Source organism: Hemitrygon akajei, chromosome 29 (assembly GCF_048418815.1).
Source record: "Hemitrygon akajei chromosome 29, sHemAka1.3, whole genome shotgun sequence".
NCBI classification, from domain to species: domain Eukaryota; kingdom Metazoa; phylum Chordata; class Chondrichthyes; order Myliobatiformes; family Dasyatidae; genus Hemitrygon; species Hemitrygon akajei.
Window position 1 is genome coordinate 7,053,997 of NC_133152.1, and position 72,089 is coordinate 7,126,085.

Consider the following 72,089-nt stretch of genomic DNA (forward strand, 5'->3'; position numbering starts at 1 on the left):
GGAAGAACTGTTTAGGGCCCGGAATTGTGCTGAGGGAGAAGGTCTAGGGGCAGGAAAATGATCAGAATGGAGATGAGAGTTGTGTGAGCTCAAGTGAATTCAGGATTGTAGTAAGAGCAATGATATTCCATCAAACTGCTCCATCTCCATTGCTGTGATGGTTAATACAGACCTCACCTGTACAGTATTCAAGAGAAAGGAGTTTGAAAGTTAAAAGTTAAGTTCTTGTCATATGTGCAAGTACATATATGAACAGGTGCAATGCAAAGCTTAACTGCTCCAGCGTCACATGTACATGACATTAGAGACCCACCACTCAGAAGAAAAATATAAATTAAATATAAATTATACAAAATTATCCAAGAAAGAAGACAATTTAAAAAATCCATTGTGGTGCAAAGTGGTCAAAGTGTCATAGTGTTACCGTACTGATGTAGTGATTAGATTTGTGATGGTTGGTTAAAGAACTGAATTGTTGAAGGGTTGAAATCATTGTTCTTGACCCTGGTTGGATGGAACTTCGGGCTTCTTGCTGAATGGTAGCTGTGAGAAAACGCCATGGTCTGGCCAGTGGGGATCTTTGACGACATTGCTATCATTCACTCTTGGGGTGTTTTGTTTCATGGATGTTTCTACGAAGACTATGAGTTTCAGGTTGTATACTGTATGTATTCTCTGATTTTAAATTGAACCATTTGAAATGTTGCCGTCTTGAGATAGGTTGCTCATGTAGATACTACCGATGGTAAGGAAAGATGTGCCTGTAATTTATAAGGCAGAGTCCACTACTCTCTGCAGTTCCTTATGTTGCTGCACATTCGGATTGCCATACCAACATGACAAGGTTAGTACAGCAGAGTGCACAGATATAATTCATCGTGAATTATAAAGTCCTGCATTACTTCTGTATTTTTATATACCTGCAAAGAATGAGAGGGTGGGGGAAGTGATTTCAGCCCAGACACTGGATCTGGGAGAGAGGAAATAGCAGTGCCACAGTGACCCCACTGGCAGAAGAGTGTAACTACAAAGCAACAAACTCTCAGCTGTGGACCTGCACACTCAAAATGCTGGAGAAACTCAACAGGTAAGGCAGCATCTATGGAGGACAACATTTCAAGCCAAGATTGTTCATCGGGGCTGAATAGGAAGGGGACAGAAGTCAAAATAAGGAAGTGGGGGAAGAGGAGGAGTGCAAGCTGGCAGGTGATAGGTAAGACCAGGTGAGGGGGAAGAAAGGTAGATTGGGGAGGTGATATGATATGAGAAGCTGGGTAGTGATAGGTGGAAGACATAAAAGGATGAAGACAATGGAATCTGATAGGAGAGGATTGTGGACCATGAAATAAAGGGAAGGAGGTGGGGAACCAGTGGAAGGTGATAGGCAGGTCATGAGGACCAGGAAGAGGAAAAGTGGGGGTGAGAGGGTAATCAGAATGAGGGTAAATAAAGAGGGGTTTGACAGAGTGGAATCACTTCTGGAAATTGGAGAAGCTGATGTTCATGTACGGGTTGGTAGGTTAGGTTAATTAGTCTCATAAGGGTAATTGGGTAGAGCCAGCTCGTTGGGCTGGAAGGGCCATTTATGGTGTTGGATAATGAAATATATAAGTGGAAAAGGTTCAACAGCTTCTTCCCATTGCTATCACGATCTTGAACCAACCTAAAAAATTATACTTCTACCTTGAAATATCTTTTGCTCTTTCTTAACTTACACTGAAGTCATTGTGTTTCTTTTGTTTATTTTGTCACCTCAGTTATGTATAATTTGTATTAATTTAAGTTTACATTACTTACTATGTGTTTGTCATGTTTGCAATGTACTGTGCTGATCCTGTAAAAGCTCATTTTCAAAGTATTTATACACTGTGTATCATGATCTGTTATTTTTTTGCTCCTTTCATTACCTCTCCAAGCTCAGTAAGTGCAGAGATGGGCTTTATGCAAGTGAGGGATTTTAATGAGGAAAAGGAAACAGTTAAGAATTAAAGTAATTAAATATCTAAATAGGATTAAAACTAGTGTGGCGGAGCAGGTGAAGGAAGTGGGAGCTGCAGGAACTCAGGTTCAGTAGCATCTTGTGGTGGGAAAGGAATATAGGCTGGCTTTCCGGCAAGATGGTGGTGCGACTGATCACAGCGACTTCTACAGAGTCAACAAAAGATGCTACCATTGTACTTAACCGTACGTCTAATAATCGCAAGACCCTGCTATACGTTTAGAACTCAGAGGACTGCAGGCCTACACCATCAGTGAGTTGCTCGCTTGCGGAGATAATGAAGGAGCTGCACAACGTGCTGCTGCCTGAGTCGATGGATGCTCACAGTCAAATAGTGACTGGGCGTCACGGTCGCTTTTCTTATGATCACAAGACCCCTTTTGGACATCATAAGTAAATAAATCAAATTCACTGGTTTATTGGATGTGACCAGGAGGCCAAGGCCTTGGTTATAGCGAGGACTAGGCCTGAAACCATGGAGTCGCCTGTTTCCAATTGCCCAGAGTGAGGGGATGAAGCCGTTGTGCTTCACCGGGGCCGGTATGGCACGCTGTCCAGAACGAAGTCGGAGCTGCCCTCCCAGAATTTCACTCGACAGAAGACAAGCTCTCTTGTGGCCAACTGCAGACATTTTAGTGGCAATCGGTGGACTTGGTCCTCAAGATGTGGGGTCACTTGCTTTTCAGCCAACGGAAGAGAGGCGTCAGAGCCATCGTTCTCTACCGTGGGTGGTGTAGCACAGTGGTGGTGACTGAAGATTTAAAATGGACTGAGGGGACTGCACAGTATACATATGTATTTGTCTGGTTGGCTCCGTAAACTGGGCCTCAGCCATGGTGTTGCCTAGTGGGCGTTGGGGGCCAGTTGACAGATGATATCGGTGGGATGGGGGGGGGCAGCGAGCTGGGCATCAGGACCCTTATTATGTGAGTGTGATCTTGTGTGTTCTGACTGTGTGTGACTGTTGGTAATGTGTCTTTGCACCTTGTCTCTGTAGTAAAGCTGTCGACTTTCTACGGATGAGCAGCTATTTCATCTAATGAAACAAGAAACAGGATGGCCAGCCAAGATGAAGAACCAGTGCAGGAACAAAATGCTTCATGACATAGCAGATTAAATACGGTTTGATGTACAAGTTTATTTTTATTCGAAGGATCTGAATTTGATTTTCTGCAAGAACTGACTATTTTTGCAAAGAATTTGATAAGTTACTGAATGAGATTTACTTTGTTTAAAAGTTGTGATGTTGGAGAATTGTTGTGAAAGGTGTTAAGCTATATAGATATGTATATAATTTTTGAATTAGAATTTGTAGACACACTGACTTGAACTGAAAATGAAATTAACCATAATGCCTAAGAATAAGAATTCCATTAGTTTTCTAACTAGGGATAAATAAAACAGAAAGGTTAGTCTGTAAACTTTTAAATAGGGAATAACACTAGATCTAATTAGTTAGAGAAATTGGAGTAATAGTGGTTATTCTAACCAACAACACTGATTCTTACTGAACAGGAATTTGGTTTTTGTTTGATATCTGAGAGTTGGAACCTAAACAGAATGTTGGAATTTTGAAGTGTTCTTATTTATGTAAATATTCTGTGTATCTTTTTTTAATAAACAAAACTTACTTCCAGAAGTGTATGTTTTCTATTCATTGCCTCCTTCCACTATCTAGAGCTTCAGATGGCCTGCTAGCACCTAGTATAGTACTAAGTAATTTGATTTTACTAATAAAGAGTGTGATGACCAGTTACATGAGGACTGGTACATAACGAGGACTTGTAGGACAAGTGCTACAGAGGTGTTACATAATGGAAGAGCATGACCCTCCACAGAAGACATCTCCATGAGCTAAGCAGCCTAGATGGTCAACAAGGAAGCATCATATGCATGGCTCACAGTTGGAGACCTCTTCCCAGAACCAGAAGGGTTCCTTGTGCCAATACAGGACCAGGTGGTTAACACAAAATATTATCAAAAATATATAATAAAAGACCAACAAATTCAAGATGATAAATGCAAAAAAAAAAATGCCAAGCGTAACCAGAAACATTCCAACATATTACAGGATCCTGCAGCAGATTAACTCAATCTGATTACCAACACAGGCACGATCAAGTGGCAAACATAATTCGCCAAATCTCGCTTTAAAGTAAAAAACTGATAAGACGCCACACATTACGATAAATATAAGCCTGATCTAGTTTTAGAGTTTGAATCCTACAAATTATATTATGACCAATCTATTATTACAGGCAGGCTGATCAATAATAAACATCTGTATATAATATTACAGGAGAAACAAGCAAGAAGAACTTATATAATAGGTCTGGCCATTCCAAACACACACAACATACATAAATCAATAATTGAAAAACACCAGAAATATGCCGAATTAGAAGAGGAAATTGAAAGACGATGGAACATGAATAGGATATACATTGTCCCAATAGTAATATCTACAACCGATGTTAACCTAAAGTCACTCCACAATAGCATTAAACGATTAGGGCTACACAACAATATCTATGTAAATCTTCACAAAGCCGCAATAATAAACACCGCTAAAATAGTCTGAAAGTTACTAACAATTGAGAAATGGGTTTGCTTGGTTATGCCTGGACCTCAGGTTTTATCATCTTGAGCTGAGAAAAATATAGAAATAACAATAAAAAATAAATAAGCACTAAATATCAAAAGCATGAGATGAAAGAGTGTCCATAGATTGTGGAAACAGTTCAGAGTTGAGCTGAGTAAATTTATCCCCTCTGTTGAAAAACATGATGGTTGAGGAGTAATAATTAGTCCTGAAGCTGGTGGTGTAGATCTTGAGGCTCCTGTACCTCCTTCCTGAAGGCAACAGTCAGAAAGAAGCATGACTTGCTTGCTGGAAGTCCTTGATGATGGATTCTGTTTTCCTGCAACAGTACTCCATCGCAAAGTAGCAGTATGCATGATGCTATTACAGCTCGAGGCTTCAGAGTTTGTTCAGTTATGGTGTTCTCTGTAGGAAGTCTATGTATCTCTTTCCCATGTAAATTGTGAGTTCTCCCCAAGAGGAGAGTGTGGCCTGGTTGGTAGGGGTTCCTGATGATGGATGCTGCTTTCCTGTGATAATGCTGCATCCAGATGTGCTCAGTGATGGGGAAGGCTTTACCACACTGGACAAGGATGTATGTACTAACTTTAGTAAGAGTTTCCAATCAAGGGCGTTGGTGTTTCCATATCAGGCTGTGATGCACATCTATAGAAGTTTTTGATGTCATGCTGAATCTTTGCAAACTCCTACGGAAGCAGAGATGCTGCCATGCTTTTTTCATAGTTGCAATTACATGCCGAACAAGTCCTGTGAAGTAATAACTCTGAGGAATTTGCTGACCACTCTGGATCCTCCAATGAAGACTGGATCATGGACTCCGGTTTCCTCCTCGTGAAGTCAGCAATCAGCTCCTTGGTCTTTCTGACATTGAGTAAGAGGTTGCTTTTGACCCACAACAATGGTGGCATCAGCAAGGTTAAACACGGCATTGGAGCTGTGCTTAGCCATCCAGTCATAAGCAAGTAGAGCAGGGGGCTAAGCACACAGCCTTGTGGTGCACCTGTGCTGATGGAGATTGTGGAGGAGATGTTGTTACCAATCCAAACTGACTGGGGTCTGCAAGTGAGACAGTCGAGGGATCTGATTGCTAAAGCTGGTGCTGGGGCCAAGGTCTTGAAACTTATTTTGAGAGGATGGTGGAATTGATTACCAAGCTGATGTATCCATTTTTACTGTCCAGATATTCCACGAATTAGCGAAGAGCCAATGAAATGTTAGTCAAATTGGAACCAATTTAAATTGATTCTTATACACAATACAGACCACATGCTTTCACTGCAGCTCAATACACGTGACGATAAAAACCAGAAATACCAATAACACTCAAAGTGAACTTTATTAAAAAAGTATACACATCTTATCATGTACTACCTTGAGATTAATATTTCTTGTAGGCACTTACAGGAAAATAAAGAAACGTAATTTATTTTACAAAAAAACGCTACATAAACAAAGACTGAGAAAGAGCCAATGTGCAAAAAAGACAAATGGTGCAAAATAAATGGAAAAAAATACTGAGAATATGATCTTTAAAGAGTCTTTGAAAGTGAGTCTGTAGGCCTGGCAGTTGTAGGGTATTAACTATTCCTGAACCTTGTAGTGTTGGACCCAAGGCTACTATACCTCCTACATGATGGAAACAGTGAGAAGAAGACAAAGCCTGGATGGTGGGGTTCTTGAAGTTGGAGGTTACTTTCTTGTAGCAGCACTCAATATGCAGTAAATGGATTTTCCTGTGATGGGTTCAGGAAAACCACCACTTTCTGTTGAATTTTCCGTTCCTGGGCATTGGTGTTTCCACACCAGGCTGTGATGCAACCAATTAGGATACTCTCCACTGTGCATCCATAGAACTTCATCAAAATTGTTTGTGATATGCTGAACCAATGCAAACTTTGAAGAAAGTGAAGGTGTTGTCATGCTTTCTTTGTGATAGCACTTATGTGCTGTTCCCAGACAGATCCTCTGATATGTTAATGCCGAGGAACTGTAAGCTACTGATTCTCTACACCGCCATTACCCCAACGATGACTGGCTCATGAATCTGTGGATTCGTCCTCCTGTAGTTAATAATCAACTCTTCGTTTTTGCTGTTGTGGAGTGAGAGGTTGTTGTTGCGGTACCATTCCACCAGATATTCAATCTCCCTCTAAGGTTCCAATTCATCTCCATCCTTGATTTAGCTGTCATCAGCAATCTTAACTATGACATTGGAGCTGCATTTAGCCACACAATCATAAGTATAGGATGGGTAAAGTGGACGCTAAGCACACAGCCTTGTAGTGTACCTGTACTGATGGTAAGCATGGAGGAAACTGACTCAGGGCAGTAGATTGCACAGAGGTATCTACTCTGTGTAGTAGTACACAGGTAACTACTGATAAAGAGGATTGTCCCCATTTGCCTCAAATGCAAGAGGATCTAATTCAGCTATACTCATTATGATAGTATGAATCTGTGTGGATCAGTAACATTATGGTATTCCATCATGGCAGAATCAGATAACGAGGAGATGGAGGAAAGAGTGAATGGTAACTATTGCTTCTGTAAGCAGAGTCCATCTTGGTGACTGACATAGCGACAGTAAACGTATCTGCTGAAACTGTGGCAAATCAGGAAAACCTCAGCCGCTTTTCATTGAACAAAGCATTGTAGGGCACACATGCCAGAGGGGACTTCACGAGGTATGTACTAGCAGCAGATGGGTCCAGCTGCCTATATAATGGGCTAAAACCATGCTGCAGTAATCATGGGGATAAACTGAACTATGTCCTCAGGCCGAAGGACTGTGGGTGTGAAAGAGCTGTAGGAAATCCAGGAGTCCCACCTCTCAAAGTTTTCAAGGTTTCAAAGGTGCATTTAATGCCAGAGAAATGTATTCAATACACATCCTGAAATGCTTTTACTTCTCAACCATCCACGAAAACAAAGGAGTGCCCCCAAAGAATGAATGACAATTAAATGTTCGAAACCCAAAGCACCCCCCAGCTTCTCTCCCTCCGTCGCACAAGTGGAGGCAAGCAACAAGCCCCCGTCCCCCCACCGGCAAAGAAAAGCTTTGGCACCCACCACTGAACACTTAAGCATGAGCAAAGCAACAGCAAAGGCACAGCCTTGCAGTACTCCAAAGACTACTTGTTCACCCGGTATTCAACATACCACAGGCTCTCTCTCCCCCTAATAAGGGGAAAAAAGGTGCCCCTGTTTCACCGCGAAAGGAGAGACATAAAAAGCCACTCACTGGTTTACGATGTTAAAAGTCCGCCACATCGCTTTTTCTGAGCTCTGTGCCCAAAGATGTCAGGTGTCTGGGCACACAGAGACCTTCTGACTCCCATCTCCTGTTGGGACACCGCTATTCAATCTGCCCGTCTCCAGAGCCACAAAATCTTAGCCCTCCAAAGGTCATCTAAGCTCTTAGGCTTTATAAAATATTTTTAACTATTTTGAGCATGAAACAATTACGTGCATATTGGGCCATCAGAAAGCTAAGCTAACATTACTTTGGCGGCCCAGATGGGCAGTCAATGGCTGTCATTCCCAAATCTGAATTTATGTGCTGCCGATAATCAGTCTTTCTCTTACACTTGTTCATCACATTTCAGCAGTGGTGCAACTGTTCAGTGCGTCCAGTGTTCGGTGCGGCCTTTTATATATTGGTGAGACCCGATGCAGACTGGGAGACCGTTTTGCTGAACACTTATGCTCAGTCCGCCAGAGAAAGCAGGATCTCCCAGTGGCCACACATTTCAATTCCACGTCCGATTCCCATTCCCATTCTGATATGTCTATCCATGGCTTCCTCTACTGTCAAGATGAAGCCACACTCAGGTTGGAGGAACAACACCTTATATTCCATCTGGGTAGCCTCCAACCTGATGGCATGAACATTGATTTCTCTAACTTCCATTAATGCCCCCCTCTCCTTCTTACCCCATCCCTTATTTATTTATTTGTTTGTTTGTTTGCTTGTTTATTTATTTATTTATTAATTATTTATTCCCCCTCTTTTTTTCCTCTCTTTGCCCCTCTCACAGTCACTCCTTGCCTGTTCTCCATCTCCCTCTAGTGCTCCCCTCCCCCTTTCTTCTTGCTAGGCCTCCCGTCCCATGATCCTTTCCCTTCTCCAGCTCTGTATCCCTTTTGCCAATCACCTTTCCAGCTCTTAGCTTCACCCCTCCCCCTCCTGTCTTCTCCTATCATTTCACATTTCCCCCTCCCCCTCCTACTTTCAAATCTCTTACTATTTTTTCTTTCAGTTAGTCCTGACGAAGGGTCTTGGCCCGAAACGTTGACTGTACTTCTTCCTATAGATGCTGCCTAGCCTGTTGTGTTCCACCAGCATTTTGTGTGTGTTGTTTGAATTCCCAGCATCTGCAGATTTCCTCGTGTTTGCGTCATCAATTAATTTCTGTTACTTTGTGATCAGCAGATGTTTTATCACCACCATTCTTTAAAAATGTAATGCCATGTCTGTGAGGCCTGCTGAATATTCACAATAACCTTCGTTTTTCAGTTTCTCGTGATAGATCTTTGCATGTTTCGTGATTAGCAGCATACATTCACTCTGACACTGACTAATCCACTCCTTCACTACACGATCAAGATCTTCACTTTTCGCTTTATACTGTGTTTTTCTATTTTTCATTCACTTCCTTTCACTACATATGTGAGGTTATTTTTCAAAACTGTCTGTGGTGCACAGAGATCTGCGCATTGCCTGGGAAACTTCCAGGCTGTCTTGTGATATTTTCCACTTGTGACATCACCTCAGCGATCAAAAAGAAAATCTGGATTTCAGTGCTTTTTGGATTTTGGAATTTCTGAAAAGGAGTATTCAAGCTGTACCAACTGAGTCCCCCCTCAGTGGAGAAGACAAGACTGGACAGGTTCACAGGAAGAGTTCAACACCTACAAACATTTTAGAGTATACTGACTTCCATTTCAACTGAGTCAAGCAGAGGCTGATTTGGTTTTATTAAGAGAGGCGGCATTGCAATGTAGAAGCTTTTCAATTACTTTGACGATCCCATGAGGATCCTCCTCCTGTCAGCTTAATACAGCGAAGCCAGAGTGCAGCAGGCTCGGTGTGGAGACTATGAATGCACAGAGCAGAGTTAACATATGATCCAAACACAGAGGTGCTTCTGCTAAGGTGCTCTGGTGAAAGACTGAACATTAAGCTTCTGATTGATGAGCCTTTTATGTCTGGCAGCTTCTGGTAACATTCTCAGCAATTACGTTAAATGTAAATGATTGAAATTCATAGAAATTTTGTTCCTGATAAAAAAACATCATGTGTGCTTTCAAAAACCATTTTAACTGATTTGTTTCACACTTGAACAAACTGTACCAGTGAAATATTTTCACTTTGATAAATGATTTTCCACATAAATTCTTCCGAGAACTTTTCCAATGGACCCTGCCAGTGTAAACTTAACAAATTCTGCCTACACCTCCCTTCAGAGATGGTGCTGCAGCTCAGCAGAAGGAAACTTAACCTGCACAAGGGCAAATCCTATCAACTACTGTAATTCCCATTTAAAATATCTATAATGTATGGATCTATTTCTTTCAGCACAATGGCTTCCCATACCACTAATTACTGACTGATAACTTATACATGCGCATTGATTTGTTGCTCTCTCTGCCAAGTGACTATACACGTTAACTTCTCCTTCGAGTACATGCCTTTATTTATTTGATATGTTGTTGTACAGACATAACAAATTGATGACGAGCAGGAACCTGCATGTCAGCAGATATCACCAACTGCACCAACAGTAATGAGATGACAGATTCAGAGGAAAGGAGAGAGACAGCAAGAGGAAAGAGTAAATTGAACCGGTACTGAGAAGACAGTCACGGATGCTAAAAAAAGTTGCATAAGCAACAGTACACAGTGAAAGACACACAACTTGCAAAGCTAAACTAAAAATAATGTGACAATGGCTTTAGTTGGGTGAGTTGATGAATATGATAGTGCTATGATGACTGGGAAACATATATTGAGAGTTTTGAACTGTATTGTAATGCTGACAAAGTGGATGAGGTAAAGAAAGTCTCCACACTTCTTAGCTTAATGGGTGCTAGAACGTAAAGTTTCTTAACGCAAATTATTAACTCCTGAAAAGCCAGCACGCAAGACATTCAACAAAATTGTTGCAACTTTACAGAATCAATTGATTCCAAAATCGTTAGTAATAGCTGAGTGCTTTAGATTTCACAAATGGAACCAGTCAAAAGATGAAAGAACTTCTGAATACATTGTAGAACTATGCAAACTTTCTGAAGGCTGTAACTTTAGAGATGGACTTTCTGATGCATTAAGGACAGGCTTGAATGTGGCAAAGCACTCAAAAGAGGATACTGTCTGAAAGAGACCTAACCTTAGAATGGACATTGACCATTGCAATATTGTTAGAGACTTGCAGCAAAGGATGCGGCAGAACTACAGAAAAAGAGTTTAGAATGTGAAATGCACAAAATGTTCCTGAATGGTGCAAAAATCCAAAAATGTTATCAATGTGGCAAATCTTTCCATGATACAAATAACTGTTGGTTCAAAGAAAGAGGTTGCAGACATTGCTACAGACGAGGTGATGTAGAGAGAGTGTGCAAGTCAGACAAAAAGCAGAACCAAAGAGAAAAACAATACAGAGTGAAAAGTTTCAATCATAAAACTAAACAAATGCATAAAGTGACTAAATTGCCTAAATGTGAAATTGAATTAGACAACACAGAGTCTGACAAAGGTGAGCTGCCATGCCTAGAACTGTATGGAATTACTGAAGCAGTTTGAAAAATCATATAGATCACAGCAGACGTGTCTGGTGTAAATCTGAACATGGAGCTGGATACAAGGTCAGCTTTGTCAATAATTTCAGAGGCTAACTACAACAGACTGTATTCTAAGCTACTTTGAGAAAAGACCTCGGTGATGCTAAAGACCTACAAGGGTGAAAAAGTGTCTTCCAAAGGCAAACTGAAAGTGAATCTGATGTACAGCGGCAAAACACAGTAGATAGATCTTTGGTAAACTCAAAGGCATGCAGGCCAGAATTGAACTGGTTGTAACAGTAACATAAAGATTTCATAAAGTGCGTCCAGTGCCTTATGGACTATGTCCTAAAGTGTATGCTGAATTGCAGAGCTTGGGAGTGTCTGGAATTCTCTCCAAGGTTGAGTGGTGTGATTGGACCATGTCCCAGTGATGAAGAAAGGGAAGGCTGAAGTTTGCATATGTCGGGACCTCAAACTGAGCAGCAACCCCGTGCTGCATATTGTGCAGCATACCCTGCCATGAATAGAATATATTCATTCTTATCCTTGGCAGATCGGGAGCAATTTTCAAAGATTGACTTGTCACAAGCCTATCTGCAAATGGAGATTGAAGAGTCAAGCAGGAAGTACCTCACAGGTCGAGGCAAGTCAAGTTTATTGTCGTTTCGACCATAAACTGCTGGTACAGTACACAGTAAAAATGAAACAACGTTCCTCCAGGACCCTGGTGCTACATGAAACAACACAAAACTACACTAAACTATGTGAGACAGCACAAGGCTACACTAGACTATGTAAAACAACATAAAAACTGCACTAGACTACAGACCTGCAAAGGACTACATAAAGTGCACAAAACCCAGCAGGGCAGTACAATAATTAATAAACAAGACAACAGGCACAGTAGAGGACAAATTTCAATATAATAATAAATGATGTAGATGTCAGTCTAGACTCTGAGTATTGAGGAATCTGATGGCATGGGGGAAGAAACTGTTGCACAGTCTGGTCATGGTAGCCCGAATGCATCGGTACCTTTTGCCAGATGGTAAAAGATGGTAACACTCCCAAGGTACTGTTCCAGTGTAATCATCTCATCTTTGTGCCATTTCAGTTCCAGCAATTTGGCAAAGAGCAATGGACCAAGTGCTCCAGGCTGACTGAGTATGGTCTGTGCACAAAGAGAGAGAAATGGGAGTTTTTCAAGAATGAAATCTCATATTGTGGACATGTCATTGACAAACAAGGCTTACGTAAGTCACATGAGAAGACTGAAGCAGTGCTGCAGGAATCCAAGCCAGAAAATGTGCCTCAACTCAGGTCATACTTGGGCCTTGTAAACTACTACAACAGGCTTCTCCCAAATCTTGCTACAGTGCTGCACCTATTGAGTGCATTGTTGCAAACAGCAGCAAAGTGGGAATGGCCAGAAAGTTATGAAAGAGTATTCAAAGAAACAAAGAAACTAATAACAGCAGATGAACTGCTCACCCATTATTACCAATCTCTGCCCATCTGACCGGTGTGTGATATGTCCCCTTATGGAATTGGTGCTGTTTTGTCACACACTATGAAAGCTGGATCTGAATGTCAGATTGCATTTGCTTCAAGATCACTGATGAACGTAAAATGTAAGTACGCACAGATTGACCGAGAGGCCCTTAGTCTAGTATGGGGAATGAAGAAGTTCCACCACTACCTCTACAGACAGAAGTTTATGCTAGTGACAGACTTCCAGCCCCTTTTGTCTATATTCAACCCCAGCAAGCGAATCCCAGTGATGTCTGCTGCCTGATTGCAATATTGGGCACTTATCTGGGAGCTGACTCTTATGACATAGAGTTCCAGGGTACCAAACAACACGGGCTTGCTACATTTACCACTGCTGACAGCTGAAAAAGAAAAGTCTTCACTCTGTATCCCAGCAGAAGTGTTCCACACAGTATTGGTGGACCAGCTGCCGGTCACAGATCCTGAAATGCAAAGAGAAGCAAGGAATGACCCAACGTCATTACCACGGCAAAGATGGCCAGCTCATGGTAATCCCATGTTTCCAGAGTTCTCAGTGAGACGAGACCAGTTGTCTGTATGTCAAAAAACCATAATGTGTGGATCTCTCTAAACTGCACATCAGAGTGGTAGAAATTCTGCATGAAGGACACCTGGGAACAGTCCAGACAAAGAGTCTCACCTGGAGCTATGTGTGGTAGTTGGGAGTAGGTAAACAGACTGAAGTTCAAAATGCACCCCCACCTTTACACCTGTGGGAGTGGCCATCTTCACTATGGCAGAGTACATATTGACATTGCTGGGCCATTCATGAACTCCATGCTTCTGATTGCTGTGGATGCTCACTTGAAGTAGCCTGAAGTCATACCAATGAAGTCAACCACATCAGAAAAGACTGTCTCTGCTCTGAGGACTACCTTCTTCAGAAATGGTTTACCAGGAAAACCTGCAAGTGACAACGGACCACAGTACACATTAGAGGAGTTCAGACTACTCATGAAGAAAATTGGCATCAAACATTTCAAGTCAGCTCCTCACCACCCAGCAACAGATGGGTTAACTGAAAGGTTTATCCAATCCTTTAAGAAGTCTATTAAAGTTATGGACAAGAAGGGTATTTTTCTACAGGACAAGGTGGAAAACTTTCCTTTCTGTGTATCGGAACTCTGTCCATCCGACGACAAATCAAGCACCTGCAATGATGTTGATAAGCAGGAATCAGAGATCTCACATAGTCCTCCTGAAACCAAATCAACAGTGGGAAGTGAGGAATACACAATTCAGCAAGTTGCCAAGTAAATCAGCAAGGAGCTTTGAGGTTGGATAGGAAGTCCTAGCACATGATTACTGAGAAGACAAGTGGACACCCAGTAGGACAGCTATAAGAACTGGACCACTGATCTACACTGTGGACATTGGAGAGCAGACACAGAGACATCATGTAGACAAGATACTGGATGCTCAGCTGAAGGACACACCTGAGTCAGCTGCATCCAACAAGACGGACACATTACAGTCACTGCAATTACCTCTCAGTGATGATCATGTCACTAACAACAATGTGACACCTACAACAGAGAAAGTTGGCCTTAACAGGACACCTGCCAAACCTAATACCACTCCACAGGTCCAAAGGCACTATCCTGAAAGAAACAGAGAGCCACCTAAAAGACTGAGCCTTTAGTAAAGTGATTTGTTATGGACTGTTATTCTGAAGTTATGTTTATTTGAATAGGGTCTGTTAAAGGGAAATTGAATGTTTTGTTACATGTACACTTTTATGTTACATTAATCTGAAGGGTGAGGAAGTGCAATGTATGGATCTATTTCCTTTAGTGCAATGACCCCCTTAGCACTGATTATTGACCGATAACATACGCAGGCGCACTGGTTAGTTGTTCTCTCTACAAAGTGACCATACATGTTAACTTCTCCTCCGAGTGCATGCCTTTATTTATTTGTACAGACACAATGCTATTAACAGAGCAATTTGTTAACAGAGCATAGAAATAAGTACATCATACTTATTAATAAAATGGAGGCTTTTATACTTGTGTCCTGGTGCAAATATTTAAAATTTAACTCATACCGTGCATTGGCATTATTCATCCACATGACTCCATATACGACAAGATTGTACAATTGTGCATGCATGCATTCAGATACAGTATGTGTATATTAATGCACTTATATGCGGAGTTATGCACATGTGTTTGTATGCATGTCATATATAAGTTCATGTTGATAGCATCATCTGGAATATCCTGAAATATTGAATTTGAGCTTGGTTTCAACAAAACAAACTGCCCCACTGTGGTCCTTGTACTTTCTTTTTCTACAAGCACAACATTCTGTTTTTTCCTCTTTTGTACTAACTTGATGTACTCATTATGGAATGATCTATCTGGATGGCAAACCATCAAGAGCTTTTCACTATATCTCCACGATGTGACTGAAATCAAGCTGAAGTTCAAGTTCAAACTTAATTGTCATTCAGCCATACATGACCTCTTGTGAATAAAGCCGATCGAAACTGTGTTACTCAGAACCAAGGTGCAAAACACAACACCAACAGTCACTCACAGCACAAGGAACACATAGCATATATAAGACAGCAATAAACTACAGTCACATGAAGAATATACTCCTGAATCCCTGAATCCATGAATATTGCAACAGTGTGCCGTCAAACACAATACATCTTGTTTTCCGCCAAATGAACACCGGAGAGCAGCACTGAATCCAGCATGGCTGCCACACCACATTATCTCTGGTAATCTGGTGGAGCGCACCGACTCAATACCTCTCTCCTCGGTGGCTTCAAACAGACGACACCACAGCTCGGTGCCTAGACCTCAGCACGACCAAAGCCACTAATCTCCCCACCATTCGCCAAGTGGATCAGTGGATCGGGCTTGCAGCATTCCACATTACCCATGTCCAGCAGGGTCTTGCAATCACAATAAAAGTGACTAAGATGATCGTTCACTGTTAGACTGCACACTGCAATCTCCCACTGAAGTTCAGCTCCTTCAGCTTCTTCACGATCAAGCAATTTGCTGATTGGGTAGACCTGCTGTACTCTAGGTTCTTAAAGTCCATCAGGGTCTCGTGATCATAGCAAATACTTTTTTAAAAATGTTAACATCTTTGGTTAGCCCAGTAGAAGCCATTGCGTCTGAGCACACCACCATCTTACCAGTATGTATATATATATATATATACACACCAGTCAAATAGAATTGAATAAACCAATATCAATATTAATAAATTGATAAAAATAAACTAGCTACCAACTACCAACTGTAACGAGCTCATGGTATCCTCAGCAGCGTAGTGCTTAGTGCAATGCTGGAGTTCTGACGCCACCTGCAAGGAGTCCATGTGTCCCCCCCCCCCCGTGGAACGCGTGAGTTTTCTCTGCGTGCTGTGGTTTTCCTCCCACTATCCAAGGACGTGCTGGTTAGTAGGTTAGTTGGTCATTGTAAATGTCCCATGATGAGGCTAAGGTTACTCGGGGGGGTTGCTGGGCAGCACAGCTTGAAGGGCCAGAAGGTCATATTCCGCACTATATCTCAATAAATAAATAACTCTGTCACACTTGAAAAGTAATTCCTTGATTTTATCAAAAGAAGATAGCTCATTGCAAAAGCTGATAAGTCTTAGGCAGTCATGAGGAACTAGGATCACTTGTTTCAAATTGTGCCCTGTGGGTTCTGAAATAACTGATGAGACCAGCACAGGACTAAAAACTTGTCCACAGATGGGGCAGGAGGAGTCCAGTAGGGCAGGTGGGTGGATAGTTTATGAGATTGTACATTCCTTCCAAAATCAAGCAGAGCTTCTGTGTGCTTCCAAATCACAGACGGAAGATTTTCAATAACATCGTAAATGTGCATTCTTTCACATTGACTGGTCATGGACCAGAGACTGCCAGGAGTCAGTGAGGATGTTATATTTTTTCTAGAAGACTTTGAGCACATCCTGGAATTTTTCTTCTGTCTGCCTAGTAATCCCTTTGCCATGACAGAACTTGGATCAAAGTGTCTATTTCGTGAGTCTGCCCTAATCTGTGAACATTATTTAAGTCAGAAGAATGCATGCACATGACAAAGGGAATTGAATAAAATGAGTGGAAATCTGTCATCACTCGGGCCAAGTTAAAGGCTATTGAAGTGCCTAATGTGTGGTCAAATACCTCTTTAATCGTAGAACTGAGAACTTTCAACTGTCAAACACAGAAAACTGATCTTTAAGAAAATATAAATTTTGAATTATTAAAGTTCAAATTTTCTTTTAATATTTGAAATGGGCACAGAGCAAGGAATTTCAAATGCAAACAAAATTCTGTTTTGATAATACTGGCCAAGAACAGATGAAAAAAATCCATATTTGTTTAATTTGGCTTCTTAACAGGCACCAGAACCTATTTGCCTCATGAAAGGACAACGTTCTCATCGATAATGTTATCCAGTCCTGATGACTTTAGTCATAATATCTATTTTCCTTTCTTTGTGTATTTGTACTGATTAAAATGGAGGAGGAGAGTTGGAAGCACACGCTGTGAAGCTGGCTCTTTTCCCTTTGCCCACAGTTGCTGAGTGGAGCACTGTACTTTGCTATAAAATGCACTGAATCTGATGCAACTCACCTCTGTGGGATTCTGTGAACCCATCAATTGTGCTGAAATTGAGAGCACATTTATGCTTTGAGCTTAAACTCTTGGAGTCATCTGAGAGAAAAAGTCCTTAACCATCTGGACTGCATTTGGAGTGATGAATGGACAGTATTCTAATATACAACATTATGCACCCCTCTGGACTAATATAATTTTAATTGTATCCTATTTCATTCGCCTGTCAGTCACATTTGAACAATCCACATTTGAAACTAGAGGAAAAGACCCAGAGTATGTGCCATTGTGTGAAAGGGTTAATTTCCTTTGTGTTATCACAGAAGTGTCGATATTAGTAACATAGATGGTTTAATATTTTTGAAGACTTGACAATGCATTAATAAAGTAGGTGCGCCAAACATACTTGATGCAAAGGTTTCCTGTCATTATTCCATATCATCTCCTGGTCCATTGCAAGCCTTCAGCTCCCTTCTACAATACTTCTCATGGAAGAGGTTTAAGACACAACTTACACCTGTTCATCTTGTGACCTTCATAACTTAAATGACTTCATAGGTAAACCATTTTGACATCATTTTGGCCTGAAGCATTAACACTATTTTCATCTGTACAATGCATCTGACCTGCTGAGTATTTCCAGTACTTTGGCATTTTAATTTGAAGTTTGCAACAGAAGACAGATCATCTAACTGATGAAGGTAGCTTTCAGAGATGACAGGACAGAATAGTTCATGAAGATTAGTTAGCTAAGCTCCTGTTGGACACAGGGATGTCACTTCCTCTGTTTCTAATCCAATTGATATTATTAAGCATTGACATCCTGCCGAAGCATTTGGCTTTTTGTAATGACACAATGGTCAAGCTAACAGACTGAAAGGATACAAAAAGGTTTATCAAGAAGCTGCTGAATTAGAAGGAATGAGCTACAAGGAGAAGAGTCATAGAGTCACAGAGCAAAACAGGATGGATACAGGACCTTCAGCCTAATGGACCAGGCCAATCCATCTAATTGCAATTTCCTGCATTTGACCCATATCCTTGTAAGCCCCACCCCTCAATGTACCTGTCCAAGTGCTTCTTAAATGGTATTGTTGTACCTGCCTCAATCACTTCTTCTTTCTTTCTTTATTTATTTATTAAACTTTAGAAAATTACAAAGAATAAATGTGATGATAAAATAGTGAGAAAAATAATATTAACCCTCCCCCCTCCCCTTAACCCTCCTCCCCTTAACCTAAAGAAAGAAAAAAAAGAGAAAGATTGCCTGGATATCGGAGGATCCCCACATGGAGTTCAAAATAATTTTAATATTTATTTTTACTTTCCCCAATTCCTTCATAATTTTATCTTCAAAGGACCTATGTACTTAATCCTATCTTTTGTAAGTATGGGAGCCAAATTTTCAAAAATATATCATATTCATTTCTTAGATTGTATGTAATTTTTTCAAGTGGAATACAACTATGTATTTCATTATTCCAACAATCCATAGTTAAATATAAATCAGATTTTCAAGTAACTGCGATAACTTTTTTGGCTACTGCCAATGCAATTTTTATAAATTTTTTCTGATACTTATTCAATTTAAGTTTCGGTATTGTCCCTTCAATGTCTCCTAATAAAAATAATACTGGACTATGTGGGAGTTGTACTCCAGTAATTTGTTCCAATAAAAGTCTTAGATTTATCCAAAATGGTTGAATTTTAAAACAAGACCAAGTAGAATGTAAAAAAGTACCAATTTCTTGATTACATTGAAAACATCGGTCAGACATATTTGAATTTAATCTATTTATTTTCTGTGGTGTTATATATAATTGATGTAAAAAATTATATTGTATTAATCTAAGTCGAACATTTATTGTATTTCTCATACTATCAGAACATAATCTTGACCAGTTTTTTCCATCAATTTTAACATTCAAATCAGATTCCCATTTTTGTCTTGAGTTATGAATTCCTGATTTAATTGTCTGTTTTTGAATCAAATTATACATACAAGATGTAAATTTTTTAATTTTTCCTTTTTGAATTAATATTTCTATTTTACTAGGTTTTGGCATCAACATTGTTTGTCCCAGCTTTTCTCGTAAATAAGCCTTTAATTGAAAATAACAGAAAAGAGTGTTATTTGATATTTTATATTTATTATTTAATTGATCAAATGACATCAATATACCTCCTTCAAAACAATCACCTATATATTTAATCCCCTTTTGGAACCAATTATGTAAAAGTTTATTATCCATTGTAAAAGGAATAAGCCTATTTTGAATTAAAGTTCTTTTTGCTAATAAAGATTTCTTTATCTCATCGTCCATATTTACCTTATTCCATAAATCAATCAGGTGTCTTAATATAGGAGATTCTTTTTTTTCCCGTATCCATTTGGATTCCCATTTATATATAAAATCTTCTGGTATGTTTTCTCCTATCTTATCTAATTCTATTCTAATCCATGCCGGTTTTTCTTCATCACTTCTTCTAACAATATGTTCCATATATTCACCAACCTCTGCATAAAAAACGTTGTCCCTCGGGTCCCTTTTAATTCTTTTCCCTTTCATCCTATGTCCCCTAGTTTTTGACTCCCCTCTTCTGGGGACAAGACTGTCACATCCACCTTATCAATGATCTTCAGGATTTTATAAACCTCTACAAGTTAGCCTCCCATTTTCCTTTGATTCAAGGAATAAAGGTCTGGCATGGGAAACATCTCTATATAACTTAGGTCCTCTAGTCTTTTGTAATTCGTTTCTGTGCTCTTTCCAGTTTAACCGGATCTTTCCAATAACAGGGAGATCAAAACTGTAGCGTTCTCCAAGTCTGGCCTCACCGGCAACTCATACAACTGCAACATAATGTCCCAACTCCTATACTTCAACACCCTGATTAATGAAGGCCAGTGTGCTAAATGCCTTTTTCACCTATCATTCTTAAACAACGGAACAACATTAGCCACCTTCTACTCTCGGGAAATTTCACCTGTGGCTAACAAGGAAACAACCGTCTCCATACAAGCCTCTGCAATTTCCCCTCCATGCCTCCTGCAATGTCATAGGATCCACTTGGTGAGGCCTGGGGATGTGCCCACCTTAAAGCATTGTGAATCTGTAAACACCTCCTCCTTAGTAATATGATTGTTCTTCAAAACATCTTTACCTTTTCTCCACATCTCTTGAGCAACCGTGATCTTCTCCTCAGTAAATAATCAGGAGAAATATTCATTAAAAATCCTACCATCTCCAGTGCCTCAAAAGGTAGGTAGGACTGCAGATCTCTAAGGGGACATAGGTTCTCCCTGGCCATTTTTGTTTACTCACAATATGGAATCCCTTAATATTTTCCTTATCCTTATCCTACCAGATCCATCTCATACCCTCTCTTTGCCTCTTTATTTCCTTCCTAATCTTTATATAGCCATTGAGAGATTCACTCATTTTTGACCTTTCCTCTTTAGCTTGACCAGAGCCTCTATATTTCTCATCAGCCATAGTTCCTGGAACTTGCCAAGATTACCCTTCACCCGAACAGGAATGTATAGTTCCTCTACTGCTGATATCACATAATCACTTGCCATTTGATCCTTTTCCTTCAAACACCCTCAGCTCTTCAAAATTTGCTAAATCCTATCTCCTTCCCCCAAAGTTAGCCGAGCTCCAGTTTAGGACCCTAACCTGTGGGTCGGTCCTATCCTTCTCATTCACCATCTTAAAGTTAATAGAACTATGGCCACTGGAGCTCAAGTGCTCCCTGACTGCCACTCAGTTACTTACTCTGCCTTGCTCCCTAAGAGAAGGTCCAGTATAGCACTCTCATAAGTATGGCTCTGCATATCCTACCTCAGGAAACTTTCCTGGAGGCATTTCACAAATACCACCCTGTCCACGCCCTTTATACTCAGGGTGGCATAGTCAATACCATGGAAATTAAAATCTCCCACTAATACAACCTAGTTATTCTTCCAACTATGAGCAATTTGACTGTAAATTGTTCCTTAGGGTCACATTTGGATGGTTTAAAATGACCATCCCTTTCTTGTTTATTGGACCTATACTGGCCACACTGGAGAATTCCCCAATAATGCATCTCTCAGTACTGTTGTTACATATTCATTTATCAAAAAGGCAACTTGAAGAGCTGGACAGTCTTGTGTTGTTTTCTCTAGAGAGTGCTGGAGGCTGAGAGGAGACCTGAATGATTTAATTACCCTCTCAACCCAATTTTCCTGCCTTCTCCCCATAAGATGCAGTGCCCTTACTAATTCAGGACCTATCAACCTCTGCTTTAAATATACCCAATGACTTGGCCTTCACAGTCATCTGTGACAAGGAATTCCACAAATTTATGAATTTCTACCTCCTCATCTTTGTTCTAAAGAGAAATCCTTCTCTTCTGAGGCTTTGCATTCTTGTGCCAGACTCCCCACTATTGGAAAAAATCCTCCTATTGTCCATTCTCGGACATTCAATATTTGATAGATTTCAAACAAATCCCCCCACTTATTCTCCTAAACTCCAGAGAGTATGGGACCGGAGCTATCAAACTCTCCTCAAAATTTAACTCTTTGATTCCTTGGATCATACTCATAAACCTCTTTTGGTCCCTTGCCAATGCCAGCATATCCTTTCACGGGACCTAAAACTGCTCACTATACAGCAAATGTGTCTGACCAATGTCTTATAAAGCTTCAGCATTACACCCTTGCTTTTATATTCTAGTTCTCTTGAAATGAAAGCTAACATTGCATTTGCCTTCCTTCCCACTGATTCAACTTCATGCTAACCTTTAGAAAACTTGTACCAGAATTCCTAAGCCCCTTTGGGCTCTGATATTGTTTAGCAAGCTTATTTGTGATACCTTGTCAAAAGCTTTCAGACAATCCAAGTAAACAATATCCAATAACTCTTTGTCCAACCCGACTGTTTTAATTAATTAATTCATTCATTCATGATGTGCCTCCACGTATTTTGAAAACGCTAACATCTTACCAACCACTGAAGTCAGCCTAACTGGTATATAATTTTCTGCTTTTTGCCTCCCTCCATTCTCAAAGAGTGGAGTGACATTTGTGACTTTTCAGTCCTCTGGAACCATCCAGAATCTGTTGATTCTTGGAAGATCCCTACTAATATCTCTACAATCTCTTCAGCTACCTTTCAGAATCCTGGGATGTAGACCATCTGGTCCAGGTGACTTACTGACCTTTCAGTTTCCCAAGCACCTTCTTCTTATTAATAGTGCCTACACTCACTTCTGCCCCATGGCACTCTCACATTTATGGCTGAAATTGAAGACGGATGCAAAATATTCACTGTCAGCCCCTTTTCGTTGTCCTCCATTACTAATACTTAAGCATAATTTTCCTGCTGTTCACTTTTGCCTCTGTTTACTCTTTATATGTCTGATACAAAATTTTGGCATCCTCTTTTACATTATTTCCTGGCTTACTTTCATATGTCATCTTTCCTCGTCTTATTGCTTTTTATCAGTTGTGTTTGTTATTTTTTAAAGCATCACAATCCTCTAGCTTCCCCTAGACTTGTTATACCCTTTTTGTTTACTTTTATGTGGTCTTTGAATTCATTTGTCAGCCACAGTTGCTGCATCCTCCCCTTAGAAAACAGATTGTTTAGAATGAAACAATCCTGTCTCTTCCAAATTATTCCCAAAAGTTCCAGCCTGCTCTGTCATCATCCTCGCTGGTGCCCTTTCCAATCACTTTGGCCTGTACACATAACTCTGTACTTACTTTTCTTAACTGTAATGCTAATACATCTGCTCTTAGCTTTTTCTTCTCAAAATGCAGAGGGAATTCCATCATATTATGATTACGGTCTCCTACGGGTCCTTTTACCTTAAGCTCCCTAATCAAGTCTGGTTCATTGCTCAACACCCAATTGAATTGAGTCTATTCCCTTAATTACATTATCCCCAACTACAACTACATTTCACTTCTGCCCCCTCTTGAATGGCTCCCTGAACCACAGTGCCATTGCTCATCTTTTCAATAGCTCCCACTCTCAGCCTCACCAGAAGCAACAATGTCAGACCTTTTGGGAAAGCTCAAGAGCTGAAGCTTCTCTAGCACTACCTCTGGGATCCAATCACACCCTCTTGTTCTTAGCCACAGAACAAATTTGAAGCAGCTATTCCAATGAATGCGTCCATCTCCTAAAAGACAGTGTCCAGTTAAATCTCCCTTTCCTTGAGGCACCATTGTGTTTGAAGCTCATTGATAGGGTAGACAGTCAGAATCTTTTCTTTTCCCCTCAGAGACATGTAAGTAGGGAAAAGTTTATGGAAGGTGTGTGAGGCAAGTTCCTTTATACCAAGTGGTGGGTGCATGGAATGGAGTACCAGGGGAGTGGTGGAAGCAGTTCCAATTGTGACATTTAAGAGACTTCTAGACATCTAGAAAATGGAGGGATATGAATCATGTACAGACAGAAGGATTTCATTCAATTTGCCATCATGTTCAGCACCGACACAAGGGATGGATCAGCCTGTTGATGTGCTGTATTGTCCTGCGTTCTTGAATTTAGAGTGAATTATTAGTTTTAATGAGGATCATAAAACTTCATGCACAAGGCATGAGAGTGCAGAAGCCAGAAATCTGGAGCAGCACATATAAAATTCTGGAAAAGCTCAACAAGTTTCATACCATCTGTGTGGTTAAAAAAAAAAGCATCTTATTTACTGGTGTAATATACATAAAATGCTGGAGGAACTCAGCAGGCCAGGTAGCATCTATAGAAAAAGGTAAGCAGTCAATATTCGGACTGAAACCTTTCATTAAGACCGAATGGTACATCCTCATGAAGGACACATTGACTCTTTTCCATAAATTCTACCTGCCCTGGTGAGTTCCTTCAGTGTTTTGTGTGCATTACTTTGATTCTCTCTTGTTTGTTATTCACTACTGTCCTTCAAAGTAGGACAAAGGCTGGCCTATACTTGACTCCATTCCTGCAGTAATTTGTTGGCTGGTGACCGTCTCCTGAACTGGTCCAGCAAGACACAGAGAAGGGGCAAAAGTAGACCAAACACCTGGAGTGAACATAGACACAAGATGCAGTGCAGAGAGGTGGGTCAACCAACTGCATTTGCGAAAACAGGACTAGATGTTTGCTAAATGTCAATGCACAGAACAAGATGGCCCTACAGCCAATGAATCAGGTCAACGTTCTATAATTTTGTCACCATCGCTCATGAAAGGTGGTGAACAAGAAAGCAACAAGAGTGAAAATTCCCAAAACTCAAAGATGACAGTTTAATTCACTCCATGGGCTATCGAAAAAGAGCTGAGAGCACTGAATAGAGCAATGGCTATTGAACTAGATAACTTCTTATCTATATGATAAAGACCTGCACTTCAGAAACTTTACCTCAGGCCAAGTTTTTCTCGTACATTTCTAGTATTGGTATCTATCCACCAATGTAAAAATCAGGCATGTGCCAACCAGTAATTGTCACTCATCATTCTACTCTCAATAATTAGCAAATTGAAGGAAGGTGTCATTGGTGATGTTCTCAAATGGCAACTTGGTAACTTGCTTGCTAGTTAGGACGCACATACTTGATCCAAACATCAAAGAAACAGATCATTTCCAGAACCGAGGTGAGAGTAACTGCACATGACTTCAATGCAGTGATCTGACTAAATAAGGCATCAAGGAGTCTTGGTCAAACTGAAGCCAATGGGCATCAAGAGAAAAACACTCTAGTGGCTGTAATCATAGCTTGCACAATGGCTGTAGATGATGGAGGTCAGCCCCAAGCCATCACTCCAGAAGTTGATCATGGTAGTGAGCTGGATACTACCATTTTCATCTATTCTGTTGATGGTTTTCCTCATATTGTTAGAGGTGGGAATATTTGTTGATGTTTGCAGGAAGTTCTCTTCCATTCACAATTCATCCACAAACGAAACAGTCCATGTAGCGAGACCAAGGCAATAATCTCATGTGGGCTGAGAAGTACCAAGTAATATTTATGCCACAAGGTTGCCATGTAATTACTGCCTCCAATAGAAGACAGTCTCACCACCAACTGTTTCCAGTCAATGACATTACCAATATAAAGACCTCTGCCATCAGCATCTTGGAGGTCACCAAGTCAAGCCCAGTTTTTATTGCCATATGCACAAGCACAGGGAGATACAGATACAATGAAATGCGTCTTTGCAGCTGCATCACATATATATAGACTCAGACAACACAAGAATATATGTAGGTTATGCACAGGTTATACAAGACAATAAAGGTACAATGGTGCAAAACAAGGTATTACTGCAAAAAGGGCACAGACAAATCCATGGTAGTGCAAGAGATCAGTTCAAGAACATGATGGTTGTAAGAAAGTAGATATTCCTGAACCTGGTCCATTAACCATTGACTGTTATGTCATATAGACCACCCATAGAAAAATTGTGGTTATATGTTAAAGGTTGGCACTGTCCATAAGGATCACAAGTGGTTTTGCCATAAGCAGCCTGACTTCCATTGATTTTGATGAATTTGGGATTAGCTGCACTGAGGCAGAGACAGAATTCTGCCCAGCTGGTTCAGCCTCTTTCCCAATATGACACTAACCATGCATTAATTAAATATACAACACTTACAAACAAAATACATGGTCCAGTTGCAATTAAACTGAAAGAAAACAAAGCAGTTTCAGTAAATTAAATAAACTTCGGTGCTCTGGCTGTGACAGCACACAATTATTTTATATTGCAACCTGTGAATGTTTTCACCGAAATAGCAACATGTCACAGTGTTATTTATTGCAGCCAAGAAAAATAATCACGATCCTGATATTTAAAACATGTTTACTAACTTCCATGGTTACTTAAACTGCCAATTAATTTCAGTCCTAATTTACAAAAGTTCAGAAAAAAAGAGGAGGAATTTTGCTGACATAATTCAGTACATGTTATAAGCATGGGTATCCGTAGTAGACAGGATGCGAAAGGTAAATTGTGGAAATTTAAATGACTGCCTAAATCATTGTCAATAACAGCAGCCAAAGTGAAAATTAACCTCATCACTAAAGCTGTCTGTGAGGATTTATGAATTTCAGACATGAGTCCAAAATTCCCTTTCTCTAATTTGCCTACATTGACAATGTTATGGCTTGGTTGAAGCTTATGGTCAAAATTGGCTTTACCAGTTGCTCCTAGATTTCCATAAAAGTGTTTCTCCATCCAAACCTGAATTTTCCAGTTCTTCCCATCACAGGTGTTGATACAACAGCCTTGGTTGTTTGTGCATTGAGGGTCATGGTTTCCAAGCTCCTGTCCAATAGGAGAACTGGTGTAACTTTTCTATATCAAATGTATTGGTAATGTTGTAGCATTTTGTTGCATTAGTGAATTGGTGAAGCATCTGAAAGACATAGCTAGTGGTGCTGGTACATACTGTAAGCTCATCCATGCCTTCTTCAACCCACATTTAATGCATTGCTCATTCATTCTTTCAATATGCACACACATTCACGAAAAAAACAGACTTGGATAGCATCTCAGAATGGACAGAAGCCAGAACAAGAATTGGATTCTCCTTTCAAAGTTAGTGGCCGTGGGCTATCTTTCTGAGAACAATTTTATCATCATTAAATAACATTGGTCACCAGTCTGCTCCTTGGCCTGAATGCTGTTTCTGCAAGATCAAGTCAGAAGTTACATCATTAAATGTGTGACTAAGATCGCACGTCATTCCTCTACTCTCCAAGGAATACAGGCACAAACTGTCCAGCCCTCTCTTGACAGGATGGCTCTCTCATCTCCGGAATTATCCTGGTTTATCCCCATAGGACTGCTTCCACCACTGTTATATCCATTTTCAGGTAAGGAATACCAAGACTGCATTAAAAACTGTTAGACCATGGGTCTGCTGTTCTTGCTTAGTGTAAAGATTCTAATTATAGTAAGAATGTTCAAAGCACTGTAGCAGTGTTAATTTACCAAAATAAGTAACTCTTTATTATGTCAAGAGACACAAGATGTGAAGCTGTTTTTGCTGAAGAAGAGAAGGCTAGCTGGGAATTTAATAGAGGATTTAAATACTTACATATATTCTAAGTTATTTGAAATGGTGGACAGATAAGGGAGTCTTGGTGCACTCTAGTGGTTGATAAGTCTTTAATGAGGTGTCATCCCTTTAAAATTATAGAAAAGAGGCAGCAGGAGTAAAGGGCACCATGGTCGTGTAGCGGTTAGCACGATACTATTACAGTTCGGGGCATCAGAATTCAGAATGCGGGAATCCCGGCATCTTCTGTAAAGAGTTTGTACATTCTCCCCACGACCACATGGGTTTCTCCTGGTGCTTGGGTTTCCTCCCATGGTCAAAAAGACATACTTGTTAGTAGGTTAATTGGTCATCATAAATTATCCTGTGGTTAGGTTAGAGTTAAACTGGGGTTAGCTGGGTGGCACTGCTGAAAGGACCCGAAGGTCCTAATCTGCACTGCATTTCTAAATAAAGATCAATAGATCTTCCAGAGAGGCTGAAAGATGGGATGTTAACCTCACAAGGAATAGCTGTGTCTGAATTGTCAATCAGTATGAGATAACATTTGAAAGAGAAAAAGCGACATGGCTATGGAGAAGGCATCACATGCTTTAAATTTCAGATCCCTCCTATGAAAAGTTGGCAGAATTACAATGATTTGAATGGGTTGCTGATACCCATAACACTGCAGTTCAGCGTGATATTAAAACAGAGCACTGCCATTTTCCCTGGGTCCAATTTCTCACCTTGCTTTCGTTTGGAATTTTACATCCACAGTGTGCTAAGCCTGAGCAGGAGCCTTTCATGTGGAACTTTATCAGAATCTTTCAGATTCCCTGTACATGGTGCAACACAGAATGTTCAGCAGTCCACTTGGAATGCAACTTCTTCCGTAAAGCCAAGGAAGTTGATTAAGCAGAGAAATTCCCTCCTGAATCTGAGTTGGCTCCTGTTTATGAGTTCATGAATAAAACAGATGTAGGTAATGAAATGGTCATTAAAAACTGGAGTGCTTAAATATTCATTAGGCATCAGGGCTCGATGGAATGCAGCCAATAATACCCAAGGAAATGAGACTAGAAGCAGAATAACACTGGATCAAAATTTTCACAGCTCATTAAATGTAGAGGGTGTATCAAAAGGTTGGAAAATGGTGAGTGTTGTTCCAATTTTAAAACAAGCTGTGAAACATGATAAACGGTCTGTTGGAAAAAAATTATCCAACTCTATTAAAAGCGTGCAATAAAAGGGGGAGAAAAATTTCCCCCAGGAAATTTTTATAAAATGCAAACAATAAATATTTCAGATATTTAGAATTCTGTGGTACTCTGCTGACTACCCTAGGTCCTTCAGCCCATTGTACAGGAGCTGATAACTGGAAGTCACACAATTATTTTGGTGGCCCTACAAAATTTTCCTTTTCAGGTTCGCATCCAACTACAATTTGCAAGTTATTGAATTTGCTTTCTCTGGGTTTTCAGGCAGATATCCCAGATAGTAACAACTTGGTGAATTCTACCATCATCAATGCTAGTTCCCACGGGTCCAAACACCTTCAGACTGCTAGTTGCATGATCCGTAGCTCCAGCTCTAGCTTGGACTGTGACCACCAGCACTTAGAAGCAAAATCTTTATGTGTTGCTGCTGGACGCACTGTCTCCCTTTCCACCACTACTACCACTCAGCATTCCCATGTTTCTCAGGCCCCAGCGTCAGCTCTTGAGTCTTCCCCAACCCTTCTCTCTCCTCTGACATCAACAGCAAAACCAATTGATTCCCACAATTATCTCAACTATGCCTCTTCCTGTCCTATCTTTCGTAAAAATGCTATTCCCTTTTCTCAGTTTCTTCACTTTTGCAACATTTATTCTCAGGACATGGCTTTCTGCTCCAGGATGTCAGAGATGTCCTCTTTCTTTAAAGAATAGGGTTTCCTTCCTTTTACTATTGATGCTCCGCTCACTCACATCTCCTCCATTCGCCACACATCAGCACTCACCCCATCTTCCCGCTGCCTTAATAGTGAATAGTCCCTCTTATCCTTACCCACCACTCCATCAGCCTCTGGATCCAACACATTTTCCTCTGTTACTTCTACCATCTCCAAAGGGATCCTCCACAAAATATATCTTTACCTTCCCTTGCCACTGCTGTGCTTTCCACTGGGATTACTCACTTCGTGATTCCCTTGCCCACTCATCCCTCCCCATTAATCTCCCTCCAGGCACCTCTCCCTGCAAGCTGCCTAACTGCTACACCTGCCCATTCACCTCCTCCCTCACTTCCATCGGGGGACCGAAACAGTGCTTCCAGGTGAATCTACAGGGGTTGTCTGTTGTGTCTGGTGCTCCCGATGGAGCCCCGTCTACATTGCTGAGACCCATTGTACACTGCGGACTGCTTTGTTGAGCAGCTTCACACTCTCTGCCACAAGCAGGACTTCCTAGTGGCCAAACATTTTAATTCCTATTCCCACTCCCATTCCGACGTGTCGGTCCATGGCATGCTCTTCTGCCAAGGTGAGGCTATCCTCGGGGTGGAGGAGCAACACCTTATATTATGTCTGGATGTCCTTCAACCTGATGGCATGAATATTGATTTCTCCTTTTGGTAAACAAATTCTAACCCTTCCACCCCCCAGCCTTCCTCTATACCCCACTCTGACCTTTTACAGCTTTTAACCTGCCTATTGCCGCCTCCTGGTTCCCCTTCTCTTTCCCTTTCTCCTATGGTCCACTCTTTTCTCCTATCATATTCTTTCTTCTCCAGCCCCTTGACCTTTCCCACCCACCTGGCTTCACTTATTACCTTCCAGCTAGCCTCCTTCTCCTCCCCCATCTTTTTATTCTGGCAACTTCCCGCTTCCTTCTCAGTCCTGAAAAAGGGCCTTTGTCCAAAACGTCGACTGTTTATTCTTTTCCATCGATGCTGTCTGACCTGCTGAGTTCCTCCAGCATTTTGTCTGTGTTGGCTTGGTGAATTGTTTTAATTGTTAAATTAGCCCACTATTGTCACATGTACTGAGGTTCAGTGAAAAGAAATGTTTTGCTCACCATCCATACAGTTCAGTTCATTGGGGTTGTACAAGGGAAAAGAATAAAGTGTTTTATTCAAAGAATAAAGAGTGGAGAATAAAGTGTTATAGTTACAGAGAATGCACAGTACAGCTGGACAGTGAGATACATGTGCCAAGATGATGCCGAGACAACGTATACAAAATACTGGAGGAACTCAGCAGGCTAGGCAGCATCTATAAGAAAGAGTACAGTCAACATTCCAGGCCAAAACCCTTCATCAGGACTGGAAAAGTAGATGAGGAGTCAAAGTAAGAAAATGTGGTGGGGGGAGGAAGAACCTCAAGGTGCTAGGTGAAACCAGGAGGGGAGGGAGGGCTGAAGTAAAGAGCTGGGAAGTTATTAGTGAAAGAGATACAGGGCTGGAGAAAGGGAAATCTGATAGGAGAGGACAGAAAGCCATGGAAGAAAGAAAAGGGGGAACATAATAGAGGAGGCCATAGAGTGATATTACAGAACAGGAATGGGAAGTGGAATTAAAATGGGTGGCAACTGGGAGATCCCACTTTTTCTGGAAGATGGAGTGAAGGTGCTCGGTAAAGCCATCTCCCAATTTATGTTGGGCCTCACCAGTATACAGGAGTCCACAACAGGAGCACCAGGTACAGTAGATAACCCCAACAGACTTACAGGTAAAGTGTCGCCTCACACTTCCTGATTGGTAGTGAGGGAGGAAGTGCAGGGGCAGGTGTAGCACTTGTTCCGCTTGCAAGGATAAGCGCCAGGAGGGAGATCAGTGGGGAGGGATGACGGACAAAGGAGTTGCGTAGGGAGCGATCCCTGCAGAAAGCAAAAAGTAGGGGGAACAAAAGGTGTGCTTGGTAGTGGGATCCCACTGGAGATAGAAGAAGTTATGGAGAATTATGTGCTGGACGTGGAGATTGGTGGGGTGGTAGGTGCATAAAAGAAGAACCCTATCCATGGTGGGGTGGCAGGAGGATGGGATGAGGGCAGACGTGCAAAAAGGGAGAGATGTTGAGGGAAGCATTGATGGTGGAAGAAGGGAAGCACCTTTCGTTGAAGAAGGAGGACATCTCATTAATTGTAGAATGACATTTCCTGACAGCAGATGTGGCAGAGATGGAGGAATTGAGAGAAGGGGATGACATTTTCACACATAAAGGATGGGAAGAGGTATAGTCCAGGTAGCTGTGAGAGTCTGTGGCCCCAGACAGTCCTTCCAGGTGAGGCGACACTTCACCTGTGAGTCGGCTGGTGTGGTATACTGCGTCCGGTGCTCCCGGTGTGGCCTTTTATATATTGGTGAGACCCGACGCAGACTGGGAGACCATTTCGCTGAACACCTATGCTCTGTCCACCAGAGAAAGCAGGATCTCCCAGTGGCCACACATTTTAATTCCACGTCCCATTCCCATTCTGATATTCATTCCATGGCCTCCTCTACTGTCAAGATGAATCCACACTCAGGTTGGAGGAACAACACCTTATATACCGGCTGGGTAACCTCCAACCTGATAGCATGAACATTGACTTCTCTAACTTCCGTTAATGCCCCTCCCCTTCTTACCCCATCCCTAATATATTTAGTTTTCTCCCCCTCCCCCTTTTTTTTCTCTCTCTACCCATCACTCTGCCTGTTCTCCATCTCCCTCTGGTGCTCCCCTCCCTCTTTCTTTCTCCTGAGGCCTCCTGTCCCATGATCCTTTCCCTTCTCCAGCTCTGTATCACTTTCGCCAATCGGCTTTCCAGCTCTTAGCTTCACCCCACCCCCTCCGGTCTTCTCCTATCATTTCGCATTTCCCCCTCCCCCTCCTACTTTCAAATCTCTTACTATCTTTCCTTTCAGTTAGTCCTGATGAAGGGTCTCGGCCCGAAACGTCGACAGTGCTTCTTCCGATAGATGCTGCCTGGCCTGCTGTGTTCCACCAGCATTTTGTGTGTGTTGCTTACAATACTATGCCATGTTTTTTTGCCTTCCCTTGTTGCACTTGTTTCACTTTTGCTAATTAATCTATGCTAAATTGATAACTTGGTTGATTATTGTCACATGTACCGAGATACAATGACAACTGTGGCACAGCAGAGTGTAAGTACATTGAGATATACAAGGGAATTGCAGTCACACAGTGCAGAATCTAGTGTTATTGTTACCAAGAAAGTGCAGTGCAGATTGTTGTACTCTTTTCCAAATAGCAGTTTGTTTTCTCCTCATCATTTAAGTGCACTTAACAGCATTGTTGGGCAAACTGGCGTATAATTGCTGCCTATCTTCCGCTTCCTTGGCAGAGTATGTACCTCCTGCTATCTGGCATCACTCTACAAAGAAAGGAGAAAAAACAGGTTGTAAATGGGCGAGACTCAGCTACCAGGGTGAATAGTGGAGACCAGGTGACATTCCAATGTTAAACTATGCCAAGTTTTTAAATTTCTTCCACTTCAACCAGTTCCCAACATGTTTTCATCCCTGGGACATGGACCTCATTGTCAATGCCAATATTTATTGCTGTAGACTGAAGAAGAAGTTGTTCAAGCTCCTTAAGTTTGGAGTCACGTATAGATCAGACCAGGTAAAGACAGCAGATTTCCTCTAGGATGGACCTTTTGAGCCTTCTAATAACAAAACAAGTGGCTAACCATCAGTGAGAAATTCTGGTTTTTAGGAGAAAATCAGAGATCTTCCAGTTTAAGTGTGAACCCCAAAATTACCACTCTCACCTTAAAAGCATGCCCTCTGGACATTTCAGGACACTTCAGCCCTGGAAAAAAGATATTGTCTGTCTGCTCTGTCTATGCCTCTCATAACCTTATAAACCCCCATCAGCCTCTGCCTCTCCAGAGAATATAATCTAAATTTGTCCAAACTCTCATTATAGCAAATCCCCTCTAATCCAAGCAGCATTCCAGTAAACCTCTTCTGCACCCTCTCCAAAGCCTATAAGCACTCCCTATAATGGGGCGACCAGAATTGTATACAATACTCTAGAAAAACCTTTCTCAAACTTTTTGACCTGGAGAAATCCTTGAATTAATTTTTAGGTCTCAGGGAACCCTTGCACAAAAATTATTATATCTACAGCTCATGTTATTTTAGTATGATCAATAAGTTGTAGAAATAATAATCCAGAAATTATAGTCAATGCTCTTTTGAGTAGAGAATGAATTTTTAGCCAACCTTTCTTGTGAAAGACATATAGTTAAGCTTAGCTTATCTTTCTTGAAATTACTTTTTCTTTCTCTTTAATAAATTTTAAAAGTTCATTAGGCAAACATAATAAATTCCTCAATTCTGGGCCAAACTTGAGGTAAGCACACACGGATTTCACCTTCAACTGAAGTGACACAATTTCTATCCTTGCTCTTGATGCTTGTTAAACAAGAAAATGCTTACTGAGACATGTAAGAAATTGAAAACTGCAGCTAAATGCTCATTGCTTTTCTATGAATGGTGGGATAGTCTTCTTTCACAGAAATCCAGAATTAGTCCAGGAGCAGGTCAGTAAATCTCATCTTAAATGTATGATCAGAGTGCAACTCACAAAGTTCTTCTTAGAATCATAGAAAACCTACAGATCAATACAGGCCCTTCGGCCCACAAAACTGTGCCAAACATGTCTTTAGCTTAGAACTACCTAGGATTACCCATAGCCCTCTATTTTTCTATGTATCCAATCAGGAGTCTTTTAAAATACCCTATCATTTCAGCCTCTATGTCTGTCACCAGCAGCCCATTCAATGCACCCACCACTCTCTGCATAAAAAGCTTACCCTTGACTTCTCCTCTGTACCTACTTCCAAGAACCTTAAAAATATGCCCTCTTGTGCTAGCCATTTCAGCCCTGGGAGAAAGCCTCTGGCTATTATTATCTTGTACACCTCTGTCAGGTTACCTCTCATCCTCCATCGTTCCAAGGAGAAAAGGCAGAGTTCACTCAACCTATTCTCATAAGGCATGCTCCCCAATCCTGGCAACATCCTTGTGAATCTCCTCTGCACCCTTTCTATGGTTTCCATGTCCTTCCTGTAATGATGCGAACAGAATTGAGCACAGTACTCCAAATGGGGTCTGATCAGGGTCCTATAGAGCTGCAAATTACCTCTCGGCTCTTAAACTCAATCCCACGATTGATGAAGGCCAATGCACCATATGCCTTCTTAACCACAGAGTCAACCTGCGTAGGAGCTTTGAGTGTCCTATGGACTCAGACCCCAAGATCCCTCTGATCCTCCACACAGCCAAGAGTCTTACCATTAATGCTATATTCTGCCATCATATCTGACCTACCAAAATGAACCACCTCACACTTATCTGGGTTGAACTCCATCTGCCACTTCTCAGCCCAGTTTTGCATCTTATCAATGTCCTGCTGTAACCTCTGACAACCCTCCACACTATCCACAACACCCCCAATGTTTGTGTCATCAACAAATCTACTAACCCATCCCTCTACTTCCTCATCCAGGTCATTTACAAAAGTCATAAAGAATAGGAGTCCCAGAACAGATCCCTGAGGCACACCACTGGTCACTGGCCTCCATGAAGAATATGACCCGTCTACAACCACTCTTTGCCTTCTGTGGGCAAGCCAGTTCTGGATCCACAAAGCAAGGTCCCCTTGGATCCCATGCCTCCTTACTTTCTCAATAAGCCTTGCATCAGGCACCTTATCAAATGCCTTGCTGAAATCCATATACACTACATCTACGGCTCTATCATCATCAATGTGTTTAGTGACACCCTCAAAAAATTCAATCAGGCTCGTAAGGTACGACCTGCCTTTGACAAAGCCATGCTGACTGTTCCTAATCATATTATACCTCTCCAAATGTTCATAAATCCTGCCACTCAGGATCCTCTCCATCAACTTAACAACCACTGAAGTAAGACTCACTGGTCTACAATTTCCTGGGCTATCCCTACTCCCTTTCTTGAATAAGGGAACAACATCTGCAACCCTCCAATCCTCCGGAATCTCTCCCATCCTCATTGATGATGCAAAGATGATCGCCAGAGGCTTAGCAATCTCCTCCCTCACTTCCCACAATAGCCTGGGGTACATCTCATTCAGTCCCGGTGACTTATCCAACTTGATGCTTTCCAAAAGCTCCAGCACATCCTCTTCCTTAATATCTACATACTCAATCTTTTCAGTCACTACAAGTCATCCCTACAATCGCCAAGATCCTTTTCCATAGTGAATACTGAAGCAAAGTATTCATTAAGTACCTCTGCCATCTCCTTCGGTTCCATACACACTTTTCGACTGTCACACTTGAATGGTCCTATTCTCTCACGTCTTATCCTCTTGTTCTTCACATACTTGTAGAATGCTTTGGGGTTTTCCTTAATCCTGTCTGCCAAGGCCTTCTCATGGCCCCTTCTGGCTCTCCTAATTTCATTCTTAAGCTCCTTCCTGTCGCCTTCTAGTCTTCTGATCTCTATCATTACCTAGTTTTTGAAGCTCTCATAAGCTCTTCTTTTCTCTTTGACTAGATTTTCGACAGCCTTTGTACACCACAGTTCCTGTACCCTGCCATCCTTTTCCTGTCTCATTGGAACATATCTATGCAGAACCCCACGCAAATATCCCCTGAACATTTGCCACGTTTCTTCCATACATTTCCTTGAGAACATCTGTTTCCAATTTATGCTTCCAAGTTCCTGCCTGATAACCTCATATTTCCTCTTACTCCAATTAAACATTTCCCGAACTTATCAGTTCCTATCCTTCTCCAATGCTATGGTAAAGGAGATAGAATTGTGATCACTATCTCCAAAATGCTCTCCCACTGAGAGACCTGACACCTGACCAGGTTCATTTCCCAATACCAGATCAAGTACAGCCTCTCCTCTTCTAGGCTTATTTACATATTGTGTCAAGAAACCTTCCTGAACATACCTAACAAACTCCACCCCATCTAAACCCCTCACTCTGGGGAGATGCCAATCAATATTTGGGAAATTAAAATCTCCCACCACAACAATCCTGTTATTATTACTCCTTTTCAGAATCTGTCTCCCTATCTGCTCCTTGATGTCCCTGTTACTATTGGGTGGTCTATCAAAAACACCCAGTAAAGTTATTGACCCCTTCCTGTTCCTAACTACCACCTACAGAGACACCATAGACAATTCCTCCATGACTTTCTCCTTTTCTGCAGCCATGACACTATCTCTGATCAACCTCTTTTGCCTCCCTCCCGGTCCTTTCTGAAACATCTAAAGCCTGGCACTTGAAGAAGCCATTCCTGCCCCTGCACCATCTAAGTCTCTGTAACGGCCACAGCATTATAGCTCCAAGTGCTGATCCACACTCTAAGCTCATCCGCTTTATTCACAATACTCCTGGCACTAATATGGACACATCTCAAACCATCAGTATGAGTGCATCCCTTCTCTATCACCTGCCTATCTTCCCTTTCGCACAGTCTCCAAGCTTTCTCTATTTGTGAGCCAACCTCTCTTTCCTCTGTCACTTCAGTTTGTTTCCCACCCCCCAGCAATATTAGTTTAAACTCTCCCCAATAGCCTTTGCAAACCTCCCTGCCAGGATATTGGTCCCCCTGGGATTCAAGTGCAACCCGTCCTTTTTGTGCAGGTCACACCTGCCCCAGAAGAAGTCCCAATACTCCAGAAATCTGAATCCCTGCCCCCTGCTCCAATCCCTCAGCCACGCATTTATCCTCCACCTCATTCTATTTCTATACTCACTGTCATGTGGCACAGGCAGTAATCCCAAGATTACTACCTTTAAGGTCCTGCTTCTCAACTTCCTTCCTCACTCCCTGTAGTCTGTATTCAGGACCTCCTCCCTTTTCCTACCTATGTCATTGGTACCAATATGTACCACAACCTCTGGCTGTTCTCTTTCTCACTTCAAGATATCATGGATGCGATCAGAAATATACTGGGCTCTGGCACCCGGGAGGCAGACTACTATCCGCGTTTCTTTCCTGCGTTCACAGAATTGCCTATCTGAACCCCTAACAATAGAGTCCTCTGCAGTCATCCTCTTCCTTTCCCTACCCTTCTGAGCCACAGGGCCAGACTCCGTGCCAGAGGCGCGACCACTGTTACTTCCCCCCATGTAGGCCATCTCCCCCAACAGTACTCAAACAAGAGTACTTATTGCAATTCTTCTTCTCTCAAAGTCAAGTTCTCAGGCTGAGCAGAAGATCTGGAGAAAGGGTCCCTCACCCAGACATACACTGTGTTGAAAGGAAAGAAAAATACTTCTCAATTTTGTTCTGCAGATCTTCCAGGTGGTTTTCAATAAAACTCAAGACTCTATGATATCCTTCCTCATTCTCAAGCCCAAACAGGAGTGAAAATATTTCAAGATTTCCTTTTGGAGCATGGTTTTTTCCAAAGATTTAGTTTCCTTTTAAATCCAAGAATTTTGACACTTGAAGTCAAAACATTTCTAAACATTTTCTCCAGGGCTTTGGTTCATATGATGAAAAATGTCTGTTAGGTTGGCTAGTTTCTGCAGCCATTCTTCATCATTAAAGCACTTAGCAAATTCTGGCCTACTATTTTCGTGAAAGTACTCCTACAATTCTCCTTCCAGTTCAAACACCCTGCGGAGAACACTTCCTCTGCTAAGCCACCAGATTTCCGTATGTAGCAGGAGACTGGTGTGCTTGTTGTCCAGGTTTTCACACAGTTTTTTAAACATTCTCCAGAGAATTGGTCTTAAAGCTGCTAAATACCTTGCTTCCTGAATCCTCTTATTGACTATGACTTTAATTTGAAAATCTGTTTGCTTTGAGATTCCAATAGTCATTTAAAATAATCAGCCCTTTTACATGTCATGTGGCTGTGGTCTGTAGTTCAGTGTCTTCAGTTTTCCTGGAGCCATTGGTACATTTGTGAGTTGTTTGCCACAGACCAGGCTCAATGGAACAGGACAATTTGGATCACCAGTCCATGTAAAACCCATTGCAAAGATCAGGTACTGGCTGATGACTTTAGTCCTGCCTACTGCTTTTGTCTCCAGGATTCAGAAGAGGCAGGTGAACTTCCTCTGGCTTACAGGTCTCTGCCGCAGTGCTGAGTCTTCCGATCACAGTGGGCACTCAGTCATTGGCGCGTGCACCCAGCTGGTGACTCTCTGCCTCGGGACCTTGCAGAGATATCTGTACAGTGACCAGCCTCCGAGATGGCATGCGTTGGCGATGCACTTTCTCTGCTGGGGACACTGCCTGCAGGAGGGCACACAGATTCCAGTAGCTAGCACCAGCTGCACCACTTTGAGGGAATTGCTTTGCTTTTACTGAGAGCTGTTGAGGGTTTGGGGTCCAGTCTCAGGGGGCTTCTGCACCAGTGGGGCGTAGTCTCTAGCTGCAAGGGGGACTGATCCCCATCCTATCATGGCGGGTGTCAAGGAGGCTCAGAGAAGTGGAGGGGTTCTGGCTGCACCACCATCTGATGGGCTAAAAGTGCTCTTTGGACCCAGGCCTCGGGACACCACATGGGAGAGGGTCTCACACAATGTGAGCTGTCTCAGAGGGATGCCCACCGTGTCATTCCATGGCGCTCCAAAATGTTTCTTGTATGAGCTCCTCTTGAACACCTTTCACTTCCTTGCCTTCGCTTGCCAACTAGACTTGCCTTGGCAGTCTGAATTACCATCTGGCAGCAGAACAGGTCCCCAGTGGAAATCTCTTTATGAAGGGGTGATTCCCCTGTACCTTGGGGACCTGGAGTGGAGGGTGTTTCATGGGGCAGTACTGTGCTATGGGTTTTTAAGCAGGTTTACTGACACCCCGTCCACCTGTCCGTTCTGTGGCCGGGAGAGTCAGTATACCATGCTTATATGGAGTGTGAAAGGTTACAGTCCTGTCTGAGTATCTGAAGGGGTTGCCGCTCAGCTTCTGGTTGCACTTCAGTCCCATGACCCTTATATACAGGCACCAGCACGGAGCAGGAGTAGGTCAGTATACTGAACCACACATACGGAGTGGGAGAGGTTGTACAGAAGAGGGTGGGTTGCGAGGAGGTTCTGCTGGTGGGTTTGCTCCTGGGGCCTGGCGAAGATGGTCATTCATGGGTCTAGGCGATGAAAAGTCGAGGGCTCTACAGCCGGCCCCTCTTCGAAGGATACGTTCATCCCTGGCTAACCTTGGAGATGAAGCATGTGGTCACAATGAGTGCAGTGGGGGATTTCCAGGAGTAGTGCCACCCCCTACCCCAGGGAAGTACCTATTTTATAGACAGTAATAATCCTGTTTTAATTTGAATGATTTCACTGTTTGTACTTTGTGTATTTTTTGTCCAAATAAACTTAATATAGTTTTGTAAAAACAGATTGACTTTTTTGTGTTTGTTGTTGCACTTGTGCAGTGAAATGACTCAGCAGATTGTACTTTTTCATCATTAACCTGATCAGACTTGTCCACAGGCCTAGGCCTAGAATCCAACTCACACCTCCTCTACAAAAATCGCCACACTAGACCGTCTTTAGAATGAAAAGTTTCCTCAAGTTTTCTACCACACTGGCAGAGTATGTTCGCTCCCATAAGTCAGTTGGCAGTGCTTAAGGGGAAGTTGAGGGAGGTAACTTAGAAGGGAGAGCCTGATGTCACAGCCCAAGTTAGGAGAGTTCATTCAATGCTTGGAAAATGCACTTCACACCCTTCATTAGACTACCGTCCTCCCCTTCATTCAGGGACCTTGCCTATGGCTAGGGAGGATACGAAGATATGAGTCAAGGTCCCAACAATCTCTTCTCTTGCCTCTTGCAATAACCTGATGTATATTCCATCAGGCCTTAGGGACTTATCCACTTGTCCTGTACTCTGTGCAGTTGGTCTTTAAACACTATCCACATGTCAGATTTGGACTTGCCCAAAAACAGCTGTTCAGAATGAATTTTCCCTAGTTCCTGCCAGATGCTCTTATAATATGCACAGCTCCAATTTCATACTCTCCTACAAAGTCCATATCTACAGCTTTCTTAAAACTAGTCACTGTTCACTCACTGAAAGCTCAATCACCTGTCCTGGCTTATCACCCAACACCAGGTCCAGCACAGCCCCTCCTCTCGTTGGACTATCTACATATTGATTTAAGAAACACCCCTGGATGCACCAACTAAGCTTCTTGCACTCAAAATGTCTCCGTTTAAATCAGGGAAGTTGAGGTCCCAAATGACAGCAACCCTATTGTCTTTACAGCTTTTCTTAATTTGCCGGCATATCCAATGTTCCAGTGGCTATTGGAGGGCGGGGGGTTGTCTCTAGTACAATGCCATCAGAGAGATTGCACCCCTCCTAGTTTTGAGTTTTACCCACAGAGACTCAGAGAATGATACCCTCAGCAGTGATATTGCTCTGGACTGGAAATGCATCTCTCTCCACCCGACCCCCCTACCTCCCTCTCTATCATTTCTAAAATATCAAAACTGTGAACGTTAAGTATTCATTCCCGTCCCCCTTTCAACCAAGTCTCTGCAATGTCCACAACGTCATAGTTCCATATACTGATCCATTCTCTACATTCATCACCCTTACTTCTGGCATTAAAATGCACACACTTCAAATTATCCATCCCATCCTATCTATTACTATGCTCCTGCCTGTTTTTTACTGGTCCTCACATCTACCTTCCTTTCAATCCCTCTGCTTTCCGACCTGATGCTTTGATTCCCATCTCCCTGCCAAACTAGTTTAAGCCCTCCCAAATTGCACTAGTGAACCCCCTGGCTAGGATATCAGTTCACCTCCAGTTTACGTGAAATCTGTTCTTCTTTTACAAGCTACCCCTGCCCAAGAGAGGTTACAATGATCCTACAACCTGAAATCCTGCACCTTTACCTCAGCCACTCATTCACCTGTACTATCATTCCTTTCCTGCCCCGACTAGTACGTGGTACTGGAACTAATCCAGAGATTACTACCTTAGAGATCCTGTTCATCAGCCTCTTTCCCAACTTGCTATACTCACTGTGCAGAAGCTCTTTCGCCTTTCTACCTATGTCATCGGTGCCAATGTGCACCATGATCTCTAGCTGGTCAACCTCCCTCATGGGAATATTCTACAGCCGTTCTGAGACATCCTGGACCCTCGCACTTGGGAGGCAATATATCATCCTGGTGTCTCTTTTACAGCCACAGAATTGCCCATTCTTCCTCTTAACTATTGAGTCACTGTCACCCTGCCTAACTTTAGTCTTCCCTGCTGAGCTTTAGGACCAGCCACAGTGCTACTGATAGGTGTCACCCCCCCCCCCCCAGCAGTATACAAAGGGGATTGACCACGGAGGAGCCCTACAGTAACTGCTTATTCCTCTTACTTATCCTGGTGGTCACCCATCTTCTATCTGCAGTCTGCACACTAGGTGTGACCACCTCAGTAAAGTTTTCATCTATAAGGTTCTTAGCTTCCCGGATGGTCCTGAGAGCATCCAGTTCCAACTCAGTTCCTTCAATTGGTCAGTGGGGAGCTGAAATCACATGCACTTCCTGCAGATGTAGTCATTAGGAGACAAGAAATCCCTCATCTTGTAGGCAGAACCAGTAAAGCTCAGTTCACATGGACCGCTTCGAGGCACAACCATGCCTTCTGACTCTCAGAGCCAGGCAATCCTAGGCTTAGATCTGTCTAGAACCAAGGCTATCAGATTACGGATATGGAGAAACAAGAGACTGCAGATGCTGGAATCCGGGAAAAGCATCAAACTGTTGGATGAACTCAGCAGGTCAAGCAGCATCTGTGGAAAGAAAGGATGCTTCCGTCAAAACCTGACAATTGCTTTTCCCATAGGTTAGGGTTACCCTAGACTTAGACTCAAATACCTAGGCCCAGTACTGGGCTATTCCAGCTCAGAGCAGGGTGCTAGGGCTCAAACCCAAGCTCAGGAGCCAGATATCTAAAAGAATATTGGTGAAACACCTGAAACAGGGATAGTGATGTGGTGCAAATATTTAGTGTCAGGTCTCAATGTCACCATAGGGAACTCCAATCCAAATGCAGGGCTAGCGAAGCAGCTAGTCAGATCAAGCTGTGCAGGTAATGATGTAGCAACTCATTGGAACCAGCTCTGAGGCTGATCTTGTACATGCAGAGCATTAATGACACCACACTGGAGTCCACGAAGAGAGTGTTTCAAGAGAGAAAGAAGCAAAGGTGGTGACTCACTGATGAGTTTGCTCTACGGATGTGAAATCAATGTGATCCCATGTAAATGCAGATGAGAATGAAAGGTAAGATTAACATAGGAATCTTACGTACAAGCAGGTTGTTTGTGATCAATGCAGACTTGACGGACCCTAGTTCACTTTTCTTGCTGTATTTCTCTGCATCCGGAAAAATATGAGAAAGTTGCTCTGGGAATTTATGATGCAGAGTCTTGCATTTTATATGAGCAATGGAACAAAATTAGCCATTCAAAGGTTTTGTTTGCCTGAAAGGGCTGTAAGTGTTCGGCCTTGTGCAGTTATTGCCCAGAGATGACCATGGAAGCTCAGCCCTATTGTTGCTGCCTGGCCTGGGGACGGCAGCAAGCGGAGCTCTGACTGGAGTTACTTGGAGGGTGGGCTTGGTTGAAGCTGAAGAATGCTCCATCTGACTGAGGCTCTGGGCCTACTCCGGCTACTCCAGGAGTGGATCTGGGACTGAGTCTGGTTAAGGATGCTGTTGGCTTGCTTCTATCGTTTGCATGATGTGTGTGTGTGTTTTTTTTCTCTCTCTCTCTTTCTCTCAGCAGTGATTTTTGTTTTTTGTTTATTTGGGTTATTCAGGTCTCTTGCTTTGTGGCTACCTGTAAACAGACAAGCTTCAAGGTGTATAGTTCATACATTCTTTGTGCTTTGAATTTTTGAATATAGACGTGCCTTCTCAGTTTTGCAGGAGGCTGTGAGTGATAAATGCATGAATCCAAATGATCTAATGATTCGAGTGATCTCACCCTGCAAAGATGAGGGTAAAGAGCAGTGCAATATAATGATGAGAGCACAGAACTACCAAATGTCATGGGCAGTGCAGACACAGGAAGGAGCCATCATTACCAAGAGATACCAATGGATGGTGAAGGTGCTGACTGTGTTCGTACCTTTGAGAGAGCCAGTACACTGCCAGGCCTGTGGTCCGAGTCATTTTATCAGGAGGAGGAACCTCTCATTAAATATAGGGGGGGGGGGGAGAGAGAGAGAGTATGTGTGTGTGTGTGCGTGCATGCGTGTGTGTGTGTGTGTGTGAGAGAGAGAGAGAATATCAAAATGAGTGTGAATCTGTGTGTATATATGAGTGAGCATGACTTGGTGTGAGAGAGACTGAGAATGCAAGTGAGTGACTGTATGTAAGATGCTGTGAAGGGGGTAGAGCTGTAAGGAGTGTGTCTGTCCCTGTTATCCAGTGAGAGTGTCAGTTGCAGACTGACAGGAGTCCCCAGATGTTGTGGGAGTTCCTAGCTCAACCTACCTTCCCTGCACAGCTGACTGCTGCGGGCTGATTCACCAACACCCTCTGCCTCCTCTACATCCCAGCTTACTGGCACCTAGTACTCTGCCTCCTCCTCTCTGTTTCAACCACCAGCGTGCTATTGGCACCATCTGATTCAGGGGCCTGAAGGTGAGGAGGGGTGTGGCGACAAAGGTATTCCAGCCTCCCAGCGGTGCCTTTCTTGTAAATGTTTCATTGCAGACAACTGCAGCCTCCCACAGCAGTCACTTGGAAGGTTTATGTGCTGACATCAATCAGCCAAGGATGGTCTATTATGAGACACCAGCTGGAAGATGGTCACCAGGCTGGATCTGAGATCTCCAGGTGGACTGGGCATTTGCATTGGAATTGGAATCAGGTCTCATGTTTGTAAACACACTGGGTTAGACTGACGGATTCATACACACAGAAACAGACCACATAGCCCACCATGTCCATGGTTACCATTGCAGCTCTCCGTGCTATCCCATTTACCATCACTTAGTCTATTAAGTGCTGCTCCTGAGGAGCAATTGTTTTCACTATTCTACATTTAGTCTATTCAACCTGCCTTAGGAAAAATAGCTAAATTCATAGTTAATATTCTGTTATGTTAAAGATGGCCATGATCAAAAAAAAGTTAAAAGAAAAACACAAAGACAAGAGATTTGTATAGCTGAATCACAAATTAGACTGATAGATAATAGTGTCAGAACATCATATACGATTAAAGCTTCAAAGGAACTTACATCAAGCAAAAAACAAAACAATTCAGATGAAAGATTGATTGTAAACTCAGTTCTTCCAAAGGCATATTAAATGTTGAGGTTAGTAAGCCAAACTATTAAATACAAATCCATTTTTCAAAGTATCTGTGTAATGTGGTAGTTTGAATGAAAAGGTAGTGATTGAGAACAGTAAAATGCTTGTAATCGCTTTATCAAACAGAATTAGAAAGGAATTGTTTGCTTGTTTGCACAATTTGTTTTTCTCTCTCTGCACATTGGCTGTTTGTTGGATTTCTTTAAATACATTCTTTTGGGTCTCTTGTTTTGTGGCTGCCTGTGAGGAGATGAATCTCAGGGTTGCATAATGTATACACACTTTGATAATAAATGTACTTTGAACGTTGGAAATGATTTCTGGTTTAACATTGTAGGCGTGTGATCTATGTTTCTCAGTGTACAGTAGGTAATTAATATTAAGTATAAGAAGTGGGGAAAATATCTCATACAAACATGTAGATAATTGATCAATGTGTAAGGTGTCACCAAAAGGCAGTGGTTCCTCATTCAGTGGTAGAGAAATTGGGATGGGTTAGTGCCAGGAGGAATGAGAATCAAACCAATCAATGGAAAAGGTTTAGCATGAAGAAAGGCTGCCTCACCTCTCTGTAGTATTAATGAGGTGATTGGAGAAAGCAAAATTGTGAGGGAACTTGACTAGGGTTCTTTAAGAGCTGAGAAGTGTCAATAATGTGGATATAAGCAAATCCAAAGTAGAGAGCTAAAGGACAAAAACACTGAATTAACAACCCTAAGGTGAGAACCAATCATTTGAATGTTTATCTTCTGTTAATGTTAAATAAAAATACAAAATCATATAGAAAATGGGCACTGCTTTGTTGATTAGCTTATTAAGAAACTTATTGAATCAATATCTAGTTAAAAACAGGATTTGAGATTTTAAGACCTATACTTGATGGGCAAAACTATTTAATCTGCTTTAATTCCAGTCCTGCTGGGGCATGTTATCAGTGAAAGGCAGCAGTTTAAATTATTTCTGTGAGTTGGAGAAGAGTTTTATAGATGTTTGCAACACACACACACAATGGTGGAGGAACTGAGCAGGCCAAGCAGCCTCGAGTGAGGGAAATAAATATGTTGGCCAAAATCCTTCATCAGGATCTTGGTGCAAAATGTCACCTCTTCATTTCTTTCCATATATGCTGAGCTCTTTCAGCATTCTGAGTGTTTTACTCAAGATTTCCAGCATTTGCAGGCTCTATTAGATGTTTGTGATTCTGATGGGAAAGTGTATAAAGTATGATATCCACCCACAAGGTCATACACACCAATGGCCAACCCCAGTTAATTCCAGAAACTGGAGTGAACTGGAGTGAGTGAGCTGGTGCTCTGTACCATACCTGATCTTTTGTTTTTCTGAAACCTCAGCTTACTACATGAAGGACTGAGGTTCTGGGTCAGAGAAGCCTAGGCCTGCACCAAACAATGGGAAAAATATTGTCGCTGAGGCCAAAGTAATGTTGGTTAGGTGGCTGGGACATTTACAAATCATGTCCAGAAGCAGCAAATTTCTCATGGCCTTGCGCCATGTTTTGTCTGGTTACACTTAACAATACATTGTGTCATCCAAACTTTATATTTTACTTTCATTTTTATTTAGGTTTAAACTAGGTTTGCGGGGGGGGGGGAGCTGAAATGAAGAGTCAGAGGATGGAGTGTTTGGCGCACAAGTAGAAACAGCTTGTTGGGAGTTTATGAGGAGGGATAGGCAAATGATAGAGCAAAGAAGCACTCAGCCTGTTTCCTACTTCCACCCACAATGACATTCCATAGACATCAATGTCAATAGACATCCCTCCATGAAATCCTCTTTCTGCAGCCATGATACTATCCCTGATTAGCAACGCCACACCCCCACCTCTGTTGCCTACCTTCCTGTCCTTTTTGAAACATTCAAAGCCCAGCACATTCAGCAGCCATTCCTGCCCCGAGGCATCCAAGCCTCTGTAATGGAACAACATTATAGTTCCATGTATTGATCCATGCTCTAAATTCAGTCACCTTGTTTATGATACATTAAAATAAACACATCTCAAATCATCTGGCAAGAGCATCTTTGCTCAATCATCTGTATCCTTCCTCACAAACTCCCTACAAGCTGTCTCTACTTGTGTGCCAACTGCCCCATCCTCTGTCTCTTCACTTTGGTCCCCACCTCCCTGCAAATCTCATTTAAACCCTCCCCAATAGCATTAGCAAACCTCCCTCTCAGGATATTGGGTTCTCTCCACTTCAGGTGCAACCCATCCCACTTGTACAGTTCACTCCTTCTCCAGAAAAGGTTCCAGTGATCCAAGAACTTTACACACTGCCCCCTGCACCATCTCCTCAGCCACCCATTCATCTGCACTATCTTCCTGTTCTGACCTTCCCGAGCTCATGGCACTGGGAGTAATCTGGAGATTATCACCTTGGAGGTCCCACTCTTCAGCGTCTTTCCTAACTCTCTAACTTACTCTGAAGGACTCCCCACTATCCACTTCTTTCTCCAAAATCCAGGAATAAATTAAACACAGATTGGCCCAGTTGGAAAATCTGCTGCCTCATAGCTCCTAGGTTCAATCCTGACTTTGGGTGCTGTTTGTGTAGAGCCTGCATGTTCTCCCTGTAACTCTGAGTTCCCTCCCCCCTCTCAAGGACATGTAGGATGGTAGGTAAATTACCCTCAGTATGTAAGTGGTAGAGTTTTGGGTGAGTTAATTAGAATATGGGATTAATATCGGATTAGAGTAAATGGGTGGTTCATGATCAGCACAAATTCAATGGGCTGAAGGGCTGGTTTTTGTGCTCTGTGACTAGGCTACTTTGGACATGGTAAACAGACCATAAGGTTAGACATTCATAACTCTATGGGTATAAGGATCTTAGATAATCAAATCCAGCCAAACCCCAAAGAGGGAACACTCAAAGGCAATACCCCTTGCATGAAGTTGTATGAAGTGGATCTGAATTGAAGATATAGAACATAGAACATAGAAAACCTACAGCACAATACAGGCCCTTCGGCCCACAAAGTTGTGCCAAACATGTCCCTACCTTAGAAATTACTAGGCTTACCTATAGCCCTCTATTTTACTAAGCTTCATGTACCTATCTAAAAGCCTCTTAAAAGACCCTATCATATCCGCCTCCACCACCGTTGCCAGTAGCCCATTCCATGCACTCACCATCCTCTGAGTAAAAAACTTACTCCTGGCATCTCCTCTTTACCTACTCCCCAGCACCTCAAACCTGTGTCGTCTTGTGGCAGCCATTTCAGCTCTGGGAAAAAGCCTCTGACTATCCACACGATCAATGCCCCTCATCATCTTGTACACCTCTATCAGGTCACCTTTCATCCTCCATCACTCCAAGGCCAAGTTCACTCAACCTATTCTCACGAAGGGTCCCAGAACAGATCCCTGAGGCACTCCACTGGTGACCGAACTCCATGCAGAATATGACCCGTCTACAACCACACTTTGCCTTCTGTGGACAAGCCAGTTCTGGATCCACAAAGCAATGTCCCCTTGGATCCCATGCCTCCTTACTTTCTGAATAAGCCTTGCATCAGGCACCTTATCAAATGCCTTGCTGAAATCCATATACTCTACATCTACTGCTCTTCCTTCATCAATGTGTTTAATCACATCCTCAAAAAATTCAATCAGGCTCGTAAGGCACGACCTGCCCTTTACAAAGCCATGCTGACTATTCCTAATCATATTATACCTCTCCAAATATTCATAAATCCTGCCTCTCAGGATCTTCTCCATCAACTTACCAACCACTGAACTAAGATTCACTGGTCTATAATTTCCTGGGCTATCCCTACTCCCTTTTTTGAATAAGGGAACAACATCCACAACTCTCCAATCCTCCAGAACCTCTTCCATCCTCATTGATGATACAAGGATCATCGCCAGAGGCTCAGCAATCTCCTCCCTTGCTTCCACAATAGCCTGGGGTACATTTCGTCTTGTCCTGGTGACTTATCCAACTTGATGCTTTCCAAAAGCTCCAGCACATCCTCTTTCTTAATATCTACATGCTCAAGCTTTTCAGTTTGCTGCAAGTCATCACTACAATCACTAAGATCCTTTTCCATAGTGAATACTGAAGTAAAGTATTCATTAAGTACCTCTGCTATTTCCTCCGGTTCCATACACACTTTCCCACTGTCACACTTGATAGGTCCTATTCTTTCACGTCTTATCCTCTTGTTCTTCACATACTTGTAGAATGCCTTGGGGTTTTCCTTAATTCTACACGCCAAGGCCTTCTCATGGCCCCTTCTGGCTCTCCTAATTTCCTTTTTAAGCTCCTTCCTAGTAGCCTTATACTCTTCTAGATCGCTAACATTACCTAGCTCTCTGAACCTTTTGTAAGCTTTTCTTTTCTTCTTGACTAGATTTATTAAAGCCTTTGTACACCACGGTTCCAATACCCTACCATAACTTCCCTGCCTCATTGGAACATACCTATACAGAACTCTACACGAGTATTCCCTGAATATTTGCCACATTTCTTCCATCCTTTTCCCTGAGAACATCTATTTCCAATTTAAGCCTCCAATTTTCTGCCTGATAGCCTCATAATTCCCCTTACTCCAATTAAACACGTTTCTAGTTTGTCTGTTCCTATCTCTCTCCAATGCTATTGTAAAGGAGATAGAACTTTGATCACTATCTCCAGAATGCTCTCCCACTGAGAGATCTGACACCTGACCAGGTTCATTTCCCAATACCAAATCAAGTACAGCCTCTCCTCTTGTAGACTTATCTACATATTGTGTCAAGAAACCTTCCTGAACACACCTAACAAACTCCACCCCACCTAAATCCCTCGCTCTAGAGAGATGCCAATTGATATTTGGGAAATTAAAATCTCCCATCATAACAACTCTGCTATTATTACACCTTTCCAGGATCTGTTTCCCTATTTGCTCCTCGATATCCCTATTACTATTAGGTGGCCTATAAAAAACACCCAGTAAATTTATTGACCCCTTCCTGTTCCTAACCTCCATCCACAGAGACTCAATAGACAATGCCTCCATGGCATCTAACTTTTCTGCAGCCGTGACACTATTCAACAGTACCACACACCCACCTCTTTTGCCTCCCTCCCTGTCCTTTCTGAAACATTTAAAACCCAGCACTTGAAATAACCATTCCTGTCCCTGAGCCATCCAAGTCTCTGTATTGGCCATCACATCCAAGTACTGATCCACACTCTCTCATCCACTTTGTTCACAACACTCCTTGCATTAAAATAGACACATCTCAAGCCTTCATTCTAAGCATGTCCCTTCTCTCTCACCTGCCTATCCTCTCTCTCACACTGTCTACAAGCTTTCTCTATCTGTGAGCCAACCTCCTCTTCCCCAGTCTCTTCAGTTCGGTTCCCACCCCCTAACAATTCTAGTTTAAACTCTCCCCAGTTGCCTCAGCAAACCTCCCCACCAGGATATTGGTCCCCCGGGATTCAAGTGCAACCCGTCCTTTTTGTACAGGTCACACCTGCCCCAAAAGAGGCCCCAATGATCTAGAAATCTGAATCCCTGCCCCTGCTCCAATCCCTCAGCCACGCGTTTATCCTCCACCTCATCTTATTCCTATTCTCACTGTTGTGTGGCACAGGCAGTAATCCCGAGTTAATTACATTTGTGGTCCTGCTTCTCAACTTCCTTCCTAACTCCCTGTAGTCTTTTTTCAGGACCTCTTCCCTTTTAATACCTATGTCATTGGTACCAATATGTACCATGACCTCTGGCTGTTCTCCCTCCCACCACAGGATATCTTGGACGTGATCAGAAACATCCCAGACCCTGGCACCTGGGAGGCAAACTACCATCTGAGTTTCTTTCCTGCGTCCACAGAATTCGCCTGTCTGACCCCCTGACTATAGAGTCCGCTATCATTACTGCCTTCCTCTTCCCTTCCCTACCCTTCTGAGCCACAGGGCCAGACTCTGTGCCAGAGGCACGGCCACTGCCGCTTCCCCCAGGTAGTCTGTTCCCCCCCCCCAACAGTACTCAAACTGGAGTATTTATTGTCAAGGGGTACAGCCACTGGGGTACTCTCTAGTACCTGACTCTTCCCCTTCCCCTTCCTAACCATGACCCACTTGTCTGTCTCCCATGGCCCCGGAGTGACCACCTGCCTGTAACTCCTCTCTATCACCTCCTTGCTCTCTCTGACCAGACGAAGGTCATTGAGCTGCATCTCCAGTTCCCTAACTCGGTCCTTCAGGAGCTGCAGCTCGACACACCTGATGCAGATATGGCCGCATGAGAGGCTGGGAGACTCCAGGACCCCCCACAACTCACACTGAACACAGAAAACTGGCCTCACACACATACTTCCTACCTCACCTCGTCCTGTTACCACCTAAGCCCATTGAACCAAAGCCCTACCACTCTGCTGCTCACTTTGACACTGCCCGCTGGATATGGCGGCCTTCTTTCTAAACCTTTCGCGCTCTACCAAGAATTTGACCAGATATAATTGTCATTTATAAAGGTATTATTTTCCAAGAATACTTTTCCAGTTAGGCCGGCAAAACCCTCTTTGATTCATTTGAAAATGTGCTGAGGGTTATAAGAATGAGTTCGCCCTTCAAAGCATGATGTGTCAAAGAATGAAATTTCACTTCTTGACCTTCTGCGCATCTGATGATTTTAATGAAATTTCATTAGCTTTTGGGAGTTTGTTAATGAGAAAATTACAACCAGTTCCAGTTTCTAATTAACACAGACGGGGTCACTTTCATCAGAAGGACTTAATTTTGCATAATTGTGCACTCTAGTCCGGAAAAGGAAGTTATGACAACTTAAGACAGAAGTGCTTGGTTCAACAAAATAACAGGGTAAAATAAAGCTCATGAAAGGCAGGCAACAGGTTGACAATACAATTGATTGCAGCAGGAAGGGAAGGTAAAAAGGTAGGATAGAAACAGAGGTGGAAGGAATCCAGAAATATTCTATCAGCATGGAAATAGTCATCATGCAGTGAAAGGAGAGATGGGTTCAAACAGGAGATCTGCCCACAGAGGTTGAGATATTAAAGGAATGCATTCCATCAATTGATACCAAGGGAGAAAACAATTCTGGAGGCTTTGAGATACCAGACAGGTTAAACATTGATAAGGAAGAGTTATTTGACAGGTTTTACTTCATTGGGTGAATCTACAGGTCCAGATGAGATGTTTTGTAGTTTGAGGAGGGAAGTAAGAGAGGAAATTGCAGAGGCTCTGATCATAATCATCTAAATATAATTCTCTTCTAAATATAATTCAGATTTTTTTATTTTAATAAAAATAATATTTGAAGATATTTGGAAACTACAAATGTCATACCCTTGATATTACCCTGCATTCAGCATCAGTAAGACCAAAGAACTGATTGTGAGTTTCAGCAAGGTAAGTGGAACACACACTAGTTCTCATCGAGGGATCAGAAGTGGAAAGACTGAGCAGTTTCAAGTCCCTGGATGTCAACACCTCTGAGGATCTATCCTGGATTCAACACAGTGATGCAATTGGAAAGAAGGTATGAAAGCAGCTGTATTTCATTGGGAGTTTGAGGAGATTTGGTATGTCACCAAAGAAACTCGCAAATTCTGACAGGGTGCATCACTGTACCTGCTGGGGTGGGGGAGAGGTACCACTGTACAGGATCAAAGTGACCTGCAGAGAGTTATGAACTCAGTCAGCTCCATTATGGGCACTAGCCTCCATATCATCCCGGACATCTTCAAGAAGTGATACCTCAACAAGGCAACTTTAAGGACCCGAACACCTAGGACATACCCTCTTCTCATTGTTATCATCAGGAAGAAGGTATAGGAGCCTGAATACACACACTCAACAATTCAGGAACAGCTTCTTTCCCTCCGCCATCAGATTTCCGAATGGACATTGAATCCATGAACACTACCTCACTACTTTTTTGCACTACTTATTTAATTTAACTCAGTTAAATTAATTATATATTTTTTTCTATGTAAACTTATTGTAATTCATAGTTTTTATTATTAAGTGCTGCTGCTGAAAAAACAGCAAATTTCATGGCATATGCCAGTGATGTTAAATTTGATTCTAATTCAAAAAGTAGAATATAAGATAAGCTCAGAAAATACAGACAAGTCTGTTTAACCTCGATGGTGGGGAGTATTTATTTCAGAAACATTAAACAGGGAGAGATTTAGCAGTCACAGAGAAGCATCAGTTGATAAGAGAACAACTGAGATCTATTAAGGCAAAGCAAATTTTAATTAACTTGATGGCGTTTTTGGTGGGGGTAACACAGATTGCTCAAAAGGTGTTAATGAATTGTGACTTCATAATAGAGGATCCTCTGGGGAAGAGTGATCATAATGATAGAATCTTATATTTGGTTTGTGAGTGAGAAACATAGATATGAGACTAAAATAAGGAAAGTTGAAAGCAGAGTATGTCAAAGTGGAAAGGGAAAATGGATCAAAAGGTGAATGGTAGTTAAATAGCAAAATAAATTTAAGGCAATATTTATCTTCCTAACAAAGATATATTCCATTGAGAAATGAAAACACTGCAAGAGTTGATCTAATCAAATAGGTTAACAATGGCACCAAAGTAATAGAAAAAGCACAGACATTGCAAAACACAGTGGTAGGCCAAAAGCTTCCTTAATTGTCAGTATCAAGGATGACTACACGAATTGATGCACAGAGAGTTTAGAGGGATATCAGTCAGACACAAGTAAATGGGATCAGCCCAGGAAGACTTCTTAGTCTGGATGGATGATTTAGACCAAAGGGACATTTCCATGTATGACTATATCTCTATGACTCTGTAAAATAATAAAAGTCACAAAATATTTTCTGAACATTATAACAAGTAGGATAAGAGTGAAGATAAATTTTGGTCCCTTCAAGGATAAGATTACAGAATTAATATTGGGAAACAAGAAAGGCAGAGTCTTTGAATAAATACTTTGTATTCGTTGTTATAACCATATAACCATATAACAATTACAGCATGGAAACAGGCCATCTCGGCCCTTCTAGTCCGTGCTGAGCGCTTACTCTCACCTAGTCCCACCGACCTGCACTCAGCCCATAACCCTCCATTCCTTTCTTGTCCAGATACCTATCCAATTTTACTTTAAATGACGATATCGAACCTGCCTCTACCACTTCTACTAGAAGATCATTCTACGCAGCTACCACTCTGAGTAAAGAAATTCTTCCTCGTGTTACCTCTAAACTTTGGCCCCCTAACTCTCAACTCATGTCCTCTTGTTTGAATTTCCCCCACTTTCAATGGAAAAAGCCTAACAATGTCAACTCTATCTATCCCCATCATAATTTTAAATACCTCTATCAAGTCCCCCCATCAACCTTCTACACTCCAAAGAATAAAGACCTAACTTGTTCAACCTTTCTCTGTAACTTAGGTGCTGAAACTCAGGTAACATTCTAGTAAATCTCCTCTGTACTCTCTCTATTTTGTTGACATCTTTCCTATAATTTGGTGACCAGAACTGTACACAATACTCCAAATTTGGCCTTACCAATGCCTTGTACAATTTTAACATTACATCCCAACTCCTATACTCAATGCTGTGATTTATAAAGGCCAGCATACCAAAAGCTTTCTTCACTACCCTATCCACATGAGATTCCACCTTCAGCGAACTATGCACCATTATTCCTAGATCACTCTGTTCTACTGCATTCTTCAATGCCCTACCATTTACCATGTATGTCCTATTTTGATTAGTCCTACCAAAATGTAGCACCTCACACTTATCAGCATTAAACTCCTTCTGCCATCTTTCAGCCCACTCTTCTAACTGGCCTAAATCTCTCTGCAAGCTTTGAAGATCTACTTCATTATCCACAATGCCACCTACCTTAGTATCATCTGCATACTTACTAATCCAATTTACCACCCCATAATCCAGATCATTAATGTATATGACAAACAACATTGGACCCAGTACAACAAATCCCTGAGGCACACCACTAGTCACTGGCCTCCAACCTGACAAACAGTTATCCACCACTACTCTCTGGCATCTCCCATCCAGCCACTGTTGAATCAATTTTACTACTTCAATATTAATAACTAATGATTGAACCTTCCTAACTAACCTTCCGTGCGGAACCTTGTCAAAGGCCTTACTGAAATCCATATAGACGACATCCACTGCTTTACCCTCGTCAACTTTCCTCATAACCTCTTCAAAAAATTCAGTAAGATTTGTCAAACATGACCTTCCACACACAAATCCATGTTGACTGTTCCTAATCAGACTCTGTCTACCCAGATTATATACCATCTCTAAGAATACATTCCATTAATTTACTGACGTCAAACTGACAGGCCTATAATTGCTAGGTTTACTCTTACAACCCTTTTTAAACAATGGAACAACATGAGCAATACGCCAATCCTCTGGCACCATTCCCGTTTCTAATGACATTTGAAATATTTCTGTCTGACCTCCTGTTATTTCTACAGTAACTTCCCTCAAGGTCCTAGGGAATATCCTGTCAGGACCCAGAGATTTATCCACTTTTATATTCCTTAAAAGCGCCAGCACTTCCTCCTCTTTAATCGTCATAGTTTCCATAACTTCCCTACTCGTTTCCCTCACCTTACACAATTCAATATCCTTCTCCTTAGTGAATACTGAAGAAAAGAAATTGTTCTAAATCTCCCCCATCTCTTGGCTCCACACATAGCTGTCCACTCTGATTCTCTAAGGGACCAATTTTATCCCTCACTATCCTTTTGCTATTAATATAACTGTAGAAACCCTTCGGATTTATTTTCACCTTACTTGCCAAAGCAACCTCGTATCTTCTTTTAGCTTTTCTAATTTCTTTCTTAAGATTCTTTTTACATTCTTTATATTCCTCAAGCACCTCATTTACTCCATGCTGCCTATATTTATTGTAGATCTCTCTCTTTTTCCGAACCAAGTTATCAATATCTCTTGAAAACCATGGCTCTCCCAAACTTTTAACCTTTCCTTTCAACCTAACAGGAACATAAAGATTCTGTACCCTCAAAATTCTCCTTTAAATAACCTCCATTTCTCTATTACATCCTTCCCATAAAACAAATTGTTCCAATCCTTCTAAATCCTTTTGTTAGGATCTCCTCAATGTTAGCCTTTCTCCAATCAAAAATCTCAATGCTGGGTCCAGTCCTATCCTTCTCCATAATTATATTGAAACTAATGGAATTGTGTTTACTGGATCCGATCTGCTCCCCAACACATACCTCCGTCACCTGACCTATCTCATTCCCTAACAGGAGATCCAACACTGCCCCTTCTCTAGTTGGTACCTCTATGTATTGCTGCAAAAAACTATCCTGCAAACATTTTACAAACTCCAAACCATCCAGCCCTTTTACAGTATGAGCTTCCCAGTCTATGTGTGGAATATTAAAATCTCCCATAACCACAACCCTGTGTTTATGACAAATATCTGCTATCTCCTTATAAATTTGCTCCTCCAATTCTCGCTCCCCATTAGGCGGTCTATAATACACCCCTATAAGTGTTACTACACCTTTCCCATTCCTCAATTCCACCCAAATAGTCTCCCTAGACGAGCCCTCTAATCTATCCTGCCAGAGCACAGCTGTAATATTTTCTCTGACAAGCAATGCAACACCTCCCCCTCTTTTCCATTCGATTCTATCACACCTGAAGCAACAAAATCCAAGAATATTTAGTTGCCAATCACACCCCTCCTGCAACTACAACATCATATTTCCAGGTATCAATCCATGCTCTCTCATTCACCTTTCTTATAATTACCCAATTTCCCTTGGGATCAATAAAGTATGTCTGTCTGTCTGTTATAATGTTCCTAGCATTAAAATAAATGCATTTAAGAAATTCTCCACTTTTTCCTCTCTGTTTCTCTCTAACAGTGCACACAACTTTACTATCTTCTTTTTCTTCCTTCTCCCATACATCTGTTCCTACACTCTGGTTCCTCTCCCCCCTTGTATCTAGTTTAAATCCACTGGAGCCTCTCCAGCAAATCTACCTGCAAGAATATTTGTCCCCCTCCAGTTCAGATGTAAGCTGCCCCACCGGAACAGGTCCCACCTTCCCTGGAAATCTGCCCAATTATCTATAAATCTGAAGCCCTCCCTCCTGCACCATGTCTTCAGCCATATGTTGATCTGTGCTATCTTACTATTTCTAAACCCACCTGCACGTGGCACTGGTAGCAGTCCTGAGATTGCTATCCTGGAGATCTTGTCCTTTAACTTGGCTCCTAATTCCCTAAACTCACCTTTCAGGACCTCCTCACTCTTCCTACCCACGTCATCGGTCCCTACATGGACCACGACATCCGGCTGCTCACCATCCCTCTTAAGAATACTGAGAACTCGGTCTGAGATATCGCAGACCCTGGCACCAGGGAGGCAACAGACCATCCGGGTTTCTCGATCTCTTCCACAGAACCTCCTATCTGACCCCCTAACTATCGAATCCCCTATCATCACTGCTCTCCTCTTTTCCCTCCTTCCCTTCTGAGCTGAGGGTCCAGTCTCGGTGCCAGAGACGCAACCACTGCAACTTGTCCCTGGTAGGTCGTCCCCACCAACGGTATACTTATTGTTGATGGGAACAGCCACAGGGGTGCTCTGCTCTTCCTGTCTATTCCCCTTCCCTCTCCTGACGGTCACCCAGCTACCTGCCTCCTAACTCTTAGGGGTGACTATCTTCCTGTAACTCCCGTTTATTTCTGCCTCTGCCTCCCAAATGATCTGAAGTTCATCCAGCTCCAGCTCCAGTTCCCTAACACGGTTTGTCAGGAGCTGCAGCTGGATGAACCTTTTACAGGTGTAGTCATCAGGGACAATAGTGCTCACCCTGACCTCCCACATACTGCAAATGGAGCACTCAACTGCCCTAGCTGCTGCCTCCATTACCTACTCCTAAGCTAATTAGATTAATTAAAGGAGCTTACCCGGCCTTACCTCACTTGGAGCGAAGCTCGTCCTCAGCCTCTGCTCAATTTTTAAATTCTCCCACTGATCTCAGAGGCCGACTTTCACGCGCTTGTGCAGTCCTGCCCCGTTCAATCTTGCCTCTGCCTGTTCTCGCTGAAGCCTGATTGAGCCAAAGCCATCCCACTCTGCCTCAGTCCACTCTGACGATGGCGGCTATTTCTAGCAGTCTTTTTTTTAAAACCTTTTGTGCGCTACGTCATGCGCCTGTGCAGTCTAGCCTCTTTTCCCTGATCAGTTAAAAAAAAGGCTTCTCTCCGAGATGCCTTTACTTCTTCCCTCTTCGCCTCTTGCTTTGATTTCGTTATGATAGAAGGTCTTCCCTTAATTTAGAATAACTAGATGTAAAAGGCAGAAAGATTCTGACGAGAGTAAGTATCACTAGAGAAAAACTACTGAGCAAACCAGAAGGCTGAAAGCTAAGGCTGTTGAACCTGATGGCATAATATAGCGTATTAAAGAGAAGTAGCCTCAAAGTTCAAAGGTAGCAGATGCATTGATTGTGATTGTCCAAAATACTTTTGAGTCCACACAGCAGCTGTCAAGCCTCTACAAACAAGGAGGACAAGGGCATCAAGTGCTCCATTGCCCAAGCTACCCCGACTTGGAAATAAATAACCATGCTTCATTGTCAATAGGTCCAAATCCCAGAACTCCTTATCCAAAAGCTTTATGGAAGTAAATTCACCTGATGGAAAGTAACAGTTCAAGAAGGGGATTCACCAAAACCTTCTCAATTACCCAGCAAAACCCTGACCTGATCAATGATGTCCACATACTTAAAAAAAAAGTTTAAAAAGTAACAACCAGTTAAAGATAGCGGAGTCATAACTGCATTTGGGAAAGTACAATGCAAAGAATTTTCTTCATTGATGAGCCTGTGCTCACTCACTGCTTCCACAACAAGAACATCCTTTGATGGAAAAAGAGATCAAAACTGCACACTATATTTTAACCATGGGATTCTGCTTCTATGCTCAATTCCTCATTCCATGAATGGCAACATACAATTTGCCCACTTAACAGCCTGCAGCACCTCCATGTTTACCGCTATGGACCAGTGCAGAAGGACACCCAGGTCTCACTATATCTCCCTCTTTCCTAATCTCTTGATATTCAGGTAGTATCTACATTATGCTTGCATTTACTATGTATTTGCCCACTCTTTCAACTGATTCCAAATCATATGATGTATCTCTTCTCCCTCCTCACAGTTCATACTCCCACCCAACTTTGTGTCACCCACAATGTGAATATACTCTATTTAACTAAATCATCTAAATCACTTATCTATTAAAAAATCATCTATCTACCTGTTTTCTTTTCTCTTCTTTTTCCTCCCTTTTTCTATTCTCATCTTCCCACATCTGTTGCAAGGACGTGACTGGGGATGAACCCAGGTGCAGGACACAGGCACGGAGACAAGGTCAAGAGGTGCTAGCACAGTCGCGAACGTGGAACCGATACCCAGGAGAGTCTTTACTCGAAGACAAGGGTTATGTTGAATATCCAGGGAATGGTGTGGAGCTTAGAACTAGGGGATCAGGAAACGATTTTACACACACTAGAATTGACCAACGAACTGGCAAAGCATGGCTGTGATGCCAGAGTTCTTATCCTATGTTCACTAATGGGAACCAGGTGTGTTGTAATTAATGGAACTAGCAACCATTGAGAATCAGACAACAGGAATTAAGGCACAGTCAAGGAGATAATAGCAAGATGGGGGATTGCCAGATGGGACCATGACACTATCTCTTCCTGCCATCTTCTCCTTCTCCCATTTCCCCCTCCCATTCACCTCCAGCTTTACTCATTCATTCCCCTGCTGTCCATCTCTCCAATTCTCCTATCGTGTGCATCCATTGTCTATGGATTTTCTTATGGGCATAAAGCACAGGAAGTTAGCAGGCAGGTGAAGTAAGTAATTCCAGGAAGACCAGGGTGAGCTGCCTCAATGACTATTGTCGAGATGCACTCACATCTACTGTGAGGAGTGCTTTGGGAGATTTGTCATGGCCAGAATCAACTCCTGCCTAAACAAGGACCTGTACCTACTGCAACTTACCTATCACCACAATAGGTCTATAGAGAATGTAATCTCACTGGCGTTGGATCACCTAGACAATAGCAATCGTCAGGATGCAGATTATTGATTGCAGCTCAGCTTTCAACACCATCATACCCTCAGTACTAATCAACAAGGTTCAAAACCCGGGCCTCTGTACCTCCCACTGCAACTTGACTTTTGACTCTCTCTTCTGGAGACCATAGTCAGTACAGATTGAAAATAACTTCTCCACCTCGCTGATAATCAACACTAATGCACCAAGGATGTGTGCTTAGCCCACTGCTCTACTCTCTCTACACCCATAGCTGTGTGGCTAGGCACAGTTCAAACAGAAACTACAAATTTGACTATGGCACAACTATTGTTGGCAAAATTTCAGATGGTGACAAGGAAGCGTACAGGAGCAAGATAGACCAGCTGGTTAAGTAGTATTGCAACAACAACCTTGCACTCAATTTTGGTAAGATGAAGGAATTGATTATAGACTTCAGCAAGGGGAAATTGAGGGAACACACACCAGTCCTCATTGTAGGATCAGCAGTGGAAAGGGTGAGCAGTTTTAAGTACCTGGGTATCAACGTATTGATGATATTGAACATCAATCCTGAGTCCAAAATATTGATGCAATTACAAGGAACACCCTTCAGCAGTTATATTTCATTAAGAGTTAGAGAAGACTTATTATGATAACAAATACTCTCGCAAATTTCTACAGGAATACCACAGAGAGCATTCTAAATCATTGCATCTCTGTCGGGTATGGAGGGGCAACTACACAGGACTGGAATAAGTTGTAGAAAGTTGCAAACTCAGCCAGCTCTGTTTTGGGCACCAGCCTTCCCGACATCAAGAATATCATCAAAAGGCAATGCCTCAAATTACAACAGCCATCATTAAGGATCCCCACCACCCAGGGCATGTTCGCTTCTCATTGCCACCATCAAAGAGGAGGTACAGGAGCCTGAAAACACACACTCAATGTTTTACGAACAGCTTCTCCCCCTTCGCCATCACATTTCTGAATGGGCAATGAGCTCATAAAGATGACCTCACTACTTTTTTTTAACCTCAATACACCCTATCCTCATTTTATGCGAGCAATACGTTCCTCGTAGTCAACACATAATGTGAAATTGCATAATGTGAATAATTATTTAAATGGAGAAAATAGGGATGTGTTCCAGATAGCTTCCTAAATATGTTTTATCTGTAATTTATTCACATTTTCATACCAATACAACACAAAAGCAGAACCACAAGGCAACATTTGTATTATATTTCATCAATTTAAGGTAATATTCAATGTAATAAATCACAGAAAGTTAACATACTAGGGTGTACAGTACTCACCAACAGTGGCAGGTGTGTTCGCTCCAGGTGTGAGTGGTTGTTGCAGTGTCGGGCAGCTTTACGTGGCTGAAGTGGATGGTTGTGGGTCGTCAGGGTCATCAAGCACAGCAAGGGGTGAAGGAAGACTCACAGAACTCTTAGAACTGCCGGCAGCAGGAGATGACACCAGCTTGAAGAAAGTGGTGAGGATTGTTTGCTTGGCAGCATTTTGTTTTTCAGCATAAATTTGCTTGTAGGGAAGAAGGGTTGACAGCAGGGAACGACTGAAATGCTGACTCCGTTCTAAACCATATAAAAAAATACGCCTTGAATGTGGATCACATCTTGGTCGAGTGGTTGAATCAGTGATGTTGTGTTAGGCGGCAGGAAATGCACTGTTATGTTACAATGAATGCTGTCCAAATGTTTAGGATGGGTTGGCATATTGTCAAGCAACAAAAGAACTTTAAAGGCAAGATTCTGTTCCTGGCAGTAGCGTCCCAGAGCTGTGTTACCTTTACCTGATGCCGCTGTTTATAATTTCCAACTTTTTTCAAGTGTTAAAGCGGTTCTCTGCCGCTCGGCTGATGGCCCAGGACATGACATCGGACGCTTAGGAGGCATAATTAAATATTTCAAGCACAAAATCACTGTACCGTAGGTAAAACCAACAAAAGTTTATGAGCGCAAGATCGCACATCCACACCTTGCCAAAACCAATGTGAGACTGGCGGGAGTGAGATTGTGAGGCGCGCGCATCTGACTTGTATTGGCGGGAAAGCAGTGCTTCTCATCCCAACAGTGAGACTGTGAGGTGTGTGCACGTGACTTGTATTGGCAGGAAAGTAGGGCTTCTCATCCCAACGGTGAGACTGTGAGGCGTGTGCACGTGACTTGTATAGGTGGGAGAGCAGGGCTTCTCACATAACTGTGAGGTTTGGACGCATATAAGGAGACGTGGATAGAAATAGGTTCCTCGCCTAACTGTGAGTCTGCATAGTCTGAAGACGCATATAACGAGGATAGGGTGTATATGTTTTTCTTTTTGCTTCTTTTTGCATGACTTACTTCATTTATTTTAAAAAATATACTTCTTATTGTAATTTGTAGTTTTTATTACTATTATGTCTTACAATGTACTGCTGCCACAAAACATTACATTTCATGATATCTGCCAGTGATTTTTAATCTGATTCTGATAGGAAACAAAGTACCATAGGGATTGGTGCTCTGAAAATTGGGAAGTAGTATTATTGTGCATATTGTTGATCAGGCTGTACCTGGAGTAACATGCACAGTTTTGGTCCCCTTATTTAAGAAGGGATCCACTTTCATTGTAAGTAGACCAGAACAGATTCACAGTTCAAAAGTATATTTATTATCAAAGTACATATATTTTACTATATGTAGCCTTGAGATTAATTTTTTTGTGGGCATACTCAATAAATCCAATACCATAAATGAATCAATGAAAGACAACACCAACAGGGTGGACAACCAATGTGCAAAAGAGAAAAAAAAAGTGAGTCCATAGATTGTGGGAACAGTTCCATTGTAGGGCAAGAGAAGTTGAGTGAAGTTATTCCTTCTGGTTCAGGTGCCTGATGGATAAGGGGGTAATAACTGTTCCTGAACATGATGGGGTAAGTTCTGAAGCTCCTGCAGCTTTCCCTTAAGGCAGCAGTGAGAAGGAAGCATGACTGGGTGCTGGGGGTCCCCAATAATGGATGCTGCTTTTCTACAACAACTCTCCATGTAGACGTGCTCAGTCCGTCTCTCTCATCCTTGGAATTTACGAGTTTAATTCCAAGGATGAGAAGGTTATGAGTGACTAACAAAGCTGAACCAATATCCCTCGGAGTTAGAAGAATGTGCAGCGATTTTATTGAAACACTCAAGATCCTGCAGGTGCAAAGCAAGTTGGACGTTGAGATGTTTTCACATCTGAGCAAATCTCGAATGAAGGAATAGTTTCAAGATAAAGGATTTGTCATTTATAAATTGGGTGTGAGGGACCAGTGTATCTCTGGATTTCTCTGCTCTGGAAAGTTATGCATCCAGATCACTGGGAAAGTCAAAGGAAAGGGAGAACTTTCAAAGGCCATGAAATCGAGAGCTGATATAGAAGGTGAAATGAGGTCTGGGGCAGATCAGGCATGATCATATCAAATGGCAGAGCAGACTTGAGAGGGCAAGTGGTCTGCTTCTACTTCTTTCCTCTTGTGGTCCTAGATGTGTTTTTTTTCTGTTCTTTCAGTGAGAAACATTGATGAACATTTGATCAATCGTCCTCTGTGCAGACAGTGAAACCACCAATCTAGTGAATGCCCATAGCACTGCCCCAAAATTAACCATATATATTCATTCTTTGTCAGGTTCCCAAGTCCATGTCACCTCTACTCCCAACCGTAGTTGAATTCCAGAACTCCTACTAGACTTCCAGTCGATTGAAGAGGCATTTTGTGGATTATGTACCACATCTCCACAACTTCCATTTTTCATTCAGAACTCCTCATAAACCTTGTAATTCCTCTCTCAAATATGCTGACCTAATTGGATACCTGTGGGACAAATAGCTGAGAGCTGAAAGCAAGTAATTTGAATGAATACCAAGAAGCTGACTTTGGGTGACCCGTTCAAACAAAATAACTGAGTCAGCTAAGTGGAATCACTTCAATATTTTTACCTGACCAACCAAAAATGCTTTATTAAGTTTAATTTTCATATTTTAATTAGTTTTACAAAGACCAAATTGCCATTTATCATGTTCCTCCCTATTCTTTCCCATGTGTGAATCACCAGGAAGCTACCCAAAGATGCTAACACTCTCTCAAGACCTCATTAATACTGCATCAACGTCAAGACCATGAACATGTATCTACCTCTGGCTGCTCAGTATTGACAGGCCAAACTCCCCAGACACATGTCGCCAACAATGCTACACTGACAAGTACATAATTGTGTAATCATAGAATCTACAGCACTGAACTAGGCCCAGCAGTCCACCATATTAGGCTAATGATCAAGTACCGATATATATTTATTCCATTTGGCAAGCATTTGGTTCTTAGCCTTCTGTGTCTTGCTGATTCAAGTGCTTGAAAAGATAAACATTGTGAAGGCACCAACTCAAGCGGTGAATTCCAGATTTCAATCATCTTACAGGTGAAAAAGCTCTTTCACCAGTCCTCTCCCTCTTTCTTTTACACAGTCTTTTTTTCACTCTATAATTTAATAAATAACTTATATTCAATTTGCTATCTGTGATACTGCTACAATCAAACTTTTATTGCAGATTCCTTGAGTAATACAGAGTCAGATCACCACTCATTCCCCTGTGCTCCAATGGATAAAGTCTCAATCTGCTCAGCCTCTCTCCATAGTCACTCAAGTCCTGACATATCTCTCCACTCTTTCTAGCTTAATGGCATCTTACCTATAATAGGCTGACCAAAACTGAACACAATAATTTTTTTTTCAAATGCAATCTTGTACAGCATCTTGTGCAACTGCAGCATAATATCCCAACTCTATACTCAGTGCCCTGACTGATGAAGGCCTTCCTCACTGCCCTGATACATGCACCACAACCTTCAGAGAACATGTACTTGTATTTCTCAGCACCTCTGTCTACAACATTCCCCAGGGACACAAATATCCTGGTCTAACCGGCAACTGAAGGTAATAAGGGAGCAGTTCCAGACCAATTGAGTATTCTCTACATTTATGATTTAAGTTAATGCCAAGATTACAAGACCATTAGATCATCAGATTTAGGAGAAAAATTAGGCCACTTGGTCCATTGAACCTGCTCTGCCATTTCATCATGGCTGATCCATTGTTCCTTTCAGATCCAATCTACTGCTTTTTCCCTATAGTCCTTCATTCCTTGACCAATCAACAATCAATCTAACTCTGCCTTAAATATTCATAAAGACTTGGCCTCTCAGCTGCCCGAATTTCACAGATTCACCACTCTTTGGCTAAAAAAATTCTTCGACATCACCTTGATGTCGACTTTGACCATGGAATTATTGTTGATGTCAGACTTCAAAGTTCAAAGTACATTTATTGTTGAAGTATGTACTATAGACATTATACAACCTTGAAATTTGACTCCTTACAGGCAGCCACAAAGCAAAGAAACAGAACAGAACCGATTAATAAAAAGACTAGTGCAAAAGAAGCAATTTGTGCAAAGTAAGCAAATTGCATTCAGAGCTGAAGTCCACAGACACAAAACCAGGCATTACTACAGCTAGAACAGGTCACATCCTCATTTCAGTGCAGAGCCGCGTAAACACTGCGCTGCAACGTTTTCATGTAGGCTTTCCCACATGAAATTATGCCACAATCAGACAACAGATTTCCTGTGTAGTCGCTAGCTGAGGTTCAGTGATGTCATCCTTATCACTTTCATTTTCCCCTTCTTATGGGTTGAAACAATGCTCTCGACAATTGCATCCCCCAAAGCTTCATTTTCATCGTAACATTCAAAATGATTGTCGATATCTTCAAATTCTGCGCGGTTCCTAACTTGCTGAAGTACTGAAATTATTTCATTTTACTTCCCAGCTGTTTCCAGCATCTTCAAGTCACAATACTTGAAACTGCCGTGAGCAAAACGGTTCTGAATTGTCTTGCTGCTTATTTCTCACCGACGGTCACTGACAAAGTGCACTGCCAGTAAAAGTTTAACCCTTGCACTCACCTTCCTGGCTGTTGAAGAAGAACTCAGCAGATTTTCTTCAATTGCTTTGAGAATGTGTTCACCAACATACCTCAATACATCACCATTAATTTTTTTAATGATTCTCATGTCTATTGGTAGCACCAAGGATATTATATTGACAGGCAGAAAATCCAACTGGATATTTCTCAAGTATTCTACACTTGGGTGTACTGGACAATTGACCAGAAGAATTTTGCTTGATTTCTGCTGTAGCTCCATATCCCAACTCATCAGCAATATCTTAAAAATTTCAGAAGTCATCCACGCATTCTTATTAGCATAGTACTTGATCAGTAAACTATCCATTCTTAGCCCCTTAAAGCACAGAGGTTTAACACTTTTCCCAATGGCCAACCATTTCTTTTTATCTCTTCTTGATATATTTGAACAACACAATGCAGCTATGTGATCCATTGTTTTCTTTGAACTTGATAGTTTTGTGTGTTTGTAGCAAAGGGAACATCTGGCTTGGCACGATAAAAGAAAGGCCTGTTTCATCGGCATTGTAGATGCCATCTGCACAATATTTTTGAAGCAAGTTGGGGAGTTTTGTAGATTTCCATGTTTCTGCACTTACAACATCCACACTACCTTTCTTGCCGTGTGCTCCCTGAATTTAATATGGTGCCTACATTTCCATCGAGACAACCAACCATCTGTTGCTTTACAATCTTCATGACCCAGCTTCTTAGCTAGCTTCACTGACTTGTTTTGTAACATTGGTCCACTGACACACACACACACACACACACACACACACACACACACACACACACACACACACACACACACACACACACACACACACACACACACACACACACACACACACACACACACACACACACACACACCTCATCCAGTTACAATGGAAAACCATTGATTGACGGCCTCTTCAACATCTGGACCCTGACCTTCACACTTCTGTTTATTGGGATTTTCCATGTTGTCCTCACGGAATGCCCATTTTTCTCACAGTTTATCTTGCTGATGTATCAAGCATGCAATTGTACATTTGGGCTCTCCAGTTATTTCTGGTAGCTGACCATGAGTGGTGTTAGCCAGATGCCATTTCATTTAATGCAGTAAGGTAATATATTTTAGCTAGTGTCAAATTTTTTGTGGCACCTTGGCCAGAGTCTCTAACATTTTTTAAAGACAAAATTAGAAAACACTAAATTATCAAAAATCACTGCATTTTGAATTTACATCCATCAGTCCAAATGGATAACATAACACAAGAAAATGCAACTGACACAACTGTTCACTCTCAGCACGGTGTAGTATCTAATGACCACGCAAGTGCACGTGAATGACCATCTCTTGTCCTAATTAAGAGGATTAGTGTCCCAAATATACAAAGGGTTAACTATTTTCTTGATTTGTTTTTGGTCTTTTAGAGTTGTCCCAAATTCACTATGTTTGTATTTTTTAATAGCTTTATATGTGGGATAGGGAAAATGTCATCTCTATTAGAACATAAGGAATAGTACAGTCCCTTCAGTCCGCAAAGTGATGCCAACCCATATAAATCTACTCCATGAGAAAATAACCCTTTCCTCCCACATAGCTCACAATACTCTATTTTTCTTACAACTTGGCGCCTATCTACATGGAACATAGGACATAGAACAGTAATGCATAGTGCAAACCCTTCAGCTCATGATGTTCTACCAGCCTTTGAACCTACTCCAAGATCAATCTAAAACTTTGATCCCACATTGCGCTTAATTTTTCCTTCATCCATGTGCCTGTCTAAGGATCTTTTAAATGCCCGCGTTATATCAGCTTTTGCCACCACCCTGGGCAGTGTGTTCCAGGCACCAACCACTCCTGTTATATAAAAACTACCTCGGACATCTTCTCTTAACTTTCCCCTACTCACATTAAATGGACCTTCGCTGGTATTGACCCTGGAGAAAAGGCACTGGCTGTCCAATCTACCTATACATCTCATAATCTTATACTCCATCAGTTTAAACAGACTCATTCAGCCTTTCCTCATAAGACTAGCAGCATGCTGGTAACTTTCATCTGCACCCTTTCTTAAGCTTTCATATTCTTCCCACAATGAGGTAACACAATGCTCTAAGTGTGATCTAACCAGAGTTTTATTGAGCTTCTTCGTTGCCTCGCAGCTGTTGAACTCAGTCCCCTGACTAATGACTCTATGTGCCCTCTTAACCACCCTATCAACTTGTATGGAAACTTATGTTTCTTAATCACAAATGACTTTTGTAATTGGTACGAGAAATCCTGAGACCAAATCATCAGAGTACACAAAGTCAGAAGATTTTGAGTGAAAATTAAGATAGAGGAAGGACTCCACAAGAACAAAAAAGCCAACAATTCCTTCCCTCCCCCATCCATAGATACTGCTCGACCTGATGTTCCTACAACAGACTGTTTATTGCTCCAGATTTACACTCTCTTATGTCTCCGGGGTAAAATCACTGGAAACATTACAGCGATGATAACAGTCAAGGATTAATAAGGCCAGCTAAGGATCTGTAGCAGTTGCTGAGGGATAAGCAAGCCGAGCAACAAGCTCAAATTGCAAAACAACCTTGTTCCAGGATTCCCACTGTGTATCTCCAGCTGGTAATTTAATACTCAGAAAGTGATGACAAAATCTCACAGCAAGAGTGGAACACTGTTATCCTCCCTCTCCAGCCTTATCGTCCTTCTCCAGAAGGATGTGTGATTGAAAACTGAAGACATAGAAGAAAGATGGGAAGAATTCTATTTCCATTGGACTCATTACATCCTGAGGTAGTTCTAAAGTAAGTTTCAACACATGAAGTGACTCTGCACAATTAAAGTGGAGGGAACAAGATAAACATTATGAAGAAAACAAGGAATAGATGACGTTGTCGAGGTAATGGTGGAAGAGGAATAAATATTTATGTTGTGGAGCAAGCATACTGTGATTCTTTGAAACCGTTCTTGGACAAACTCTAGTGATACGTTAAATACTGGCAGAGAGAAATCAACTGGCAACTTTCTGTGAACACTTGACTCTTAAAAAGTGTAGAGGGTGGGGTTGGCATGGTTTGTTGTATGGGTTGAAGAAAGAGGACACTGGCTAGTTCATTAAATTTCAAACCATAAAGCATTGTTATCAAATGAGCAGAATACACATCGTGACTGCCAAGTCTGCAAACTTCTGCTGGGCTTTCAGTGTGAATGCCCTTACCAATATGGCACCCAGAGCAATTCAAACCTCAAGTGAACATCTGCAGAATACACATTACTTTTGACCTTCAATATATCCTGGCAGGCACTTCTTCTTCTCACTTATTGAACCATCATAGAAATGTCAAGCCAATAAACAACACAGAGGAGCTCAATAACTGACAGGAAGAACTAAAACGGAGAGTGGCAGGAATATTAAACAAAGAATAAGACAGTTAAGTGAATAGGTGCACATAAAATAATCAGTTATTAACAAATCCAAAGTGTCCAACTGATGAAAAAGATATTGAATTAATCAATCTCTTTTTATGTGTCCGTGGGAGAGGATCATTACAGACTCTAAATCTGTGTGGGAGGTGAAGGTGGAATGGTTTTGATGTTAAATTAGGTGTTACCCAGTTGCAGAGCAAAAAAAAAACATTTTCTTATTTGGCTCAGCAATTAGCTGCAACTCTGCTAAAAATATTGGGTGTATAACATTTGCTGCTTAACTACTGAAATAACCAGCAGGTTGAATTCAAAGAAAAGTTCTATCTTATTGCAAATAAAGTAAAATCAAGGAAAATAAAGGAGGACCATTTGCAGTGATTGATTGTTTTTTCATTTCATAGGGATGGTTTTAAGGACAATGCAGGGAGTTGGGGACAGGTTAGGGTTTAGGAACAGTGATGAGAAGTGTTAGAGGTAATCAAGGCAGAAGCATCCTTCCTATAAAAGTCCTAACAGAGGAAAGTCACAGTGGTACTGAGTCTGCTTCTGTGACTCAAAAGGGAAGCAGGGGAGAAGAGGCATGCTGTGGTGATAGAAGATTTGTTAGTTAGGGTAACAGACAGAGGCTTCTGTGGATGAGAACCATATCCCTGGAAAGTATGTTGCCATGATGCCATGGTTTAAGGTTTCTCGGATCGAGTCCTCATTATTCTTAAGTGGGAGACTGATCAGTCAGAAGTTGTGGCCCATGTAGGTACCAGTGACATAACTAAGATGAGTAATGAGGTTCTGCGTAGGGAGTTCATGAATTTAGGTGCTAAGTTAAACCTCCAGGTTTGTGATCTCAAGAGAGCTACCCATTCCACGTGCTAGTGAGGCCAGAACTAGGAAGATTATGCAGTTTAATGCAGAGTTGGTGTAGGAAGAAGAGCATAAGATTTTCTGATCATTAGGCTCTCTTCCAGGGAAGGTGGGACCTGTACAGAAGGGACAGTTTGCACCTGAATTGGAGCGGGATTAATACCCCAGCAGGAAGTTTTGTTAATCCTGCACAGTGGGGTTTAAGCAAGAGTTGCAGAGGGATGGCAAACCAGAGTGCCAGAACAGGAGAGGTTGTGGAGGCAGTTGTTGGCAGGACCTTAGACAAAGTTAGTAATCAAAAAGATGAGCATGGTGCCACTAGTGATCTGAGCTGCATATATTCCAATGTAAGAAGTATTGTAGGAAAGGTGGATGATAGTGCTGAAGATGTGGTAGCTGGTTTACAGGTAGAGGCAATTTGTGGTGAGGAAAGGCTGTTGACAGGGCAAAATTGCAGTAAACAGGATGAGTTGCAACATAAAAGGCACACAATCGAGAAAGGTGAATACAGGACTGAAGGTGTTATATCTGAACACGTGCAGTAAATGGAATAAGGTAGATGAATTTGCAGTGCATCTGCAGATTGGAAGGTATAATGTAGGTATCACAGAAACATGGCTGAAAGAAGATTATAGCTGGGAGCTTAACATCCAAGGATATACATTCTATCGAAAGGACAAGCAGGAAGGCAGAGGGAGTGGCGTTGCTCTGTTGGTAAAAAAATGAAATCAAATCATTAGAAAGTAGTGATATAGAGTCGGAAAGTGTTGAATCGTTGTGGTAGAGCTAAGGAACTGCAAGGGTAAAAAGACCTTGATGGGAGTTGTATACAGACCAGCAACTACAATAAGGATGTGGTCTACAAACTACAATGGGAAATAGAAATGCATGCCAAACGGGCAAAGCTACAATAGTCATGGGGAATTTCAAATGCAGGTAGATTGGGAAAATGAGGATGGTGATGGATTCCAGGAGGGGGAATTTCTAGAGTGCAAACGAGAAGGCCTTTTGGAGCAGCTCATGATTGAACCCACTAGGGGTTCAGTTATTTTGGATTGAATGTTGCGCAATGAACCAGAATTGATCAGAGATCTTAAGATAAGAGAAACCTTTGGGGAAAGTGAACATAATATGATTGAGTTCACCCTGAAATCTGAGGAGAAGCTAAAGTCATCAGTATTACAGTAGACAACAACACACACAAAATGCTGGTAGAACACAACAGGCTAGGCAGCATCTATAGGGAGAAGCGCTGTTGACGTTTCAGGCCGAGACCCTTCATCAGGACTAACTGAAAGGAAAGATAGTAAGAGATTTGAAATGGAGGGGTGAGGGGGAAATGCAAAATGATAGGAGTAGACCAGAGGGGGTGGGATGAAGCTAAGAGCTGGAAAGGTGATTGGCGAAAGTGATACAGACCTGGAGAAGGGAAAGGATCATGGGACAGGAGGCCTCAGGAGAAAGAAAGGAGGGGGGGGAGCACCAGAGGGAGATGGAGAACAGGCAAACAAATAAATATGTCAGGGATGGGGTAAGAAGGGGAGGAGGGGCATTAACGGAAGTTAGAGAAGTCAATGTTCAAATTACCAAATTACAATAGAGTATTCTAAAGGACACATGACATAGCCGTTGCTAACAAGAGAAGTCAAAGTCAACATAAAAAACAAAGAGAAGGCAGATAATGGGCCAAAAAATGAGTAGGGAATTTGAGTATTGGGAATCTTTTAAAAACCAACAGAAGGCAACTAAAAAATTCACTCAGAAGGTAAAGATGGAATACGAAAGTAAGCTAGCCAATAATATTAAAGAGGATACCATAAGTTTTTTCAGAAACATAAAGTGTAAAAGAGAGGTGAAAGTGGATATTGAACTGCTGGAAA